The 72,089-nt window shown below is 36.5% G+C and overlaps 1 protein-coding gene and 1 pseudogene across 1 annotated transcript; both read right to left on the bottom strand.

Moving 5' to 3' along the window:
* Window positions 1-19,962: 19,962 nt before the first annotated feature.
* LOC121987111 lies at window positions 19,963-31,837 on the bottom strand (annotated as a pseudogene).
* A 14,192-nt stretch (window positions 31,838-46,029) lies between these two features.
* LOC121987110 lies at window positions 46,030-48,486 on the bottom strand. Its single transcript, XM_042541012.1, has 7 exons — window positions 48,384-48,486; window positions 47,416-47,492; window positions 47,122-47,316; window positions 46,840-47,010; window positions 46,719-46,772; window positions 46,494-46,640; window positions 46,030-46,347 (listed from the first exon to the last, which is right to left on the bottom strand). Exons 1-7 carry the CDS (start codon window positions 48,484-48,486, stop codon window positions 46,030-46,032), a joined length of 1,065 nt encoding a protein of 354 aa, XP_042396946.1.
* Window positions 48,487-72,089: the final 23,603 nt, after the last annotated feature.

Genomic DNA, 72,089 nt, shown 5'->3' with positions numbered 1-72,089 from the left:
TATATTGGTGATTATTATTTAGGGTTTTTGCCCTAAATAGTTTTAAGGATTTATTTAGCAATTCATTGGAATTTTAGCTAAATAAAAGTATATCTATTGGTATTACAGGACTTTGACGCGAGACGAGTATCTCGACGTCGTGTTCGGACCAGATTGGACATTTCCTATTGGAGGCGGGTACTTTTGACTTATGTCATTTGATATGCTTAGTAATTAAATTAACATGTTGCATTAATTGTGTTTCTTATCTGTTTTCGGTTAATCACTACCCAAATCTTACATGCTTGATTGATTGATTGGTTTTGCATCTCAGGTATATTTTTACCTGTTTATACATGCTTATAGGGGTAGTGATATGCCATGCTTGACCATGTTCAGGACCTAGGTTTTTATACCTTCTGTGTACCTTGATTTGATATGATTCTTTGACCTAGGGTGCACATTTCTATATATATGGATTAGGTCAGGATGTTTATATGGTTATTGCCATGCATCATTTGCATGATTGCATGCTGTGCGATAGTCCGCTCCATTATTGTTGAGCACATCGCCAGTTACATGGATCTGCACACACCACCACTCATGGGTTAGTGGTCGATTCAGGCTGAGTGTGTTGCAGCAGGGACTCTGTTAGGCACCGTTGGTCCGCTCATGGGTAGTGTGACACAACGTGTTATCCGGCAGGGATTCCTCCCCGTCTTTGAGTACCGGGAGTTGAGAGCATTGCGCTCCCCCATCTATGATTTGGGGTAGGAGGATAGGTGTACTCCGACAGCATCCCGTCCACTCGGTCACTCATCAGGAGTAGTGACGACAGAGTGCACGGTTGTCACAGCCCTACCCACTCGGCCTCACTTTGGTATGAGATGATCGACTGGCGTCAGGGGTGACCAGGACGCATCATTGGCATCATATGCATGATGCATTTATTGCTGTGTTTGTGCTTTGCATTTATATGCTGCATATTGTTTGGATGCCTATGTTTGACATGCATCTGAGTTCCTATATCACTCGGTTGTTTGACCTTATACTGGGACTGGTTAGTACAAAGATTCTCTGCTTACTTCAGATGCATATTTATATCTTCCTTATATCGAGATACGCATGATTAGTGTTAGGTGTTATTTCTTTACTTTGCATATCAATTGTACCTGCTGAGTGTTGGACTCACCCCGCCTCCATTGTTGATATTTTCAGGTTGATGCTGTCAGGAGAGAGTTCCAGTTGCTGGTCCCTGCAGACCTCGAGGATAGGATTTGGTTTCCGTTTTGGTTTCTTTTCTGTTATAGACTATTTAAAAACTTGTTATGTTTTAGATTTATTCCACCTATGGACGTTGTATGGATTTTATGATATTGATGGATTTGGATTTGGTTTTTATTCTACTACATGCCTGCCTGGTTGGCAGAAGAGGTGAGTTCGTCGGTTTTGAGCTTTACGAGTGTAGCTGAGTAGGGTGGTTTTTGAGTCAGAGTATTATTACTGCGTGGTTGTGTCAGCCAGAGGCTGAATATATATATAAACTGCGTGGTGATTGATTTTTATTATTGTTATGATTCCAGCCGCATGTGGCTGAGTATTTAGTGCTTGTAGAAATTTTTGATTGTCCGCCGTACAGGGGAGATGCTGCCGAAATTTTCTCGGACAGGGACTCTTCTGGGGGCGTGACACAAGGAAAAGAAAGAAACAAAAGAACACAACTTCGAAAAACCATATTCGAAACACTAGAACGTAAGCCTCTTGTATTTAGTATTATTTCCAAAAATAACTAGTATGATGCGGAAAGAAAAATTACTAGTTATACCTTTTAGAAAAACCTCTTGATCTTCTACCGTATTCCTCTTCTTATCCCGGACGTCGTGTGGGCGACGATCTTCCGAGACGAGAACCACCACGCACCTTCTTCTTCTCCAAGCAAGGTTCGGCCACAAGAAGAACCACCTCCAAGGAAGAAGAACTTGATCACCACCAATACTCCAAGGGATCTTCAAGATGAGGCTTCCTCCTCTTCTTCTTCTCCTTCCTAGGTCCGGCCACCAACAAGAGCTCCAAGAGATGTATGGTTCGGCCACCAAAAGAGAAGAAAGGAGAAAGGCTAGGGCCACACAAGAAGAAAAGAGGGAGAAAAATAGAATAGATTCGTTAGCAATGAAGCCTCCTCTACCCCTCTTTTATAATCCTTGATCTTGGCAAATAAGGAAATTTTAATAAAACTTCCTTAATTCTTTTGCCATTGAAAAGGAAAATTTATTTAATTAAAAATAATTTCCTTTCTCAATTTTATAATGGCCGGCCACAAGAAAAAAAACTCCAAGCAAATAAAATTTTAAACACCAATTAAAACTTCCTTATTTGCTTCCGAAATTTTATAAAAATTTCTCAATAATTTTTATCCCTTCATGATTGGTTTATAAAAAGGAAATTTAATAAATTAAAATCTTTCTTTTAAACATGTGAATAAAAAGAAAGTTATCTCTAAAAATTAAAATCTCTTTTAATCTACAAATAAGGAAAGATATCAAATCTTTTCTTAATCTCTTGTAGAAACTTATAAAAGAGAATATTTAATTTTTAAACTTTCTTTTAAATCATGAATATGTTTAAAAAGGAAAGTTTTCTTAAAATTTAAAATCCTCCTTTAATCAACAAATAAGGAAAGATTTCAAACTCTCTTTTAAACATATAGATGATTTACAAATAAGGAAAGTTTTTACCAAAAATTAAAACCATCCTTTTAAACTACAAATAAGGAAAGAGATTAATCTCTTCTCTTAATCTTTTGTAGAAAGCTATAAAAGGAAATTTTTAATTTTTAAACTCTCTTTTAAAAACATGATATCCACATGAGAAATAATTTTAATAAAAATCCTTTTTAATACTCTAGTGGCCGGCCACCTAAGCTTGGGACCCAAGCTTTGGCCGGCCACCAACTTAACTCATCCACTTGGTCTTGGCCGGCCCTAGCTTGGGTTCCAAGCTAGCTTGGCCGGCCCCATTGGATGGGTAAGAAGGTGGGTATGCGGTGGGTATAAATCTCTATATACTAGAGGCTACGATAGGGACCGAGAGGAGGAATTGGTTTTGGTCTCCCGATAAAATTAAGCATCCCGTGTTCGCCCCGAACACACAACTTAATTTTATCAATAATAATTCATTCCACTAGAGAACTATTATTGAATTACCGCACCAATCCCAAATTACATTTTGGGCTCCTTCTTATTATGAGTGTGTTAGTCTCCCTGTGTTTAAGATAACAAATGTCCACTAATTAAGTAAGTTACTGACAACTCACTTAATTAATATCTAGCTCCAAGAGTAGTACCACTCAACTTCATCGTCATGTCGGACTAAGTCCACCTGCAGGGTTTAACATGACAATCCTTATGAGCTCCTCTTGGGTACATTCTCAACCTAGATTACTAGGACACAGTTTCCTTCTATAATCAACAACACACACTATAAGTGATATCATTTCCCAACTTATCGGGCTTATTGATTCATCGAACTAAATCTCACCCATTGATAAATTAAAGAAATAAATATCAAATATATGTGCTTGTTATTATATTAGGATTAAGAGCACACACTTCCATAATAACTGAGGTCTTTGTTCCTTTATAAAGTCAGTATAAAAGGAACGACCTCAAATGGTCCTACTCAATACACTCTAAGTGTACTAGTGTAATTATATAGTTAAGATATACTAATACCTAATTACACTACGACCTTCCAATGGTTTGTTCCTTTCCATCTTGGTCGTGAGCTACTGTTTATAATTTATAAGGAACCAATAACATGATCTTCTGTGTGTGACACCACACACCATGTTATCTACAATATAAATTAATTGAGCAACTACATTTATCATAAATGTAGACTTTTGACCAATGTGATTCTTATTTCTAGATAAATATTTATACCAAAAGCTAGGCTTTTAGTATACACTCTAACAATCTCCCACTTATACTAAAAGACTAAGCTGCCATATCTGCTGCCATACATCTGATTCCCATTCCTCTTAAAAGCTCTTGCCTTAAGGACCTTAGGTTATCATCTGATGCAATCTAGGCGGCAACAACTTCTCCTCGTTTATACGATTTCTCGTATTGGGTGGTACTTGCGCTCTATTGTGTTTACTTGCCTCATAGACTTATGGTTTCTTCGAGTTTGTTACTGCACCAACATTATTACAACAAATTGTAATAATCTTTGGACAAACCAGAAATCATATCTAAATCTATCTTGAGGTTATTGAGTCATTCAGCTTTTATGGCTACCTTAGAGGCTTGCCATATACTAAGCTTCTATGGTGGAGTCCAGATAAACACCTATGCCTATCACTCTTCCATAGTTATGACTTTACCTCCTAAAGTAAACACAAAACCCCGAGGTTGACTTAATATTGTCCCTGTCCGATTGGAAGTCAAAATCCATGCAACCCATAGGGACCAAAATAACTGCCTTGTAAACTAGCATATAATCTCTAGTGCCTCTAAGGTACTTATATGCTTTATTGCAGTCCAATGTCCTTGTCTAGGGTTACTTTGATATCTACTAACTATGCCCTTGGCAAAATAGATTTCTGATCTCGTGCATAGCATACATTAGGTTGTCTAACTGCCGAAGCATAAAGAACTGCCTACATGTCCTCAATCTCCTTTGATGTCATCGAAGACATCCCTTTAGATAAAGACACTCCATGCTTAAAAGGTAAGAAACCTTTCTAGGAGTCTTGCATGCTAAAAACGAGCAAGGATTTTTTCGATGTATTAAACTTGGGATATATCTATATATATATTTTTCTTGCGATCCCTTATTACTTTGATCACAAAAATATATATATTCTCCCAAGTCCTTTATATTGAATTATTTGGACAACCATACCCTTACTTCTGACAACATTTTGATATTGTTTCCAACTACCAAAATTGTTATCTACGTATAGTACAAGAATCACCACCACGTTTCCATCACACCATTTGTATACACAAGACTTATCCGTTTACTCAATAAATCCAAAGGTCTGGATTACTTTGATAAACTGGATGTTCCAAGACCTTGAAGCTTTGCCTCAGTCCATAGACTGATTGAGCTTTCACACAAGATGCTCTTAGCCCTTTGTAATGAACCCTTCTGGTTTGCTTTATGTGGATGCTATCTTCAAGACTTCCATTAAGGAATGTTGTCTTGACATCCACTTGCCAAATAGATAAAAGAATCTGGATAGACTTAAACATGGCTACCAGTGAAAAGTTTCCTTTTTCATCAAGCCTTGCTTTTGAAAGTTTCTACCTTCCTGTCTATCCCTCTTTTCCTATTATAGACCTTTTTACACCCAAAGGCTTTTACACCATTTGGTGTTTCTACAAGCTTCCAGATTTTATTAGAATACATATATTCTAATTCTGTTATTCATTACTCTTTGCCAAGATGTTGCATTTTTATCTTGGAGTGCTTCGTCATATGTCCGGAGATCAGGTTCATGTCCTCCAGGGATCAAGTCAAAAAACTCTCCCAAAACATGAATCCTTTTAGGTTGCTAATCAACCCTCCCACTACGACAAGGCACTTTCTGCAATTGTGTATCATTTGTGATACGTGTTGCAGTTTCCTTGTGGTATCTCATCTTGTACAGTTGGTACTAGATTAGACATGTCTTCTATTATTTCCTTAAGAACAAATTTTCTTATGGGCACGTGGTTCATTATATAGTCCTTTTCTAAAAATCAGTCATTGATGCCAACAATGACCTTCTGATTTTTAAGACTATAAACCTACTTTTGTTTATCTAGGATAACAAACAAGTGAACTCCTATCCAACTTATCATTGTCTCTTTTTAACATATGTGCTGGATTACCCGAATCCGAATATGCTTCAAAATAGGTTTTCACCTATTCAGCAATTCTATATGAGTACAGAGTTCTAACTTGGAAGGTACTATGTTCACTTTCGTTTTCAGAGTTTATCCTTAAAATAAATTTGGTAATTTTCTGAATAACTCATCATCTATCTAATTATTCCATAAGAGTCCTTTACCTTCTTTCTACTACACCATTCTGTTGGGGTGTACCAGATGCAGTTAGTTGGGATTGAAATCCAACTTCTGATAAGTGACTCCTAAAATCTCTTAAGAGGTACTTGCCACTATGATCTTCCATAGTGACTTTTTACTTTAACATTTCTCCGCATCAACCTTGTACTCTTTGAACTAATCAAAGTACTTAGTCTTGCGGTACATTAAGTAAATTTATTTGTATCTTGAATAGTTGTCTATTGAATGGACAAAATATTCAATACTACCTCTTGTCTGGATAGTCATAGGATCACACAAATCAGAATGAACCGTTTTCAACATATCTTTGACTCCATACCCCTTGGACTTAAAAGCTTCTTGGTTATTTTCCTTCCAAATAAGACTCGTAGGTTGGAAAGATTTCCACTACCAATGAACCCAAAAGTTCATCAGCTACCAATGAATCCTACTCAAGTATAACCTAGCTTTAGATGCCAAAGATATAATTGGTTCATTTCTGAAGGTTGCTTTCTCTTAAAATTAGAAGATGTGTTACTAATTTCCATTTGTTGCATTGTGGGAGTTTATTGGATTATAAATTGTCAACCATCATACCAGAATAGATAACTTTCCTATTTTTCTTGATAACAACTTTGTTATCAAAATAGACATAATATCTATAATAGTTTAGAAACTGAAATCAGGTTTTCTAAACTTGGTGCGTAAAGACAATTACTTAAAATCCATATTTTATTCTTATCAAAGGATAAACATCTCCCATTGCAACAGCTACCACTATTACAGTAGTGCCCATGTGGACGGTGATTTACCTTTCATTTAGTTGTCGGGTTTCCTGGAACCCTGCAATGAATTGCAGACATGATTAATGGCATCTTGTATCTACACTCCAGGTTCCGGTAGATAACACCACTAGACATGTTTCAACTAATGAATTAAATACACCTAAATTGTTCTTAGTTCTAAGAAGGCAGTCTACCTTAATGTCCAAGTCCTATTTCCAATCATTACAATTGGGACTACTAAGTCTTTTCTATAGTATGACTACTAGGGATTGACAAACATCCTAAGAATCACAAAACATTTGGTCAAGATCAACTCCTTAAAATCTCCATGAATTTTGTGTATACAAAATCGAAGAGGAGATTTTATTCATTAATTTTATTATCTCGTCAACTTTACTTTATGAATAAAATTAATAGTTGATCATCTTTGATCAAATATTTGGTCAAAACTCTTTGAATTTAAAATAACATTGATTCCTCAAACAATATTATTTAAATTTACCAACACCTCAAACACCGTGAATTTTGCATGCCACGTTAGTGTGGACGTATACAAATTCAACATTTGTTAAAGGAGGGTTTTACCCATTAACTATCTTGTCAACGTATCTTTATGACAAATAAAATTATCTCAAACACGGTTAATTTTGTATGCCACGTTAGTGTGGACGTATACAAAATCAATCATTTGTAAGAGGGGTTTTAACCCTTTAATTTTATTATCTTGTCAACCTAGTTTTATGACAAATTAATAGTTGGTTTCATTTGGTCACACAAATAATAGCAGTGACTCCGATGGGGAGGATACTATTAGATGTGTCTAAGTGTATACCATTACTTGACACTAAGTCCATTAATAAGATTATGCCCCTTCCGTTGGGGAAGATCACACGCTCTTAATTAACTTCCTATAGTCATCCAAAAATGGAAGTCTGTTCTAGTGATCCACAAACAAGCTCATCCGTTATGGAGGAAGGCACTCAGAGCCAACGCGCAAGCTTGTTTGCATCACTTACAAACCAGTAATGGAGACCATGGGATTTACTTAAAAATCCCTCTCCCACTTAGTTATTTATAAATGAGGAATTTTAACTATGCTAGCCTACTAAATATGTAAACTAACATGCACACACAGCACAATATAAAAGCAATAAATAGAAAATCTAATTTTCAACTATTATGGCTTTTATCTCTAGTTGTCCTCCGTGTGTTGTCATCCCAAGCTGCTGCCATATTTAGCCACTGCCACCGGGTCTAGCTGTCGCATCCATCTTGCTCCTAGTTCCGCTGCGCCTCTGGTCCTTAGAAGGTTCCACGCTTTGCAAGATTCGATCCGCGACATAAATAGAATTTTACATTTTGATCCTATATTCCATAAAAGGAATGTACATGTATCTAGATCAAAAATAAAATCCTAATAAAACTAAATACAGCTCCTGCTGTATTTTATAATACAATCATGCACACACAATAAAATGCCCTTGACATGTCCAAGGGTCCAATCACACACATAATAACTATAAGCCATAATAGTTGGATCCTGCATCCACAAAGTTAGCACATCCTACTATTAACCTGCCTAAATTATGTATGACATGTGCATAATTAAACTAATACCAAATACACAGAGGCAAAACTCTAGCTCTGATACCAATTGTTGGTTGCTACTCGGAAAACCTATAGGTTCCACTGTACAAAATTTTTGTACAAAGGTCTGAACCTTTTCCTAGCTACCATGTGTTCTTTTAAATTAAATTTTGGATCGCCTGCGGAACTTTACACGTTTGATCCAAAACTTAATCTATTTGTTCTTTTAGGTTTTGACTTGGATCTCCTGCGGAACTTAACACGTTTGACCCAAGTCTGCTTAAGTTATTAATTCCATTAAATATTAATTTCCATAAAAGGTTCCCAGTACTGACGTGGCGAGGCACATGACCTTCTTGGATATGGGAGCAACCACCACCGACTAGACAAAACCTTTAATAGAAAGCTAATATTTAATTTCCTAAAATAACTTTAGGTTAACCAAAGAGAACAATCAAATCACAAGGAAAAGAAAGAAACAAAAGAACACAACTTCGAAAAAACATATTCGAAACACTAGAACGTAAGCCTCTTGTATTTAGTATTATTTCCAAAAATAACTAGTATGATGCGGAAAGAAAAATTACTAGTTATACCTTTTAGAAAAACCTCTTGATCTTCTACCGTATTCCTCTTCTTATCCCGGACGTCGTGTGGGCGACGATCTTCCGAGACGAGAACCACCACGCACCTTCTTCTTCTCCAAGCAAGGTTCGGCCACAAGAAGAACCACCTCCAAGGAAGAAGAACTTGATCACCACCAATACTCCAAGGGATCTTCAAGATGAGGCTTCCTCCTCTTCTTCTTCTCCTTCCTAGGTCCGGCCACCAACAAGAGCTCCAAGAGATGTATGGTTCGGCCACCAAAAGAGAAGAAAGGAGAAAGGGTCGGCCACAAGAAGAAGGAAAAGAGGGAGAAAAATAGAATAGATTCGTTCACAATGAAGCCTCCTCTACCCCTCTTTTATAATCCTTGATCTTGGCAAATAAGGAAATTTTAATAAAACATTCCTTAATTCTTTTGCCATTGAAAAGGAAAATTTATTTAATTAAAAATAATTTCCTTTCTCAATTTTATAATGGCCGGCCACAAGAAAAAAACTCCAAGCAAATAAAATTTTAAACACCAATTAAAACTTCCTTATTTGCTTCCGGAATTTTATAAAAATTTCTCAATAATTTTTATCCCTTCATGATTGGTTTATAAAAAGGAAATTTAATAAATTAAAATCTTTCTTTTAAACATGTGGATAAAAAGAAAGTTATCTCTAAAAATTAAAATCTCTTTTAATCTACAAATAAGGAAAGATATCAAATCTTTTCTTAATCTCTTGTAGAAACTTATAAAAGAGAATATTTAATTTTAAACTTTCTTTTAAATCATGAATATGTTTAAAAGGAAAGTTTTCTTAAAATTTAAAATCCTCCTTTAATCAACAAATAAGGAAAGATTTCAAATTTTAAACTCTCTTTTAAACATATAGATGATTTACAAATAAGGAAAGTTTTTACCAAAAATTAAAACCATCCTTTTAAACTACAAATAAGGAAAGAGATTAATCTCTTCTCTTAATCTTTTGTAGAAAGCTATAAAAGGAAATTTTTAATTTTTAAACTCTCTTTTAAAAAACATGATATCCACATAAGAAATCATTTTAATAAAAATCCTTTTTAATATTCTAGTGGCCGGCCACCTAAGCTTGGGACCCAAGCTTTGGCCGGCCACCAACTTAACTCATCCACTTGGTCTTGGCCGGCCCTAGCTTGGGTTCCAAGCTAGCTTGGCCGGCCCCATTGGATGGGTAAGAAGGTGGGTATGCGGTGGGTATAAATCTCTATATACTAGAGGCTACGATAGGGACCGAGAGGAGGAATTGGTTTTGGTCTCCCGATAAAATTAAGCATCCCGTGTTCGCCCCGAACACACAACTTAATTTTATCAATAATAATTCATTCCACTAGAGAACTATTATTGAACTACCGCACCAATCCCAAATTACATTTTGGGCTCCTTCTTATTATGAGTGTGTTAGTCTCCCTGTGTTTAATATAACAAATGTCCACTAATTAAGTAAGTTACTGACAACTCACTTAATTAATATCTAGCTCCAAGAGTAGTATCACTCAACTTCATCGTCATGTCGGACTAAGTCCACCTGCAGGGTTTAACATGACAATCCTTATGAGCCCCTCTTGGGGACATTCTCAACCTAGATTACTAGGACACAGTTTCCTTCTATAATCAACAACACACACTATAAGTGATATCATTTCCCAACTTATCGGGCTTATTGATTCATCGAACTAAATCTCACCCATTGATAAATTAAAGAAATAAATATCAAATATATGTGCTTGTTATTATATTAGGATTAAGAGCACACACTTCCATAATAACTGAGGTCTTTGTTCCTTTATAAAGTCAGTATAAAAGGAACGACCTCAAATGGTCCTACTCAATACACTCTAAGTGTACTAGTGTAATTATATAGTTAAGATATACTAATACCTAATTACACTACGACCTTCCAATGGTTTGTTCCTTTCCATCTTGGTCGTGAGCTACTGTTTATAATTTATAAGGAACCAATGACATGATCTTCTGTGTGTGACACCACACACCATGTTATCTACAATATAAATTAATTGAGCAACTACATTTATCATAAATGTAGACTTTTGACCAATGTGATTCTTATTTCTAGATAAATATTTATACCAAAAGCTAGGCTTTTAGTATACACTCTAACACTAAGTGCATCGGCAGCCACATTAGCTCTCCCCGGGTGATAGCTAATGGTACCATCATAATCCTTCAGGAACTCCATCCATCTCCTCTATCGGAGATTAAGTTCCTTCTGAGTAAAAATATATTTGGGACTCTTATGATCAGTGAGAATCTCAAATGTAATGCCGTAAAAATGATGTCGCCAAATCTTCAAAGCAAAGATGATGGCGGCTAACTCCAGATCATGTACAGGGTAGTTCTTCTCATGCTCCTTCAACTGACAAGAAGCATAGGAGACTACTCTGACGTGCTGCATCAGAACAACACTCAAACCCTGAAGAGACGCGTCGGTGTAGAGCACGAATTCGTCATCTCCAGAAGGTATAACCAACAATCGGAGCCGACACCAGTCTCCGCTTCAGCTCCTGGAAGCTGGTCTTGCAATCCTCAGTCCAAGTGAACTTCACGCCTTTCCTGGTCAGGCGTGTAAGTAGCATAGCAATCCGTGAGAAACCCTCAACGTATCTTCGAAAATATCGAGCCAAACAAAGGAAGTTGCGAGCCTCTTCTATAGACTCCGTCTACTCCCAACGGTAACAACCTCGATCTCCTGTGGAACCACGGTATACCCTACTGGTGACCGTGTGTCTCAAACATCTCACAGAAGACAACCAAAATACGCACTACTGATTTTCGCATATAGATGTTCCCATCGAAACATCTCTAGAACTATGCAAAGATGATGTGCGTGACTCACCGCAGATCCGAAATAGATCACAACATCGTCAATAAAGACAATGGAAATCAATCCAAACATCCTCGAAATACCAGAATCATCGAGCCCCTGAAAACATCTAAGGCTCTGCAAGCCCTAATGGTAAAACCAAAATACATAATATTCGTATCACAGACATTCCTAACCATAAGATCTCCGATAATAAGTCAAAAATCTGATCACCAACAACATAAATCACCAAAGAATAAATCCTCCAGTGTGAGAGCAACGCTCCATCACACGAAATACCACATATGTGGGAGCAACCCTCTACCACAAACAATCCGTAATATGTGGGAGCAACGCTCCACCACAAACAATCTGTAATATGTGGGAGCAACGCTCCACCACAACAATCCAAAATATGTAAGAACAACGCTCTACCACAAACCAACAATAATATGTGGGAGCTCCGCTCCACCACAAACGATCCATAAGTGTCCAAGGAACCTAACTATCCAACTAGAGGTTGCACGAGATCACTCAACCACATATCACTGTGGGCAGCCAAAGGTATAACAATCCAGCAATCAAATCAAACTCATCGTCAAATCTATCAACATCGTAGTGAGTCACCCACTGATAAGAAAATGGGTTGACAGGGAAATCCAACAAATGGCATAATGCAGACACTTCACATCCTGCATTCAACATAAGTAGAATCATCATGCTGCTACCAACAATACACCTGGCACACGTGCTCACACAACATAGGTATAATTCATCGTGATACCTCCAACAATGCATACCGAACCCGTGTGCATATATCAACGTAGGTATAATCAACAATACACCTCAAATAACACTCACATGACATATATACATCTATGCCAAGAGTATAATCAACGTAATACTTCCAACAAATCATAATCGACACGAGTATACACTCAGAACAATCATATAATAAACAAGATACCTAAAATATTACACCGAACACATCTGCACATAGCACAAGTCAGATTAAATCGATAAGATACCTCTAATAAAACACTCAAACACATGTACACATTTAACAACATAGATTTAATCGACAAAGTACCTCCAATAAACTAATCAGACCACTCGGGTATAATCTACTAGAAATCCACATCAATCATAACTGGAAAAGTATACACTCACTACATGCAATTAGACCGTCCATCATAACACTCCTACAACATATAACAATCATATGTACCCACCACATAGATATGCAAAATTAGCATATTTAATCCAATCAACCTTGCATTCTGAAACGACAGGGTCACCTTCTAAGTTATCCAACTAGGTACATACAGTCAAAATTTAAAGTCCACAAGGAATAGGATACATCGATCCTCTATAGACTGACCAAGCCGACAATGGTATACGGCTAATTCAGTCTTTTCCACGTCAGTACGAGTCATGTACTTAAATGTACTCTACATACCTAACTAAGCACAAATAATCAAAAGATTCGAACCTCTAAAAATAGAGTATGACTGTCCTCTACTGATCAAACCAACAAAACTAAATTAGTCATCTACTAACTAATCAAGAATACCTTAATCCTCTACCAGCAACTAAGGTATATCAATATACGACTACCCAAATCAACAAGTGTAAATCAGACTCCTACTGACCGATCTAACAAGAGTAAACCAATATTTACTGATGAAATTAACTAAGATAACATGGTATACTACTGGCTAGGTCAACATAAATAGGTAGATACTATCCACTACACATCTAATAATAGCAGAGGCAGGTATGTGCCTCCATCTCCTACTAGTAGTACTAGAAGCTAAAAACTACTGGTGTATGATATGAAAAATCATCAGAAACTGTAACCCTTAATCTCTATTATGGTCGATCATCATCAATGGCTAACCCATCACATGTAATATGACTACAACATCAGACAGATACCAGATACAAAGTGCTATTACATGTCATAACTATCACAGTCAACAAAGCATACACTAACAAAAATAGTAGGATAATAGTATATCAACATACCTCCTATAGCTTGGAGATGTTCTGCTGCTGCCAGGTCCCAAAACCTGAAAAGTCACATCGAGAAGACCAAAACATGAAATCCGAAACACAGGGAAAATAACACTCGTAAGCCGATCTCTGATACCAAATAAATTGATATCAGATAAATCTCGAAAATCCAGAACACATAGCAAGTATCGTATACATGCTCTGATACCACTAAATTGTCATGCCCCGGGGGAGTCCATGTCCGAAGAAATTTCGGCAGCACCTCCCCTGTACGGCTGACAATCTGAATCATTTCTACATGCACAATATACATAAGCCACAGGCGGCTGGAATATACACACAACCACGCAGTTATATGATACAGCCTACTCGGCTGATACAATAAAAACACAACCACGCAGTTATATGTAAAGCAGCCCACTCGGCTGTACCAAAACCAAAACACAATGGAAAATGACAGAAACCAAATACAAACCAAATACAAAACTGCTAGCCGGCTAGACTTACACAACCAACAATAATACAAAATACCACATAACAACTTCAAACTCCAGAAACAAAACCGGAGCACAAAGTAAACACACTGACACATAAAACAAATAAAACATAAATGAAACCGATAGATCTTCTGAGGTGACGTGGGGACCAGCAGACAGGATACTCCAAGCGACATCATAACCAACCTGGTACCTGAAAAAGATAGTGTACACGGGGGTGAGTTCAACAACTCAGCAAATACCAATAGACATGCCTAGTAAGATATATCTAACAGCAATAAACATGGAATACAGCTACCTAATCATATATAGGAAATATGCAAAACTGAAAGGTAACTGAGGAAGCTGTACTCACCAAGAACTCTTATCCAGAACAAAAGAGTCGTTAAACCAGATACACAATATGCCTCCTGTATGCATGTGAAACAAATGCATCCACCAAAATGCAGCATATAAGTGCAGCGAACACAAGCAAATAAATGCAATAAATACATATGGTGCCAATGACATTGTCACCCCTGACGCCAGTCAGTCATCTCACACACAATGGTGAGACTGAGTGGGTAGGGCTGTGACAACTGTGCACTCTGACGTCACTGCTCCTGATGAGTGACCGAATGGACGGGATGCTGTCGGAGTACACACATACTCCTACCCCAAATCATAAATGGGGGAGCACAATGCTCTCATCTCCCGGTACACCATGACGGGGAGGGATCCCTGACGTGCTACCACGCTGCATCACACTACCCATGAGCGGACCAACGGAGTACCGAACAGAGCAAAACTGACGTGCTACCACGCTGCGTCATGCTACCCATGAGCGGACCAACGGAGCACCGAACAGTGATGAAACTGGCGATATGCTCTACAATAATGGAGCAGCCTATCACGCAGCATGCAATCATGCGAATGGTGCATGAAACTAAGCATGACAATATCATGAACCAAATCCACACATATATATAAAAATGTGTACCCTAGTACAAGTAAGTCAAATCCACAGATCTAGGGTATACAGGTCCTCTATGGTATAACAACCTAGGTCCTGAACATATCCACCTCCATAAAATATGTACCAACAATGTACATGGATCATAGCAAAAGGTCTAGATACACAGATCAGGTATGATATAAAAATATAGATACACATGTCAGATAATAAAAATCCAGAGTCTAGTCCTAAACTCAATAAAGCATGGTATGTCACTTACTCTAGGAACTAAGGTACTCATTGCAATAATCACGAAACGTAAACATGGATACATAACAAACGCCCAACAGAACATGCTACGGGTAACAAGCAGTGACATACCAAAGGCAAACATGATCATTGCTTGTAGCTATAAAATACTATGCATATCCAATTGACAATATCATAAAAGATAAGTCAAGAGGTACCCGCCTCCAATGTAGATCGAGCTAATCAACCTCTATGTCGATGTGCTCGTCCTGAATCTGAATCCTGTAATAATCGTACATGTATAGTTTTATTTAGCTAAATTCAAATGAATTAAGTAGCTAAAGAAAATGCCCAACCTACTTATGGAGAACCCTAATCAACATAAACATAATTCCACTAATTAGGAATCATTATAGTAATATACCAAAATCTACATCTACATTACTGTTGTAGTTAAAAGGATCATTACCTGACCTTCTTCTCCGGCGAAGACAGCAAGCAACAGTAGCTGAAACTGGTGAAGCTACTGCCCACCAAACCATATACTCTAAATTAGCAATCCCACACTCAACCAGGTACACAAATCAACCATTCCACATCCACTTACCTAAATCAGTAGTCAGGGCTGGTGATTACCTCGAACCCGGCCGCAAGGAGCGTGAGGGAAGCTTAGCTCCGTGATTGTGAGCAAGGACAGAGGGATGAGGTCAGTAGGAGATCCCCAATTTCCTTCGGCAACTCCTTCCTTCTGGTGACGGTAGCCCCCGGCAGCAGTTGTTTCCACAGTGATAGAGTGGAAGGCAGTGTGTACGCAAGACTAGGGCACGGGCGACTCCGGCTAGGGCACAACAAGCACGGCAACACCACTGCTCCGGTGAGGGAAAACACTGCCCAGATGTCAATCGGCGCAGGGAGGAGATGGCGCGATGCTGCTCAGCGCGATTTGGGGATCTCCGCGACAACCAAAAGAAGGACAGAAGAGAAGAACAGTGGAGATCAGAGGGGGCGGTGAGGCTAGGGCTCGGCGTCGGGCAGAGGAAATCGCGGCTGGTGCTAGGGTACAGCGAAATGAGGGTTGGCGTTGGCCTTTCCTTCTGGCGATCGGGTGGTGGCTCGAGCTCTAGGGCTCCAAGTCGACGCAAGGAGGATCGGGCAGAGGCGAAGAGAAGCTTTGGCGTCGCGGGAACCACAGGGAAAGAGGGAGATAAAGGGTTGCATAAACCCTCAGCCACAACTTTAATACCGGAGGAGGAGAAACGACGGAGAAGGGCGGTGGCAATGCGTTGGTGGGGCGGCGTCGGCGCCGTAGGGCACGGGTCGGTTGAGGAAAAGGGGGCGCGAGCACGCGGGGGAAGGAAAGGGCGATGGAAGAGAGGAAAAGGAGAAAAAGAAGGAATAAAGAAAAAAATAAAAATAAAAATAAAAATTCAACTTTTCCTCGTTAAAATGGGGTAGCCTAACTATCCCCGTAAACTCATCCATACGGTCTCCGAAAAATTCCAGAAATTTTTTTAAAAATTCTGAAAAATTCCCTTATCATTATTCGCCATTTTTCGATATTTTACAAGTCATATATTTATTCGTGCAGGTTTGGATGTACTATGTACTGTATGTACTCCCGATTTATTGGTTATATTCGGTTGAGTAGGTTAGTGAAGTGCTATGTTATTGATTATACTTTTAGTTAGTTGGTGATTATTTTGGGACACCTACGTTGGTTAGTAAGTATTTTACCTGACACTGCATCATTTGATCTCCTGTCAGTATATTATCTGTGCACTATTTTTTTCTATCCGTGGAGTATTTTTTTTATACACACTACTACTTGTTGTTTTTCTTTGATCCTTCAGGTTAGCAGATAAAAGATGTGTATCTCTCAGAGGTCCTGGCTACCAGTCCCACTCAAGTTCGAATTTTCGAGTTTGGATTTCTATATGAGTTGTTATTTTACTTTTCGCTGCTTATAGTTTGGGTTTCCTCTTGTATTGAATGTTTATGTCGTTGGTTATGTTTTGGTTAATTTAGTATATTCACATGTGCATGCATACATACACGCACTATCATTATTGCTATTTGTGACTTGGTGTTATTCTATTTCATTGGTGTTTTATGTTGGCTTGAATTGGTTCGATAACATATTTCCTATATTGTCACTAGTGGGTACCGTCCGATTTGATGGACAAGTATACCTTCGGGGTGTGACAAGATGTACTGTACGTACTCCCGATTTATTGGTTATACTTGGTTGAGCAGGTTAGTGAAGTGCTAGGTTATGATTTTACTTTTGGTTAGCTGGTGATTATGTTGGGACACCTACGTTGGTAAGTAAGTATTTTACCTGAGACTGCATCCTTTGATCTCCTATCAGTATACTATCTATGCACTATTTTTTTCTATCCACTGAGTATATTTTTTTATACTCACTACCTGTTATTTTTCTTAGATCCTCCAGGTTAGCAGATAGAGGATGTGTGTCGCTCAGAGGTCCTGGCTGCCAGTCCCGCTCGAGTTCAGATTTTCGAGTTTGGATTTCTATATGAGTTGCTACTTTACTTTCCACTGCTTATAGTTTGGGTTTCCTCTTTGTATCAAATGTTTTTGTCGTTGGTTACGCTTTTGGTTAATTTAATATGTTCACATGTGCATGCATACATACACTCATTATCATTATTGTTATTTGTGACTTGGTGTTATTATATTTCATTAGTGTTTTATGTTGTCTTGAATTGGTTTGATATCATATTTCCTAAATTGACACTAGGGGGTACCATCCAGTTTGGCGGACAAGTATACCCTCAGGGCGTGACAAGACGTGCACCATCCATTTTAGCTCGTTGAAGAAGTCCAGTGATATATTTGCCACTACAACAAAAACTCTCATAGACATCGATTTTCCACCGGTGTCTATTTCATTTTCGACGAATGTCTATGAAGCCGATGTTAAAAGTCTGCCATTTTAGACATCGGGTTAAAACCGGTGTAGTATCACTTAACGACACCGTTTCATCAACGGTGTAAAACCGATGTAATATTGTATGTTAATAACACAAGTTTTGGCAGCGGTAAATGACCGATGTAATATTAGTTAATAACACCGGTTTTGCAGCGGTGGAAAACCGATGTAATATGTATATTTTTTAACAGCACAAATTTGATTTCCGAAACAATGAAAAACTGACAATAATAAAAAAAAATACACAAATATTCACAAATTATATAAATAATATTCTTACAACAGTATCCATAAAATACCCAAACATTCTTTTTACATCAAAAGCTAGCTAATAGATATCAAAATCAAGGTAGAACATTCTTTTAACAACACATCAAGGTAGAACCGCACTTCAAATGTAATCTAGCATGCATTCATCCCACTCGAACCGCACTTCATCAATTTCAACTCTGGAGTACTTGAGATTTGTAAACTGTAAAAACACATAAATAATATATTAGTAAAGATGCAATTTTAAAAGCTGGAAATGATAAAGATGCAATTTTGAAAGATGGAAATGGTAAAGATGCAATTTTGATTTATTTATTTTTTTCCAAATATCTGCTCTAGCTCTAACGAGACCAGTCTAAAGATGTAATTTTGAAAGCTGGAAATCAAGCATTTTGCAAGCTTTTCAGTGATCTGATTTTGGGTTGAGAACTACCAATAAACTAAATTTGGAATGCAAAATATATAAACCAAAGAAAGTCCCTTTCTAATTGATACTTGCAACAAAGATAATCTACAATACTTTATACAAAGTTAATTCATGATCAGGACCCAATAATCCACCATATGTCAAATAACTAAAACAAATGTGTACATGTATCAAATAAAATAGAATACTGAGTTTTTAAAGGCTGCTGTGGAAGATAACGAATATAACATAGAATCTAAAACTTTCATATATGACACTTAGTATATGCTGCTTAGAATATAACATAGATAATTTGCTCCTTCTAATTCAAATGTACAGATTGATAAGAACCGACAACATAATACAACAACTTACTAGGCATGATAATGGTTGAACAAAGAAATATGACTACACAACAAATCCAGTGAAGGAAGCATAGAAGAACAAAGCTACCTCTAATGAAGAGATATACTATTTATTGTACTACCTCTGATGCCATCTTGGTATCCTGAATATCCTGCACTAAGCCCCCTATTTTCTGTGATTTCTGCTACCAACCACAGCAGCAAGGAATGCGGCAAGAAGACAGCTGCCTCCTTAGTTCAGCACCCAAAACAGCAAGTTAGAGCTTCCTTTTGGGTCCATTCAATCCTCTAGTAAGTAGAAACTATTTTCCCTTTGGTTTATGATGGATTTGGAGTGTCTTGACCTAAGATATAATCCTCTTGTAGCCCTCTATATTAAAGGCCAGCATACATGGAAAATTCAGCATGTTCTTCTGAAGTCATAACAGGGTAGGTAAACTTTACTTGTAGTTTTTAACACTATAAGAAAAACCCGCATAGACATCAGTGGAACATGCTGGCCTTTATTACTATCTATCAAAAATAAACTAATTATGTGAAAGAAGACATTACTAGCTGTCTCATTTTGTGCAGTATTACTATCTTTATTTGCAATGCCCATTTCATGTAGAAGTGCATCCAGCTCTGCCATTTCCTTTTTCTTAAGCTCCTTCTTTGACAGTTGCCTTTCAGCAGGTTTCTCAATGGTTGGTTCTTTCCTAACAGCCTCTGATTCATTTTCAAGTTCCTCAACATCATCATCATCACCCATGTCAAGACCATCATCCTCACTTTCACTTTCCTAAACACAGGAAAAAAGAGAGTACTTGTTATAAATAAAATAAACTTAAATATCTGATATAAAGAAACATGTAAGAAAAGAACTGACTCTCACATGTGAGAGTAAAGCAAATAGTAGATAAGCATAATCACTAGCAAGCAACAAAATTAGCTAATAGGAAGAGAAGATTTTTATTTAAACAAATAAACTCAGAAACTCAAAAAAGATTCTACTTATATTGACATAATAAATTTTCAAAAGAACAAAATGAAATAGGAAGAGAAGATTTTTATTTAAACAGATAACCTCATAAACTCAAAAAGATTCTACTTATATTGACATAATAAATTTTCAAAAGAACAAAATAAAAGATTCTTCCTTCATTCTTAAACCTCATAAATCTAAGCAACATGGAGGAGAAAGGTTTCCATCCCGGGCAAGGCAGCCGCAATCTTTCGAAAGAGAGCCTAAAAAGATTGAGGAAGCAATTGGTAACCGCAGTCCTTGAAAAATCAGAAATATTCAGATAAATAAATAAGAAGCAATTGGATTTGATGGAAAAATTGATCCACAAACTTATTCTCAGCCATGAGAATAAAATATTGAAGCTCGAGTTAATAATAGTGTATATGTTAAGTCCATATAAATCCTATTCATTAGCTAACTTCCCTTGCTAGCCTTGTGAGACTAAATTAGCATGCCATTGTTAAGCATTTTGTCAGGAATTGAACATAATTAGGCACGTAAAGATGACATATGTTTGCTTTCAGTGCATCTGTCTAACAAGTATAACATCATTAGTTTAATGATATTTGGGCCAAGTCATTGGTGCACCTAAAGGAGATGTTTGCAGTACAAGTATTTGTCTGTTTCAGCTGTGATCAGGCATATATGCATTGGTAATTTGAAAAGCATAAACATGAAGTGATTTTGAAGCATAATAGGTTCTTGTCATGGTATGATAGCTACCTTTATATTGAAGCCAGCTTTTGTGCTTGTTTTGATAAACATGACACCGAGCTCTTGCGCTTTACCTTCTCCTTCTTCTATGGAGACTTGCCTATTAATAACAATAAAAAGAACAATGCAATGAATCAGTTCCCATCCTCAAGGACAGACTTGGAAAAAGAAGCTGACATGAGATGATAAGAAACATTTATAGTGACTGATGGTATTTTTGATGACTTGTTGGTGACCACTTTGCAGCATTAGTGCTGAATTCAAGCAGAGCTTATTCACTTGAGAGGGCAACACACTTGTAATATATAGGTATAATGGACAACCGACATTCATCCATGTGGGATTAATGAGTAAAACTCATTTCATCCTAAAATGACTAGTCACTCTATGAGGGATACACTTTCAATATAGAAGGTCATAGTGATCTATAAACTCAAGTAATAGAGCATAATTACATGCTACTCAAGCAATTGACCAATTAAATGAATAAGATAAAAATTTGTCAATTGAAAATGAAAAAAAAATCATCAAGTTCTTTTTTAACCATTGGTGGGCTTACATTCTCTATATGAACTTCACCAACTTTCACAATCTCAATCCTCTACATATGCAAGAATTTGTTGTTTTCTTACAAAAAATTCTCAGGTTCATTTTGAACAGGCCCAAAGTATGGAACATGGTGATACATGAAGATATAGATAAAGATCAATGTAACAATGATAACACTTATTCTTTGGTAAGCATGTTACCTAAGAATAGCATAGTTTCGAAGTAAACCAAATTAAATAAGAGATATCTCACCTCTTGTCGACCAAGTCAGTTTTGTTCCCAACAAGGACAATAATAACATCGATCACTTCCCCTCTCTGTTCGAACCTCTTCAATCCATTTTAAAGTATTTAAGAAAGACTGACGATCTACATCAAATACAAAGCAACTAATAAGTTTTCTATATCAAATAGAGGATATAAAACTAAATGTTTACCTACATTTATCATACATTAATATTGAGTGAAACAATCAAAGTTACAAGAAGCAGAAGAAAGTCAAGAGAGAAAAAGGAAAGAAAATTAAAAAAAAAGAAGAAGAAGAAGAAGAAAACACTCAAGGATTGAGCCCTTTGGATAATTATTGTTAAATACAGCACAAGATTTACCAAGGAAGCATACTTGCAACATCATAAGCAATCACTGCAACTGATGAGTCACGAATATAACTTGGGATGAGGCTCCTAAATCCCTCTTGTCCAACAGTGTCCCTAGAGATGATTGAGATTCAGAAAAACTTTAAAAGAGAACATTTTGGATATAGAAGCTACTAGCCAATGTTTCTTTCAAAAGAATAAATATTTAGAGGAATAAAAAAAACATGAACTGTGTTATGTCTAAGAACAAATCGTGCAAGTAGACCGTCCAAACACATTCAAGGAGATTTCCACTTAATATGATTTCTACTGAGAATTGCTTAGTATGGTATTTCTCAGTATTGAGCAGAACATCATGTGCCCAAATGAGTATGATACCTGTGCACAACATGCATGACCTACACAAAGCATGTGATGAGTTGTAACTTCGGTACTATGGTTTTTTTTTTACCCCAATTGCATACTAAAGTTCAAACAACACATTAACGCACGTGCAATGAATCTTGGAGAACAAGAACTTGTAGAGAGGAGTTTTCTTCTCGAGTAGAGTTTTTGGAATCTAGGGAGTGTTTTAGATGACGTTTTGTTTCTATTGTTCCAAGTGTAGACGTCTCTCAGAAGCATACCGTCGAACACCTTCTCCGCGTCGGCGATGCTGCCGCACTTGAAGTAGAGATTGATGAGCGAGTTGGTGGCGGCGACGTCCATGGGTAGATTCTTCTTGAAGACGAAAGCTTGGATCTGCCTTCCCTGGTCCAGCGCGCTGAGATTGGCGGAGAGCGAGAGCGCATTGGAGAGGGTGAACTCGTCAGGGTTGAGGGTGGAGGTCTGGAACCATTTGAAGAGGCGAAGAGCTTCCAGCGGGCGACCGTCGAGGGCGAGGCCGGAGATGATGGCGCTGAGGCAGCGAGGATCGCGGTGGGTGGCGTCGGAGACTGGGCACGCTTTGGCCGATTGAGCTGCTCGGGAAAGGGAAGTGACGGCGGCTCGAGAGGTGGGAACTTACACTGACGGCGGCTCGGGAAAGGGAAGTGCCAGCGTTGGGCTTCGCTTTTCTGGTCTCCTCCGTGACGAGATGTCGAGATCCTCGAAAAAAAGAAGATCGAAAACTTAGAATTTGATGAAGAGGGAGAGAGGAAAGAGGGCAGCGGTGAGATTCCTGTAAACTTATAATTTTGAAATAAAAGGTACGATTTGATCGTCTTGATAAGTGGAACTTAGTATCACCTTTCCCTCTAGTCATCTTCATCTTGCCTCCCTCCGCCGCTAATACTCTGAAACCCTAGAAAACAAGACCAACTCGTCACCTCTCCTTTCTCGTTCCTCTTCTTACCCAAAGGGAGGAGGTGGAGGAGATGCGTCGTGAGTCAATCCTGATCAGGAGAGGAAGAGGCGTCAATCTAAGAAGGGAAAGAGGAAGATGAAGCTGAGAGAGATGGTTGGACTGCTTGCGGCAAGGAGGAAAGTGGTGGTGGCATCGTAACGGTATACGGTGAACGACGCGATATAGGTTTAGGTTTAGAGGGAAGAGTGAAGTATTGCAAATTTTGGCTAAGTATTGTTGGGGAAAACATATTATTTTATTTTATCATAGACACCGGGTTTTAAAAACCGCTGTTAAAATCGGTGTCTATTAATGAAAAAAGGCGCTCATAGACATCGGCTTAAAAAACCGATGTCTATGAGCGAAATCTGGGCTGATAGACACCGGTTTTTGGAAAAATCGGTGTAAAATACTCAAAGACATCGGTTTTTGCTTAAAACTGCTGTTCTTCCACTGATGTCTATGCGGGTTTTCTTGTAGTGTGCTTTGATAGAGAAGGCATCCTTCAACATGTGGAAGAAACTCAATGCCAAGGAAAAAATGAGTCTTGCTGAGGTCCCGAATCGAAAACTCTTGATTAAGAAGATGGAGGAAAGAAGAAATGCCTTCTTGATCACTGTTAGTTATTAATATATCATCCACGTAAATTAGAAAAATTATGGTAAATTTTTCATCACATTTATAGAATAGTGAAGAGTTGGTTTTTGATCCAGAAAAATCCTGAATGTGAAGCCAATTAGATAGACGATGAACCACACACGAGGTGCTTGTCGAAGACCATAAAAAGATTTCTGAAGTTTACAAACATGTGTTGAAAGTTGTTAGTGGATGAAACCTGGTGGTTGCTCCATAAAAATAGTTTCTTCAAGTTGTCCATGAAGGAAAGTATTGGAAATATCTAATTATTTTATCGACCAATTGAAGCTAATAGTTATAGACAGTAACAATTTGACAGTTGTAATTTTGACAATCAAACTGAAAGTATCATTGAAGTCAATACCTGGTTGTTGACTAAAGTCTTTTGCAACAAGGTGAGTTTTGTAGCGTTCAATGGATCCATAGGCTTGATACTTAATTCGGTAAACTCATTTAGAGCCCAATATATTCATAGACAGAGTATGAGGAACTAAGGTCCATATTTCATTACGGAGAAGAGCATCAAATCTATAGCCATCGTAGCAGGTCAATTTAGGTCTTTGACTGTCTGTGTAAAGCTAGTTGGTTCAACAAAACTTGAAGAAGCAATTAGAGCATGTTAAAGAGGATAATGGGTGGAAACTAGTGGACATCGAGCATAAATATCGCTTAAAGGAAGCATACGTCGAGGAGTATCAACATCAGAACTATTTGAACATGAGTGGTTAGATTGATGGAAATCAGGACTAGAGAGCGGAACATTACTAGATGTTGAGTCTGCAAGATTTGGTGGGGATGGAGCAGAGCCCAAAATTTCATCTTCCCTTGTACTTTGAGTATGTCTTGTTAGAGCAACCTGTGATAGTTCTGGTATACTATGAGGGGTAATTAGAAAGTGTCTTGATTATCGAAGAGAATGTCTGAGGGAACAACTGCAAATGGAAAGAGAGACTCATCAAAAGTAACATATCGAGGAATATATATTTGCCCAGTTGATATATGTAGGCAATGATACCCATGATACAAATTACTATAACCAAGGAAAACACATTGTTGAGACTGAAGGTCTAACTTATGTTTAGAGTAAGGTCGCAACCAAGGATAACATGCGCAACCAAAGATACGAAAAAATGAATAATCTAGAGAGCAATTATAAAGTCTTTCTAAGGGACTTTTGTTTTGAAGTAGTGGAGTGAGAAAATGATTGATAAGGTATACTGAGGTTTGGACAACGTCATTGCAAAATTTAAGCAGAACTGAGGCATGATTAAGAAGAGCTAAGCTAGTTTCAATTATATAACAATGTTTCCTCTCAATGGATCCATTTTGTTCAGAAGTGTGGAGACAAGAGACTCAATGAAGGATGCTTGAGGAGGTAAGATGATGATAAAGGGCTTAATACTCTCCTCCCCAATCATAATGAAGAGAGAGTATTTTACGATCAAAATAATGCTCAACATGTTTTTGAAAATGAGAAAAAAATATCGAAGAGGTCAAATTTCCTTTTTATAGGAAAAATTCAAGCAAACTTGTTAAAATTGTCAATAAAAATAACATAATAAAGAAAACATTTATTAGAGAGAATAGGAGCAGGACTCCACATATCAGAGTGAATAATTTCTAGAGGAAAACTAGAGGTGCGAGTAGAAGACACAAAAAGTAATTTATGAGATTTTGCTTTCATGCAAACTTCACATAAGTGAGATGAGGAGGCTAAAGAAATTGGTAAACCATACTAATTGATGATGTTCTAAACTAGATGTAGAGATGGATGACCAAGACATGCGTGTTAAGAGAATTTGTCTGTGCGTTCTCTAACAAAAGCATTAGTATAGGTGTGTTGAAGATGATAGAGACCATCTATAATGTTTCCTCGAAGTAGAGTAATTCCTGTTGTGGGATCCTTCACAAGACAATGATGAGAATGAAATTCAAAAAATACATTATTATTAAGAGCAAATTGACGCACAGAAAGTAATTTTTGATGATAGTAGGAACATGAAGAGTGTTGTGCATACGAAAAATTTGACCACATGTGTGAAAAGATATGTTTCCAAGGAGAGTAATTTGCAAACCTGAGTCATTACCAATTTGTACCATGTCGGGTTCATGATAAGGCGAAACCTCTGTGAGAATATCATATTCTGGTATAACATGATGAAATTATATTAGGAGAGATATAAAGTGAGAATGCTTCAATGAGATAACTAAGTTGTAAATTGCCAAGAAGGTGGTGATCGGTTTGAAAATGTCGATTCTCCTTATGAAATAGTTATTTGTCCTAATGTTGCAGGACCACCAGTAAAATTTGAGTCAAATCTTTTAGATTATTGAATACTAATATGTCCAACTCTGAAAAAAATTTGACATTTTTTTCAATTATAAGACTAATCAAATCTTCTAAAATAATAAAGACCAGTGTGACCTAAGAAGTGATAAATTTGATATCGGTCTGAACTTTACTTGCGGCTACCTTGATGTCGTTGAGTATCTGACATCGAAAATAAATAACTCGTCCCTTAATAGTAATAGACCTTGTTAGAAGAATTTTCGACGGCTGGCATTAGTAACTCCTATGTTGCTCTTGGTCGGTAGCAACACAAGATCCGGTAATGATGGGGCAGAAAAGATGGCGGGCGGTAGGGGCACCGGTGGCAGAGACTATGGCAGGAGAAGCCGGCGCCAGCAATTGCACAGGCGGTAGAGAAAAGGAGAAGCTCAAAATATAATTCACTATTCCTCTTCATGCAAACGGCGAAAGAGAGAAGAATAAAAAGGGCGAGAAACGAAAAAATGTTTTAGAAGAGAATAGGGAAAGAAACGTGGCAGACGGTTATAGAAACGAGAAAGAGAGTGTTAAAAAAAATTCACAGCTACATCAAAGCTAGGATGATAGAAATAATGAAAATAGAAAATAATTATTTTTAGATAAAGTTAAATTAATTATTTATATAAATTGTTTAATTAATAATGAAAATATTAAATATGACATATAATAATAATAATAATAATAATCATCGTAGTAGTGAATATAAAAAATCTGGAAATATTATCTATAATAAATCTGGAAATATTATCTTTTACTGTTAATCTTTGATTATGATGGCAAATATAATAAATATCGATTGATTGAAAATAATTCAAGATTATTTCCATAATTACTCTCTTTGTTGTCATTATTGATCGAGCTCGAGTTGGTTGTTGTACCTAGTTGGAAAGTGATCGTGATGTCGAGGCCTACATTTGGCATAGTGTCAGTGTTGGACCTGAGATTTTGATGGCCCGAGTCGAGTTTAAAAAAAAATGGTCCCCTCTTATAATATCTTATTACTATTTTAATTTAAAAATTCATCCACACTTTAAAATATGAAAGCCAAAAGTCTCACCTCATTTCACTACCAAAATCAACAAACTCATAATCCAAATCTCTAAAAGGATAAATAATATCAATGTCATATGCTACAAATTATGTAACAATATGAAGTAAAGACTATAAATTACTATGTGCATCTTTTGCCTCGAACTGTAGACATTTTGAAGTAAGTTCCACTAGCTTTGTAGCATCCTCATTAGCATATTGCTCATCCAGGGATGAATCCATTATCATCAACATGCTCTTTCCTCTTATCAAATCTAGTGCCTGACAAAAGACAATAAAAATTTAGTTTAATCATAATCAAATAGTATTAGACTAGAAAAAATAAATTATCAGACAATCAAATATATCAAGAAAACAATTTGAGATTTATTTATAAACATAAGTATTAAGAAATACAAAAAAAATTGAACTAATTGCAATGTGCAGAAAGAGCTACTGAGCTACAAAAATAAAATAGACCACTGTCAATAAAAAAAAATAGGTAAGACAATAGTAAACATATAAATATAAATATCAGAATGTAAAATGAAATGCACCAATAAAGATTCAATGGTAAGATAGATTTAAGCCTAAAAGAATAATGCAAAATAGTATTTACAATGATCTATTAGAAACGTATCTAATTAGAAGTAAAGAATTTCAAATGCAACAAGCTAAAAAATTTAATGGCGTAAACTAATCGAATCGAATTGGATGGAGTTAATAGGAATTAAGCATGAGTAGAAGCATAGCAGAAGAGAACAAGAATAATTGGCCTTGCTTAATTGCTCTTGTCTCCCTCTCACCTTTTCCCTTTGATTTTGTAACTGCACAAAACATTAAACACAACGCTTCAAAAGCAAGAGAACTAATGCCGCAAGCAAGAGCAACAAGACAGCAAAGTTGATCGAAAACAAAAACTAGACAAATCGAAGAGAATTACATAAACTTACCAAAATAGAAGATGAATTGAAGAGGCTGCTATCGTTGGCCGTGTAGGAGATGAGCACCCTTGAAAAGTAGGAGCTTAGTACTGACGACGAGGGAGGGCTGAAAGTGGAAAATGATCCCTACCGGCCCACGCACGAGGTGACAGCGCGGAAGAAGTGGAAGGGGAGAAGGAGGTTGGCAGAGGAGAAGACTGAAGGGGGGAAGGGAAGGGTGGGCTTGAGGATGACGAAAAAGGTGAAGCCGACGAAGGGCACGATAGAGCCCTCGAGGACAGTGTCCGATTCGACAAAAAGTATCTCGGCGAGTCGACGTCGGGTTTCTCACGACAAAATTAGGGTGGAACCATAATTTTGAGCCCCTTTTAAAAATGGGCCTGAGGCGAGCGCCTCCTGGGCCTTACCTCAAGTCCGGGCCTGCACAGTGTGTACAAATTCGTCCCACTTTAGATGGTACTTAGAGGTTGTCGTGCAGGGCGACTTAAGGCATAGGCCATTAAGGCCTATGCCTATGGCCATTATTAAATTGGGGCCTACAAATTTTACACACACACATATACATATATATATATATATACCTAGATAAATTAAATATATATATATATATATATATATATATATATATACCTAGATAAATTAAATATGAATATTAATTTAAAAACATATGAGTCTGGATATTAAATATTTAAAATTATGGCTAAAATAAATTTTAGTCGAGATTTATTTTCACCACTAATTTTAATTTTTTATTAGCTAAACTAGATTTGGTCAAAAATTTTAAATTTTTTATAGATTAAATCTAGATTTTTTTTATTTTTTTTACTTGAATTAGATTTAATTGATACTTTTAATTTTTTACTATTAAAATTAGAGTTGTTTGGTAATTTTTTTTATTAAAATTTAATTAGTAATTTTAAATTTTTTACTATAAAAATTTAATTTATTAATCAAAATTAAATTTTGTTAATAAAGTAAAAATATTTATTGGTTATACTTAATTAATATTTTTTTTATAAAAATACTTTTAAAAGTCAAAAGCATATTTAATATTGTAGTATTATTTCTTTCTTAAATTTTATTTTTCTTTCACTATTTTTTTAATAATTCACCATAAATTTTATTAATAATTTATCAAAGTTAAAATTGATAAAAAAGATAGTTTAGTTCACGAAGCTATTTCCTATAGGTCACACAATAATTTTACCATTGTGTATAGACTTTTCTTTCTCGAAGTTAAAAATGATTGATAATTTTTTTAAAAAAGATTATAATTAAAATGTATATTAAAAAAATTACAATAATTTTTTTTCTTGATTCTGAATTAGTTAATATAAAACATTTTTTTTTAAATTTTGCTAATAACAAAAAAGTGAGGTTTGACATAAGATAAAGTTATTGCTATGTGACTTAATTAGTCACTGCTTCTAATTGTATAAATAATCAGTGGTAATATATGAAACTGCTCCTTTAAATTTTACTAATAAAATTAAATGTCGCCCCTGGGATATGGTTGAGTTGGCTAATACGGGGTAGATATTTTTACAATGGACAAAGTGTCGAATCTCGGCAAAACCAAGAAAAATGCTCTTCTCGCAGTGGCCAACTACAACTTGGTCGTAGGGTCGGTCGTGTTGACTGCTAAGATGACAAATTCCATCTTTTATTATAAGTAACAAAATTAACTATTTCTAATAATATTTATTTAAAAATATTAAATTCTTATTTTACCCTAGGGCCTCAAGATTTATTTAAAAAAATATTAAATTCTTTTTTTCGCCTAGGGCTTCCAAAATGGTTGAGACGACCCTGTTGTCGTGGGTCATTTGTTTCCTAAGATCCAATAGCAAATCGTGTCATCACCAAACACTGGTGGTCACGATGAACTGAATTCATACCCGATTACTATCATGAGTGGATCTGTTAAACATATGCATGACAAAGAGGAAAAATCAATCGAGAACGAAGGTGAACAGAGATCACTTTTCTTGCACACACATTGCTCGACCATGGCCTCACCTTTTTTAGGAGCTCTGACCTTTGGCAAGGTTAAATGACCAGTACTGTCATTACTCGTCAAAACATCAGTCGTAGTTGATAGTTTCACCCGGAAGGTTGTGGATACGTTATTAACATAAATTAATGGATCTGTTATGCACTTAAGTAAGTCGTACCTATATATGAGTCAACTTGATTTAGTATAATTAAGCGTTGAATTTACACCTATGTGAATCCACATGTGTGAAAATCTCTCTCCTTATAGTTCACAATTACAATACGTGTGATACAATATAACCAACTAACTTGTCTTGAAATTTTTAATATAAATTGAAATCATATTCATAATGAAATCTAGCTTCTTCTTCCTTTTCCTCTAGTTTCTATTCACATTATCTAACATGTGGCATATTTTTGACTGAGTCAACATGGGCTAAGTTATCTAAGATCGGAGTTAGACTCCAATCAGGTCGGATTGGGTCAAGATGACATCGGAGTTAATACTTCCATATTCGTTCTGTTTTTTCATCGTTATTTTGTCCACTAACTACTTACTGTTAATTAATGCATACATAAATATTGATATCCGGAATGGGAGTGATCGACCAATCAGCATTTATGCTCTATTTATAATTTTAGAATTGAGAAAAAAAATCACACGGAAAGTTTTAACTATTTATTTAGTAAGGAACAATTGTTTTTATTTGTTATCAAATTAAATAACGATTGGAGCTATTTATAAATTAATCTATGGAGTTTTTTTTATCCATTCAAATTAAAACCCTTTCTCCTTCACTTCATCTCTACATATTAGCCAAGAGTGATCCATGCACAGTGCCACTACACGGCTGACCCATGCAACCGTCATGGTTCGTGAGTGACATTACACAGACAGTGACGGATCCGGACAAAAAAAAAATACTTGAAGAGAACTGAAATTGTCTTCTTTCTCGTTGCCCCTCGGACTATAGTATACTGATGAAATTTTCTAGGAGCAAGGGGATGCTCAAACACACTCCCGCTCTCCCCTAGATCCGCCACTGTACACAATCGCACCTCACGCAAGGTGGCATTGCACAGCTGTGCCTCACACAGGATGGCACCGCACAACCGTGCCTCACGCAATGTAGAACAAAGCAATTGCGCCTCGAGCAAGCTAGGCTGCATCGTGCAATCGTGTAAGGTGGCACCACCGACTCGCGACTTCAATACTAAATATAATTTTAATTCATTTATAATTCTATTTATAAATCCAATTCATTATAATACATTTATCTCGAAGATTATTCTTCTAAAAAATAGTTTTAAAATAATTAATTTCTCGATAAAAAAACTAACATACAATTAACACTAATGTAAATAAATATTCGCATTATTCAAATAAAGTTAAGCATTAATCAAATCATAATTTATAAAAAAAAATAAATCGTATAAATGATATAATCTTTACACCATTTATCTAGGAGATCATTCTTTCAAAGATACTTTTACTTCAAAAAAAAAAAACAAAAGTCATCAAATTTGCCACGAGCAAAAATATGAAATGTCCCTACTTAGTAAAAACAAATATACAACAAGTCTCACATTCCCACCTCATTTCGAGCTGATCCAGTGCCACCATGGCTCAGCGGATCGCCGATGGAGTGCTGCTCCTCGCTCTAGCTTCGCTTCCCGTGCTCTCTGCGGCAGCTCGCGCCTTCTTCGTGTTCGGCAACTCCCTCATCAACAACGGCAACAACAACTTCCTCGCCACCACCGCATGCGCGCACCAGCCACCCTACGACATCCACACTGTAGATAGTTCAGTTTTGGTTTGAAATTTATTTCTATTGATATGTTGAATTGAGTTGGGTTCTGATCCAAAGAGCAATTGCATAGAACTGTACTATGTAGGTAGATTTTTACATATTAATTGTCACATTGATTCACATATCAAATTAACCAATATTAACTGTATAAATTTTTTTCTAGTGGGATGATGGCCTCCGCGAGTACTTCCCAATTTAATGACCGATGGAAAACTTCCGTAGAATCAAACCAGACACCTCCAAAATTAAGTTGTTGGTCGATAAAAAACTTCCATAGGGTCGGCTGACCACCTCTAAGTGAATGAAGGGCAGATGGTCCATCCGTGTTTTCCGCATTTATTCGTTTGTCGGTGGAAAACTTCCATAGGGTCGGTTGGCAACCTCCAGGTGAATGAAGGATAGAAATATTTAGACACCTGAGCTAAAAAAATGAAGGAATATAAGAGAGAGAAATGGAAGGGGACATTGATGTCAAAAATCCGTAATTGCACAATTGCCATCAAATAATAAAATATTGATTTCATAAGAATTTAGGATCTATAAATTGAGTACTAGTCAAAGCAAGAAGAAGATTATCTAGACAAATAAAAATCGCGAGAATAGTGAGAGAAAAAATGAATTAAGAAAGCAAAGAGAAGCCTTAGGTGAACATCAATTTTGAAAAATAATTCTAGGATTTTAATTTCTCCATGACAATTGTTGTCATCCTAAATGTGATTATTCACTCTCTTACCTCATATTGATACGAATAAAGATGCTCTATATTGAGATAATCGACATAGAATTTTGGAATTATACAAGTGTGTTTACTCAAACACGACGTCTACTTTTAAGGTAGACTTACTAAAGTGATCACTTTCTGAAGGAGGCTCCTGCCATAATGCTCTATAGTCCTCTAGGTACCATCCCCTACTTGGTGGCATTAAATTTGGATAAACCCATTAAGCTCTGTGATAGTCAATGGTACATAATGACAATAACGGAAATAATTTCTAATTTATTTCAATCAATTGAGATTTATTATATTTGACACACAATCAAGATCGACATGAATCAAATAGTAAAAATAATATTTCCAAGTTTATTATATTACTATGTTTATAATTATTATGATTATATGTCTTATTTAATCTTTCCATTATTGTTTTGGATAATTTGAATAAATAAGTCTATTGACTTTAGTAATAAGATTATCAAAAAGCTTTATATTATTTCTTTTCTCTACCTATTGATTTCTACATGATATCATAGCCATGATCTTTCCTTTTCCTTATCTTCCCTAAAAATTTAGCTTCTTCCTTCTTTAATTCCTTTTCAGCACCTCAATTTCAACACCAGATTTCTACAACATTAGTCAGCAATAACATGAACATCTTGGAGCACAACAGGCGCAACTTGGAGCAATCCAAAGATCAGCTGCTCCATCAACATCTTGCAGTCTCATCGCCGACGTCCTTTCTTGCTAGTTTTGTGTGGCAACCTCGGGAACTTCGACAACTACAGAAACAATTTTTTTTCTTCTATTAGTTCAGTTTTCGATTCTCTACATTGAAAAAAATGGATTTTGGTTGGTGTATCTGTTCGCTTTCATATTTTGCTTTTAAGATTTCTATTTGGTTGAATTAAAAAAAAACCGAGAGAGAAAAAACTGAGAGAAAAAAAACTGTGAAAAAAAAGTGTGAAAAAAAATAAGAAAAAAATAGAGAGAAAAAAAATGTCTTCTCTCGAGTCTATTGAAATCTCTTCACCATCACAAAATACCACTTTTTCAATTCCTATGGTTCCTTCTTTCTCCGTTAAACTTGATTATGATAATTATTAATTGTGGACATTATAATTTCTTCCTTTACTTTGTGTTCATGATTTACTTGGTCATGTTGATAGTAGTTTATCCCCACCTCAAAAAGATGATTCATCCTATACTATTTGGTTTAAAAAGAATCAATTAGTCTTGACTTGGTTAATTTCATCAATTACTGAGTCTATACTTCCTATGCTCGTTGGGCTCAACACTTCGCGCTAGGTTTGGGAAGCTCTTGATCATTCTTTTGCATCTCACTCTCAAGCACGAGTTCTCCAACTTCGTCTACAATTATAGTCTGTACAACGAGGAGATGCCTCCATCAATGATTGTATGCAATCAGTTAAGACCATTGCCAATAACCTAGCTGCAATTGGACATCCAGTCTCTGATCCAGAACTATTAATGCATGCTCTTGCAAGTTTAGGTCCTCAATATGATAGCTTTGTTCCCAGTGTGACGACTCGCATGGATCAAGTGTCACTTGAAACGCTTCATGGTATTCTATCCTCTCATGAAAGGCGTCTTCAAATACAATCTCAAAGGATGTTAGATTCTCTATCTTTATCGGCACACATGATTAGTAAGGCTCCACAACCTGATCAACATAATCAGTCTCCTCCCCAATATGGTCACTAAAATCAGTTTGGAGGTTTCAGAGGTCGGGGTCGAGGTCGAGGTAGAGGTCGAGGTCGAGGTCGAGGACGCTATCAGATTTGCTTCAATTATGGTCATTATGCTCAAAATTGTTATAAAATATATGATTCAAATTTTTGAGGAGGAACTGTATCATCAAGTCGACACTCTCCCTCATCTTGCAATCTAGTACTCAATCATCTAATTCTGGAGCATTTTCACTCTCCATCCCTCCTAATGCAACGTCATCAATTCCTGAAACCCCAGGATGGCATCCGAATTCTGGAGCAACTCATCATGTTATATCGCAATACAAAATTCTCACAAAAGCTTCACCTTATCATAGACCTAACATGATACAAATAGGCAATGACTCAGGTTTGTAAATTGCTCACATTGGAAATACATCCTTTCATTCACATGGTCGTACTTTTCGCATGCGCAATACTCTTCATGTTTCTTCTATTACTAAAACTTTGCTTTCTGTCTGTCAGTTTGCTCTTGATAATAATGTATTCTTTGAATTTCATCCTCATCATTATCTTGTGAAGGATCCCATAACAGGAAATATTTTACTTCGAGGAAATATTAAAGACAATCTTTATCATTTTCAATCCACCTATACTAATGCGTTTGTTGGAGAACGCATTGATAAATTCTATTGGCACACACATCTTGGCTATCCGTCTCTACGTATTGTTCAGAATATCATTAACCAGTATGGTTTACCAATTTCTTTAGCCTCCTCTTCTCATTTATGTGAAGCTTGCATGAAAGCAAAATCTCATAAATTACCTTTTGTGTCTTCTTCTCGCACTTCTAGTTTTCCATTAGAAATTATTCACTCTGATGTGTGGGGTCCTGCTCCTATTCTATCTAATCAAGGTTTTCTTTATTATGTTAACAATTTCAACAAGTTTATTTGGATTTTTCCTATGAAAAGAAAGTCTAATCTCTTTGATATTTTTTGTCGCTTTCAAAAATAAGTTGAGTGCTATTTTGATCGCAAAATCCTCTGCCTTCATTCTGATTGGGGTGGAGAGTATCAAGCATTTCATTGTCATTTACTTCCTCTGGCATCATCCATCGAGTCTCTTGTCCCCACACTCCTTAACAAAATGGATCCACCAAGAGAAAACATCATTATGTGGTTAATCTCTAATTGATTTCAATCAATTGGGATTTATTATATTTGGCACACAATCAAGATCAACATGAATAAACTAGTAAAAATAATATTTCCAAGTCTATTATATTACTATGTTTATAATTATTATTATTGTATGCCTTATTTAATAATTTCATTATTGTTTTGGACAATTTGTATAAATAAGTCTATTGGCTTTAGTAATAAGATTATCAAAAAGCTTTATATTATTTCTTTCCTCTACCTATTGATTTCTACAATGCACTCGTGAGGTTTTGAATTATTTTTGTGAACAATCCCTCAAATTAGGGTCTTTATGGATAGGAGGCCTGGGTTCGCCTTTCGGTTCTTTCCTGTGTTCCATGGGATATGAAGATGCACGTTCATATCATAATCATGGATGGCCAATAAGGTCGGAACATGGATCAACACATCATTTGATAAAAAAAAAAGATGAATAAATATAAAACAACTGTCAACTAGTCAATCAACCTACTCCCTCATCCTAGAATTTAGAGTACTACTCCATAGTATGAAGTTACAATGCAAAGATAAGGAAGAAGACATTCTACAACTCAAAATCAAGAAGAAAATGAACAATGAATGCTTAGTCGTGTGTCGATCGTCATGTTCAGATGAACTCCAAGCTTGATGGTGGACAGAATATTCGATGGCTCCTTGGAAACGACTCTCTTAGGGTGCATTGTCATGAAGAAACCACTCTTGGTCCCTCAATATGAGACTCATAGGTCCTTTTATAGACTCCAAAGTATTTCAAATTCATTGCGGCTTTCCAAATTGTTGGGGCGTGGTGGAAGAACATGGTTGTGCTAGTTCACACGACAAGGCGTGTCAACGGCCTACCAAAAGAGCTTTCGGAAGGAGAGGGCACAACCAACCCATGTTAGAGGTTGTGGTCTTCGTAGCTGCTCCATTTCACGTCTAACTTCGGCTAAAGAATACACTCGTGTTATAGGACATAGCCAGAACATGTTCCTTGTTGTGGATTCTCGTTTCAATGTTTTTTTAAAAAAAACTCCAATTAAGCTCCAAATTCACATCTTGTCAATCAAAACGCATAAAGAGCATATCTTCGAACAGAAAGAAAGAAAGAAAACAATGCAAAAGTAATAAATGCATGTAGAATATGCTCATGTTAAACAAAATGCATGTAAAATAATATCAAAAATTATGCATAAAACACACATATCATATATTGGGAAGGAAAAAATCACTCGTTCATCTTATCTTCTATTGGTTAAGAGTAAATCCCCCACCAAATCCACCACAAACTAACAAAGAAGCATAGGACATGACCAAACAAAAGTGAGAGAAATTGAATAGGGTAAGGGGAGAGAACGTCTTTCCATAATTTCTTTTAGTTGCCATCAGATATTTAACTTATACCGATTAATCATGACCCTTTCATAATACTTATTATATTCAATTAGGAAAATCAATACACTCATCTATGTGGGTCATTCATCTTATCTTGTATTAGTTAAGTTAGAGGCTAAATCCGTCGTACAAACCAATGAAGAAATCATAGATTATGAATAAACAACAGAGGTTCAGCTAACTTTGATCTATATATTTTTTAGACACTATTAGGAAAATAACTATGCAATTCATAATTCATGCAAATGAAAATCAACTTCGAACTTAATTAAGAAAATAGAAAATAAACAAATTGGGACAAATTATAAAATGGGCGTTAACATTAAGAGATGAGCCCATTTATTCTACTTAATTGTAACTGTAGTTCAGCATAAGGCCCATTTAATTCACATTCAAAAATTTCAAACGCTTCAAGTAATTTTGATTCGTTCGGTGGAGACAGGGCGAGTTTGGCTAGGGTTCGAGGGAACTCATTGGCGGCGGCACCTAGACAGGATCCTCTGGTCCTGTCTGCCCTGGAAAAAGTCTTCATTTCCATAGTATATACTTCCGATCCTTACAATTGGATGTAAGTGAGAAAACTGGATTTGGTCCCGTAGATTAGGAATACATTTGATATCATATTACTGAATTCTTCAATCTCATGAATTGCCTAGTATTCTCAAACTCAAATCTTATGTACACTACTAGAAATAGCATTCACATTCCATAGTGTTTGATGGTTTTACATATAGTTGATAGAATTTGTAGTTTTTTCTGTGATGAATTTGCCAATGGAGAACTCAAGAGTAATCAAATATTCAGAGGAGATGGTGCCCATTATTTATTCTTCCTTTCTCATTTCTCTTGCTTCCATTTGAATTGTGATTTGCATTGAGAATCTATTTTGTGCATTATCCTAATCAATGGCGATAGAAGCAAAAAATAAAATAAAATAAAATAAATTTAAATTTAGTTTTTGACAATGCAGAAAATAGAGGAAACGTATCGAGCAAGGGTTTAAAATCTCTTGCTACCAGACTCAGTCCCAGCCAGCTGCACAGTATCAGTCACCTTCCTCTCAGTCTTCTCTGGCACATTGTCCAACAGCGCCTCAGTGGCAGGCTTCTGCCCAGCCACCTCCTCCTCCGCCAGAGACTGGTCGTGTTCATGCGATTACCAGAGAGGATGCTCAGCGGGCCGACGGATCCGTTTTCCGCGGTACGATTTCCATTTATGCATTTTCCGCTGATATTTTGATTGATACTGGTAGTTCGCACTCTTTTATATCCCGTACCTTTATGCGGGAGATAGGTAGATTACCTACTATTAGATTGCAGCGGTTGACCGTCTCCCTACCGTCCGGTGATACTTTAGACGTCACCCAAGAGGTCAGAGGTTGCCCGTTAGACTTTGGCAACATGACACTTACGGTAGATCTTCTAGTATTGGAGATGATCGAGTTTGATATCATTCTTGGCATGGATTGGCTGTCAGTATATCATGCTACCGTTGATTGCCAGACGAGGGTGGTCACCTTCCGGCCTCCGAACCAACCCTCGTGGAGTTTCACTGGCATCAGAGATGACGGCATCTCGATTATTTCGGCGATTCAGGCGCAGAAGCTGCTGTCTCACGGCTGTCATGGTTTTCTATTATCTCTGATTAGTACTGAAGACAGCAGCAGTTCGCAGCTCTCCGACATTTCTGTAGTCCTAGAGTATCCAGATGTATTCCCTGAGGAGCTTCCTGGTTTTCCTCCCAGAAGGCCAGTGGAGTTCACTATTGAGCTGATTCCGGGAACCTCACCGACATCGAAAGCTCCGTATCGTATGGCACCGAAAGAGTTGAACGAGCTGAAGGTTCAACTCCAGGAGCTTTTGGATAGGGGATTTATACGCCCTAGTGTTTCACCATGGGGTTCTCCAGTATTATTTGTCAAGAAGAAAGACGGTACCATGAGGTTATGTATTGACTACAGGCAGCTGAATTCAGTGACCGTCAGAAATAAATATCCATTACCACGGATTGAGGATTTGTTTGATCAGCTTAGAGGTACTTCAGTGTATTCTAAGATTGATCTGCGATCCGGATATCATCAGCTGAGAGTCAGAGACTCAGATATTCAGAAGACAGCGTGCCCTACCAGATACGGTCATTATGAGTTTTTGGTAATGTCATTTGGGCTTACCAATGCTCCAGCGGTGTTTATGGACTTGTTGAACCGCATCTTTCTGGAGTATCTGGATCAGTTTGTTATCGTTTTCATTGATGACATATTGGTCTACTCGCGTTCCGATGAGGAGCACGCACATCATCTTCGTAAGGTTATGAAGATTCTTCGACGGCATCAGCTGTACGCGTAGTTCAGCAAGTGTGCATTCTGGCTATCTTCAGTCGGTTTTCTGGGACACGTGGTCTCTAGCAGAGGTATTTCAGTTGATCCTCAGAAGATCGAGGCTGTCACCGGTTAGGAGCAGCCGAAGTCAGTTCAGGAGATCCGCAGTTTTCTGAGATTGGCTGGATATTACCGACGTTTTATCGAGGGTTTCTCGCGTATTGCTATGCCATTGACACGTCTTACCAGGAAAGGCGTGAAGTTCATGTGGACAGAGGATTGCGAGACCAGCTTTCAGGAGCTGAAGCGGAGATTAGTGTCGGCTCCAGTTTTGGTTTTACCTTCTGGAGAGGACGGATTTGTACTCTATACCGACGCTTCTCTACAGGGTTTGGGTGCTGTTCTTATGCAGCACGGCAGAGTAGTCTCTTATGCTTCTCGTCAGCTGAAGGAGCATGAGAAGAACTACCCAGTTCATGACCTGGAGTTAGCCGCCATCATTTATGCATTGAAGATTTGGCGTCATCACCTGTACGGCATTACATTTGAGATTCTCACGGATCATAAGAGTCTCAAATACATTTTCACTCAGAAGGAGCTTAATCTCCGACAGAGGAGATGGATGGAGTTCCTGAAGGATTACGATTGTACCATTAGCTACCACCCGGGTAAAGCTAATGTGGTTGCCGATGCACTCAGCAGGAAGTCCAGAGGGACTTTGGCTTGCCACCGAGTTTCAGTTACGGACTTGATTCAGGGTTTCTCTGAGTTAGACATTGAGGAGCAGGGACCGACAGAGCAGGGTATTCTTGTTACCATGGTTGCTCAGTCGTCGATCAGGACGAGGATCAGAGAGGCCCAGGCTGGTGATCAGCATTTGCAGTTCATTAGCAGTCAGATAGCTTCTGGGCAGCAGACCGAGTTTACGCGAGACGAGGAGGGTATTATATACTTCCGAGGCAGATTATGCATACCTCAATCTCATCCGGTCTTACAGGAGCTACTTCAGGAGGCTCATCGCTCTCGATTTGCGATCCATCCAGGCGGGACCCGTATGTATCGAGACTTGAGGCGTTCCTACTAGTGGAACGGCATGAAGAAAGACATCGCGGATTTTGTAGCTAGATGTCTTGTTTGTCAGTAGGTGAAGGCTGAACACCAGAGACCTGCAGGATTACTTCAGCGGATTCCTATTCCTGAGTGGAAGTGGGATCACATTACCATGGACTTTGTGGTGGGTTTGCCGAGGACACGACGAGGCCATGACGCGATTTGGGTAATCGTTGATCGATTAACCAAATCCGCGCACTTTTTAGCGATTCGGAGGACTGATCCCCTGGATCGATTGGCAGATCTATCATTGCCGGGAGATCCACGGTTCACGTCTCGTTTCTGGCAGAGTCTGCAGCAGGCCTTGGGCACACAGCTCCGTTTCAGTACAGCCTTCCATCCACAGACAGATGGACAGTCAGAGCGGACCATTCAGACTTTAGAGGACCTGCTGAGGTCATGTGTTATGGATTTCGGAGGCAGTTGGGAGGACCATCTGCCGTTGGTAGAGTTTGCCTACAACAACAGCTTCCATTCGGCTATCCAGATGGCACCGTTTGAGGCGTTGTATGGTAGACCTTGTCAGACACCCGTCCTTTGGGATGAGGTTGGAGAGGCCCAGTTGTTGGGACCTCATAGAGTTCAGCAGGATGCAGAGTTGGTCCATACTATCATACGGAGGATGTCAGAGGCGCAGGACCGCCAGAAAAGTTATGCTGATCGGAGACGCAGACCACTAGAGTTTTCTGTTGGTGACCATGTTTTTCTGCGAGTTTCACCCACGAAAGGGGTGAAGAGATTTGGCCTCAGAGGTAAGCTGGCTCCGCGGTACATTGGCCCTTTCGAGATCTTGGAGAGGATCGGAGCGGTAGCTTCTACCACCGTCCCTGTCAGGCGTGCACGATGTATTTCATGTATCCATGCTGAGGAGATATGTACCCGATCCGACGCATGTGCTGGCAGATATTCCAGTTCCAGTTCAGCCTGACAATACATATGAGGAGGTTCCGGTACGGATTCTCGACCGGAAAGAGCGTCAGTTGCGGAACAAGACTATCCGGCTAGTTAAAGTCGGATGACAGCATCATTCGGACGAGGAGGCTACTTGGGAGCTCGAGGATACTATCCGAGCTCGATATCCCCATCTTTTCACTTGAGGTATGTGAATTGTTTACCGTTCAGCATTTATACTTTATATCTGTTGTTAGTACATGCTGATGGTAGATAACGAAAATTTGGGGACCAAATTTTTATTAGTGGGGGAGAATGTAAAATATCGGAAATAGGCGAATATTTATAAGGGAATTTTTCAGAATTTTTGAAAAATTTTCGGGAATTTTTCGGAGCTCGTACGGATAAGTTCACGGGGATAAAAAAACGGGGTCCGGGAAAGCCTATTTGGGCTACCCCGATTTAAGTGAGGAAATGCTGATTTTCATTTTTACTTTCTTTTCTTTTTCTATTTGTTTTTTTTTTCCTTTCCTCCATTCTTTTTCCCCCGCGTGCCGCGCCCGAACTGCACAAGGCAGTTCCTTCTCCCGATCACTTTCTCCTCTCTTCTTCTCCACACCGTCCCTGTGCCCTAGTCTTCTCTTCATCGCGCCGCCGCACTCCTCTTCTCCGAGCCAGTCCATCTTCGCCAGCCAACGAGAGCCAAGGGAAGCCGGTTGCTTCTTCTCCGACGCGACATCGCTTCTGCCCTAGCCACCTCGCGCCGCCACCACTGCCGACGCCGACCCTCTTTCACTTTGCCCTAGCCGTCGGCGACGCACGGAGCAACGCCGCACCCCTCGGTGCCCTAGTCGACGCCTTCTTCCCTTCACTGATGCGGATCCAGCCGAGCCCTAGTGCCAGCTGCCACCACTGTGTCTTGTCGACGCCGCCATCCTTGTGCTCTAACGCCGGTCACCGCGACTCCTCCTCTTGTGGGCTCGCGACACAGCCGCCTTGCTTCTGCCTTAGCCTCCAGCCGTCGGTTCTGTGTGATCTTGGAGGTCACGGATTGGTGTGGTTTGGTTGGGAAGGGACTGCTGATACAAAGTTGGGATTTAGGTATGAAATGTTGGGCTTCAATTTGATTCATCTTGCAATCTTGAGATGTTGATGCAGTGTATTAGCATAACATGTGTTGTTTGGGCAGTAACTTTGTGATTCCCAGCAGCGGCTCTGATCTTGTTTCAGCAGCCAACATCTTTGATTTTGGATCAACAGTGATACATACGAATTGAGGTAAGGAGTAGGGATTTGATGCATGATGTAGAGGATTGTTAGATTGGTAAATACATCGAATTAGGTTGGAATTGGATTATTATGATGATGGATATGAAATAGGTTTATGGGTTGATATTGGAATTTAGGATGAGCTTATTATTTAATTGGATTAGAATTTAGTTTGGCTAATTGTTGTATGATAGAATTAGCTAAACTAGACATTATGTTGGATACAGGACTTTGACGTGAGACGAGTATCTCGATGTCGGATTTGGACATTCCTATTGGAGGCGGGTACTTTTGTCTTATGTCATTTGATATACATAGTAGTGAATTTAACAAGTTGCATTAATTATGTCCTTTATTTGTTTCGGTTAGTCACTACCCAATATCTGATACATGATTGATTGATTGCTTGATTTGTATCCCATGTATAATTTATTTGTTTATACATGCTTATAGGGGGTAGTGATATGCCATGCTTCACCATGTTCAGGACCTAGGTTTTTTATACCTTCTGTGTACCTTTGATTCGATATGATTCGTTGACCCAGGGTGCACTTTTCTATATATATGGATTAGGTCAGGATGTTTTTATGGTTATTGCCATGCACCATTTGCATGATTGCATGCTGTGCGATAGTCCGCTCCATTATTGTTGAGCACATCGCCAGTTACATGGATCTGCACACACCATCACTCATGGGTTAGTGGTCGATTCAGGCAGAGTGTGTTGCAGCAGGGACTCTGTTAGGCACCGTTAGTCCGCTCATGGGTAGTGTGACACAACGTGTTATCCGACAGGGATTCCTCCCCGTCATCGTGTACCGGGAGTTGAGAGCATTGCGCTCCCCCATTTATGATTTGGGGTAGTAGGATAGGTGTACTCCGACAACATCCCGTCCACTCGGTCACTCATCAGGAGTATGACGACAGAGTGCACGGTTGTCACAGCCCTACCCACTCGGCCTCACTATTGTGTGAGATGATCGACTGGCGTCAGGGGTGACCAGGATGCATCATGGGCATCATATGCATGATGCATTTATTGCTTGTGTTTGTGTTTGTGTTTGCTGCATTTATATGCTGCATATTGTTTGGATACCTATGTTTGACATGCATACAGGATTTCCCTATCCCTAAGACTGTTTGACCTTATACTCAGGTCCTGGTTAGTACAGTTTCTACCTATTTACTTCAGATGCATTTTTTATCTTTCTTATCAGGAGACTGTACGCATGATTAGTGCTAGGTGTTATTTCCCTACTTTGTATATCAATTGTACATGCTGAGTGTTGGACTCACCCCGCCTCCATTGTTGATATTTTCAGGTTGATGCTGTCAGGAGAGAGTTCTAGTTGCTGGTCCCTGCAGACCTCGAGGATATGATTGGTTTTCTTTAGTTTCTTTTCTGTTCTAGGCTGTTTTGAACATGTTATGTTTTGGATTATTCTGCTTATGGATATTGTATGGATTTTATTATTGCGATGGATTTGGATTTGGATTTTATTCTACTACATGCCTGCCTGGACGGCAGAAGAGGTGAGTTCGTCGGATTTGAGCTTTACGAGTGTAGTTGAGTAGGGTGGATTTCGAGTCAGAGTACTTTTGTTTGTGATTACTATTATTAACTGCGTGGTTGTGACAGCCAGAGGCTGAATATCTATATTTATTGTTATTATTCCAGCCGCCTGTGGCTGAGGTATATGTGTTATGTAGAAGTTTCAGATTGTCCGCCGTGCAGGAGAGATGTTGCCGAAATTTCTTCGGACAGGGACTCCTCTGGGGCGTGACAATTTAGTGGATCTGGGCTGCGAGCAAGGACGTTGCATAGATCCATGAAGTCGTGGTCGAATTCTTGGTCTCCAAGCCCAACTCCGACTGAGGCTCCGCCTTGAACTCCCTCTCCACAGCTTCCCTCTTCTGGTGCCCCACAAAGACGCCGTCGGCGGCCCACCTCGTCCTCTCGTCCACCTCCAGCTCCGTCCCTAGGGCCTTGTCCGCCCCCAAGCACTCCCGGGCGAACTCCGCCACCATCACCTGCGGTTTCGTCGTCACCACTACCCGCCTCCACCCATAAGCTCGGAACGTGCGCCAGCTGTCAGCGCGCAAATCGTAGAACCGCGGCAGCACCGCGTGCGCCGCCGAGCGCACGCACGCCGGCCACCGCCACGTAGATGAGTATCTGGATGTGCCTCGGAGAAGAGCTTGTAGACTAGGAGGATGGCCGAGGAGAAGTAACGGAAGGAGCATCGGGAGACGAGGAGCATGCCGCCGAGGTCGGCGGCGGTGTGGGCCTCATGGCCGGTGTCGTGACAGTGCGCCACTAAGGGGAAGTTCTGGTGCTCTGCAGGCATATCGGAGGCCTTAATGTGATCCAAGCTTCCTTCCGTTGGGACAAAGAAATGGGAAATGTGGCCCCCACGGGCTGTATCAGCTGGAAGGATGTCTGACGCTTGCAATGGAGGTTCAGGGGTCGAGGGTCGCCAGTTACACACGGACGTAAAACCTCGATCTACTGTGCTTTAAATTACACTCACCCCTAGTCACCCTTCCTGCCCAGCTTAACCATGATTTACCCCCTTTTGATATCTATGGGGCCGGACACAGGGGGCCGCCAAGATGACGGTTCCACCTTTTTGCAAAAGAGAAATGGGAAATGTGTGACAAAATTAAAAAATTGAGGGTTATAATTATATGAAGCTTCTGAGAGGTTGGATTTAGGTAAGCATAAATCTAATTATATAATTAAGAAGTAATATTTTTTATTATTATTTCTAGATTAAATTTTCAAAAGTAGATTTACTAGATGTGGATTAGGGTTGATTTCTTAGAGTTGATGTAACTATCTGTTGATTTTTTTAAAAAAAATATTGGGATTTTGTTCAAAATTTAATAAAATTTTCTCCAACAATATGAAACGCTAGTAAAAGAAAGCTAAAATAAATTTATTAATGAACTTAGGACAATTTACTCCAAACAAGATTGATATCACCTTTTGAAACCTCCCACTCCTCCATAAGCAAAAACATATACATCCTCACCATATGTATCATGACCATCAGATACGCAATAATAATCACTAATATCACACGTAGTCTCAATAAGATCAGCATCCAATTTGACCAACTCATTCGAGAGACCCACTGCCGTAACTTGAATGAAATAAGCAGCTTTATTACGTCCTTCATTACTTGAATGACCACTGCCCATCGGAGGGCTCGGCACATTCAAGGGAGAGTTAACATGTCCACCCATTTGAATAACGGATGCGTGATCCTGCATCTTAGGAAGCAATTCCTTAGGAAACTACCCAAGAGGTAGTTGATTATTATAAGTAACCCACCAATTCCCTGTTATAGAATCCTATAAATGAAAATACATAAAATTTATTAATAAGGATTAAACTTCAATAAGATAACACATTTAGAAAGGAAAAAAAAAAAAGAAATTACCCTAGCGATTAGTATGGATAAAAATTTCTGTTCATCACCGTAAGTGGAAAATTCAGGAATAAAACTTCCAGGTCCATAAATATTAGTGGTGCTGACAAAACCAGGGCAGTCCAAATTTGGACATCCCGTTTTCTCATGTCCATCACTCTAAAAACACATAATTAAATATGTTATATGAGAATATATAGAAACTAAAGGAATAAAATATAAAAGTTTTATACTTACGGTCCAAAAAGTAAAAAAACGAGGATAACTGGAATCATACAAGGCTGTTGAAACCTATGAAATTAGATATAAATTAGTGACAATATAAAACAATATTAGTTAATGATTTATATTAATTTACCTGCCAACCGGCCTCGATCACATTGAATTCATTGTTTGGAACATGTGTATCACCAAAAAGATATATAGTGCTGGATGATGTTTGATCAGCTTTTAGATCTGGAAGCTTATAAGTCGCCATTTTTGCGTACGCTCCATAAAATGGGCCATATGCATTTTGAATTATTGCAAACTATGTAGAATGCAAATATTATTTATGTTTGAACTCCATAAATAATGAATTAGAATTACAATAGTTATAGGAATAGTAATAATCATAACAGTGATAAAAAAAATAACTTACGTGATTTCGATTCGCAGTTGGGTCGTTAGCTTGTGCTTTAAATTGATTTCTAAAAAGTTGAGACTTAGTTAAATCTTGTTTTCGAGCACGGTGGACGAGAATAGTGCCAGAAGGACAAGTATCATTGAACCCATAAAAAGAAGCTGGTTTAGATTTTCCAAGCTTCATTCCCTTTGGAAGACTACTTGGCTTTAACTGCAAAATTATCAGATCAATTAAAGAGCAAAAGGAACTATGCCATGCAATTAAAAATATCATATCAATTTGACTTATTTATTTTTGAATACTAAATACCTGGAGAGTATGATTTTTCAACAAAGGGTGGTCAAATGCTGGTTGCTTGTACATATCAACACAGTCAAATAGATCTCCTGTTATTGTCTAACAAAAAAAAATAATAATAATTTCAATAAAAGTACAATTTTTAATTTTTCAAAAGAAATATTAATAACGACCTGAATGGTTTTAAGTGAGTATTTAGCTTTCTCGTTCCATGATCTTGCTTGTGCTCCACCAATCAAAATAAACAATAAAATGTGAAGAAACATGATATAAAAATTCAAATGATACTAAAGTTTAGTATTGAGATATGTTGTAAATCTTAGTCCATTCTCTAGTTTATAAACACACACAGAAAAAAATTATAATTAGTAAGATATAAGAATCATTAAAAAAAATAAAAGGTAAATAATTTCCATTTTTTTAAATATGCAATTTGCTATTAATGTTATCTTAAAATTGATATAAAATTAATGTTAAAATAATAAATTTTAAAATTTACAACAAATCTAAGCTTATGTCTTTATTAATGTAATCTTAAATTTTATACAAAATTAATAAGAGCTTTCTCTATTATGTTAAAATAATAAATCTTAAAATTTATATAAAATTAATATAAGTTTATTTCCATTAATGTCAAAATAATAAATTTTAAATTTGTACAAAATGTAAGCAATTATCTCTCTCTATTACCATCTCAAAATTTATATAAAATTAATGTAAACTTATCTCTATTAATGTTAAAATAATAAATTTTGAATTTTATATAAAATGTAAGCAATCATATCTCTAATCAGGATTACATTATAAGATTGATTATTTTGTTTGTTTTAACTTTAAATCTGTAATGTAATGTAATCTAGATTACAAATGGTAGTGAAGTTTTGTAATCTGGATTATAAAGCAAATACTATAATCCGATTACGATGTCACTGTTTAACCAATATTTGAATGCCGAATATATCCCAGTCAGCCGAACGCACGTCGGCCGTCGTCGCCGGCCCCGTCGCCGTCGGTCGCGCGGCCGCCGCCGCCGCCGCCGTCACTGGTCACCGCCAGTTGTCGACCGCCACCGTCGCCGGCCATTGCCGGCCATCGCCGGCCAGCCGTTACCGGTCACCGGACGTAAGCTCCGACAGAGGTGCGGCGCTGCCGTTGCCGGTCGCAGGCCGCTGCTGTTGCCGGCTGACCGTTACCGGTCACCGGACACAAGCTCCGACAGAGGTGCGGCGACTGTCGGTAGAAGTCGCAGGATATTTTTGTCATTTTATAATAATATGAATTATATTTCTTATAAAAAATTATGGATACCAAACAAAATAATGTAATCACCCTTGTAATCAAAGATTACATAAGTTATATTACCCAACGTAGTAATGTAATCAAGATTACATTACATTACAATACAAATTTGATTACATTACAAGTTCGATTACATTACACTCAATCAAACGAAATCTTAATGTGATCCTAGAATGTATACAAAATTAAGGTAAGATTATCTATATTAATGTAGAAATAATAAATTCCCTTCCATTTATTTGTTATTTAAACCTAAACAAAAAATATATATAAATTTTCACATTTAAAATATGCAAATAATATTATTTTTATTTATTATTTTATTTAATGATTCTTATATTGCTCACTATAAATTGTTTTTGCCTTTATAAATTAAAGAAAGAGTTGAGATTTACAACATATTAAAAAAATTAAACTTTAATATCAAATCATATTACTTAAAATTTTATTTCTTGTGTTTATTTCTATTAGTGATTAGTGGGAATAAGAAAGTTAAATATTTACGTAAAATACTAGGGTGTATTTAGTTCAAATTATCATACTATGTGACTACTGAATAATCATAATATCAAAGTTATGAAGATTAAAATATAATCTAATGTTATTTGGTTCAACCTATCTTGATAATGTAAAAAATATATTTATTTTAAAATTTTAATATATAATATAATTTAATATTTTATTATATTATTCTCAGTTACAAAACTAATAATATATATTTATTTTCTTTTGTTAACTTTATATATATATATATATATATATATATATAAATTATTACATATTTTTATTTTCTATTTAGTTTTTATAATTTAAAACAGAAATTTTTGTTATGAAAAATTTAAGGATAAAGTGTAAATATCAGATGATATTTTTGACCAAAAAAATTTCGTCAGCATCGAAATCAAACAAAACCTCACATTTTAAAAAAATTTTGATTCCGCGTTGTATGCCCCTTTTATGACACATCGGACATGGATCATTACTTGGTAATCGCCGATTACTTAAATTAAATAAGATTTTCGTTAATAACCTTAAATGGATAATCAGTTTTCAAGAATAATCTCCAATCAAACACACCCTTAAGATCCTTATTAATATTTTTTTTAGAATTGTTAGTAACATTTTAATCGTAAATTATACTTTTATTAAAATTATTAAATTTTTTTGTCACTAAATAATTGGAGACAACTGTGTTGATATATACAAACAATCAACATTTGACCTTAGTATTGATTATAAAAAAAAGTCAAATTGATATATGATATGGGTTATGACGAATATGCCTAGAAGGAGACATGGCAATTAGAGTCAAGATGACGTGACAATCCTACTCCAAAAAAGATAATATCCCTTCATTTGGTCCGGATCAGTTGCTCAATGTTAAGGTTCTTAGGTTGACCAGATCGGGTTTTAATTCGACCGAGGGAAGATATTTGGTCTTTCAACCAAGCGAACTAGGGAGTCTAATGTCTCAAAGGTAGTCAAATTAAGGTCGACCGACCTTACATATTGGCCAGAATGACTGACTCACTCAATAACAGACCAACCATAGAGGGCAGTACGCATGTGTATCCGCCCAGTCTTAAAACCAGGTGAACATGTATGCTCTGATCGTACAAATATCTGGTTGTGCATATATGTAGCCGAGAAATGACACGATGTAGCCGCATCTCTTTGTAACCCTTTATAGGCTTGGGCGGATAAAAGGACAATCGAATCTGCATCACTTATCCTTATATTTCCACTCGGACGGGATCCCAGTGAAGTATAAGTTATTTTATTATTTCTCGAGTAGATTTTCAACATGACTATATATCATTTTTCGAACAAATATCTCATAGTTAGTTCAACTGAACATTCTAACATAGCGGCCGACTTAAAGACCAGCCTGGATATACTCAACATACAGTATTATGATAAGGTGACCGGCTTAAAGATCTGCCAAAATATACGCAATGAACAACATCATAACGAGAAGGTCAGATTAAAGACCAACCAAGATATATACAATATAGCACATGACAAAATCACTTATGCAGAATGCAACTAAACATCAGCCTAACGGGATGGCTGGCTTAAGGACCGGCCAGGTTATGTGCAGCAGACAACATCAGTCTAATAGGACGGTCGACTTAAGGACCGATCGATTTATGTTCAGCAAATAACATCATTCTAACGAAGCGGTCAGCTTAAGGATCGGGCGGATTGTGTTCAGTCGACAATATCATCTCAACAGAGTAGCCAACTTAAAGATTGGCTGAGACATGTTCAGCAGATAACATCCTAACAACTTAGTATAATAATAATACTTTTGCGTCAGATAATATCCTTTTGGAACCTTCAAGGACCATTGTGTCCTCCATCAGCATACCAATTATAATAGCATATTTCTTCAGCCACTTCAATGATAATAGAAATTATAATGACAAAAGGGGTACACATCTGGGTCAGAAAAAGATTCCTTGGACGACTGTGGTTGTACCCCCTTTCTTTATTTATCAACCTCTGATACATTTCACCACCTCATGATTACGGAGGTTATGCAAGATGATATATAACAGGAGAATCCTCTTCGTGACGAAGGTACGCTCACTAACATATACAACTCCACTTTAATATAATGGACTAACTAAGATAAGCAAAAACTATTTATTTAACTTATATTCTCAACCAAAATTTACATACGCTAAATCAATAATATAATGGACTAACTAAGATAATAACAAAGTAATTAAGAACCTTACCCTTAAAGATGAACAAGGTGGAACGTTTATTTGTAGCTCTTCATCTACTACTCCTGGATACATTAAGTCAAAGAGTTAATAAGTTATTTAGCTCACAACTGAATTTACATTAAGTCAAGATAAATCCAAAGCTTAACTGAGGCTCCATTAATGGTAAGTGTAGTTTGTTTCTCTACCTTACCAATAAATTCGTAAAAAGAAATCAATACTAACTCAATACTAGGGATTTAAATAGGAAATCTAAAGAAAGAAACTTGGAGCAATGAAGAAAAATAGGAGTATTTGGGGGAGCTGGAGTAAGTGGATGAATCGAGGGATTTTAATCCTGTAAAGCTCTAAGAAAAGAATGTCAGCTATTTTGCTGAGGAAATCAAATATTTTCTTTTGCAACAAAAAAAATGAAAGAGATTAAGAATGTCGTGTTCCTCAACTAAATTTAAAACATATATAGAGTGACAACATCACTTGGAAATCTTGAAAGTTCGTCTTAGAAGCCAAACCCAGCAGTTGTTTCTTCAAATCTTATGTTTTCCATCTCAGCAACCTTCTCATCGTTAGATAGTTAGCTACTAACTAAAATATTGTCAAACAGAATGTCATCCTGCATAATCCATATCTTAATACCTTTGGCGGCAATGAGCTCAAAATTGAACCTATCAAGTTCAAAGTACTGGGGGTTCTCTATCTCTGAGGGTTCCTCTTCTAGGCTGACCATATGGAGGTGCTTCTTCAAACTTTGGGTTATTTATTTTTGGAGTTTTTGTAAAAAGAAGAATAGGGAGAGAGCAAGAAATAATATGAGAGCAATAAAATTTATTGTTGATTGATATTTGCCCTAAGGATAATATAATATATAATGTTCAAAAAGTACTTGGTCAATTGACCAATTAATAATTCTGAGAATTATTCTAAGAATAATTCTGAGAATTATTCTAAGAATAATTCTGAGAATTATTCTAATAATTATAACAGAATTATTAGAATAATCTAAATACTAATTTGATTTGATTTGGTGATTTAATCCGATCAATTCTGGTAATTCTATTTTATCTTTTTTACCCCCGACAAACTTAACGGGAGATCTTTGATGTTAAGTTTGCTTGCTAACTTGTTGAAACATTGTCTGAATAATGACTTAGTAAAGATATCAACGATTTGATCTTCAGCAGAAATATAAGAAATGGATAGCTGTTGAGTTGCCACACGTTCACGAACAAAATGAAAATCAATTTTCATATGTTTTGTACGAGCATGAAAGATTGGATTTGCTGTGAGATATGTTTCTCCAATATTGTCGCACCAAATTTTTGGTGCAATATTTGATGCAAGATAAAGTTCAGAGAGAAGTGATTGAAGACAAATAATTTCTGACGTTGTATTTGCTATAGCTTTATATTCTGCCTCAGTGCTTGAACGAGATACTGTAGGTTGCTTTTTCGAAATCCATGAGATAAGATTTCGTCCAAGAAATATTGCATATCCACTAGTAGAGCATCTATCTTCAGGAGAACTTGCCAAATCTGCATCACTATATGCATGTAAATCTCCAGGCGATTGGCAATATAAAAGAAGACCATGTAATAGTACCTTTGAGATATCGAAGTATTCTTTTTTACATTATCCCAATTTTGTTCAGTTGGAGATTCGATGAAGGATGCTTGAGGAGGTAAGATGATGATGAAGGGCTTAATACTCTCCTCCCCAATCATAATGAAGAGAGAGTATTTTACGATCAAAATAACGCTCAACATGCTTTTGAAAATGAGAAAAAAATATCGAAGAGATCAAAATTTCTTTTTATAGGAAAAATTCAAGCAAACTTGTTAAAATTGTCAATAAAAATAACATAATAAAGAAAACATTTATTAAAGAGAATAGGAGCAGGACTCCACATATCAGAGTGAATAATTTCTAAAGGAAAACTAGAGGTGCGAGTAGAAGACACAAAAGGTAATTTATGAGATTTTGCTTTCATGCAAACTTCACATAAGTGAGATGAGGAGGCTAAAGAAATTGGTAAACTATACTGATTGATGATATTTTGAACAAGATGTAGAGATGGATGACCAAGACATACGTGCCAAGAGAATTTGTCTGTGCGTTCTCTAACAAAAGCATTAATATAGGTGTGTTGAAGATGATAGAGATCGTCATTAATGTTTCCTCGAAGTAGAGTAATTCTTATTGTGGGATCCTTCACAAGACAATGATGAGAATGAAATTCAAAGAATACATTATCATCAAGAGCAAATTGATGCACAGAAAGTAATTTTTGATGATAGAAAGAATATGAAAAGTGTTGTGCATACGAAAAGTTCGACCACATGTGTGAAAAGATGTGTTTCCAAGGAGAGTAATTTGCAAACCTGAGTCATTACCTATTTGTACCATGTCGGGTTCATGATAAGGCGAAGCTTCTGTGAGAATATCATATTCTGGTATAACATGATGAAACTATATTAGGAGAGATAGAAAGTGAGAATGCTTCAGAATGAGATAACTAAGTTGTAAATTGCCAAGAAGGTGGTGATCGGTTTGAAAATGTTGATTCTCCTTATGAAATAGTTGTTTGTCCTAATGCTGCAGGACCACCAGCAAAATTTGAGTCAAATCTTTTAAGACATTGAATATTAATATGTCCAACTCTAAGACGAATTTGACATTTTTTCAACTATAAGACTAATCAAATCTTCTAAAACAATAAAGACCAGTGTGACCTACGAAGCAACAGATTTGATATCGGTCTGAACTTTGCTTTCGGCTACCTTGATGTCGTTGAGTATCTGACATCGAAAATAAATAACTCGTCCCTGGATAGTAATAAACCTTGTTGGAAGAATTTTCGGCGGCTGGCGTTAGTAACTCCTATGTTGCTCTTGGTCGGTAGCAACACAAGATCCGGTAGTGACAGGGCAGAAAAGATGGCGGTGGTAGGCAGCAGTAGGGACACCGGTGGCAGAGACTATGGCAAGAGAAGTCGGCGCCAGGATTTGCACAGGCTGTTGAGAAAAGGAGAAGCTAAAAAAAATTCACTATTCCTCTTCATGAAAACGGCGGAAGAGAGAAGAATAAAAGGGGCGAGAAAAGAAAAAATGTTTTAGAAGGTAATGGGGAAAGAGATTGTTAAAAAAAAATCACAGCGAGATCATAGCTTTATACCACGATAGAAATAATGAAAATAGAAAATATTTATTTTTGGATGATCTTATTGATAAAGTTAAAGTAATTATTTATACAAGTTGTTTAACTAATTATGCAAATATTAAATATGACATTTAATCATAATAATAATAATAATAATAATAATAATAATAATAATAATAATAATAATCGTAGTAGTGAATATAATAAATCTGGAAATATTATCTTTTGCTGTTAATCTTTGATTACGATGACAAATATAATAAATGTCAATTAATTGAAAATAATTCAAGATTATTTTCCATAATTGCTCTCTATGTTATCATTATTGACCGAGCTCGAGTTGGTTGTTGTACCTGGTTGGAAAGTGATCGTGTGTCGAGGCCTACATTTGACACAGTGTCAGTGTCGGACCTGAGATTTTGATGGCCTGAGTTGAGCTTAAAAAAAAATGGCCCCCTCTTATAATATCTTATTACTATTTTAATTTAAAAATTCATCCACACTTTAAAATATGAAAGCCAAAAGTCTCGCCTCATTTCACTACCAAAATCAATAAACCCATCATCCAAATCTCTAAAAGGATAAATAATATCAATGTCATATGCTACAAATTATGTAACAATATGAAGTAAAGACTATAAATTACTATGTGCATCTTTTCCCTCGAACTGTAGACATTATGAAGCAATTTCCACTAGCTTTGTAGCATCCTCATTAGAATATTGCCCATCCAGGGATGAATCCATTATCATCAACATGCTCTTTCCTCTTATCAAATCTACTGTCTGACAAAAGACAACAAAAATTCAGTTTGATCATAATCAAATAGTATTAGACTAGTAAAAATAAATTATCAAGACAATCAAATATATCAAGAAAACAACTTGAGATTTATTTATAAACATAAGCATTAAGAAATACAAATAAAACTGAACTATTATAATGTGCACAAAGAGTTACTGAGCTAAAAAATAAAATAGACCACTGTCAATTAAAAAAAATAGGTAAGACAATAGTAAACATCTATATATAAATATCAGAATGTAAAATAAAATGCACCAATGAAGATTCAATGGTAAAATAGATTTAAGCCTAAAAGAATAATGCAAAATAGTATTTACAATGATCTATTAGAAACATATCTAATTAGAAGTAAAGAATTTCAAATGCAACAAGCTAACAAATTTAATGACGTAAATTAATCGAATCGAATTGGATGGAGTTAATAGGAATTAAGCATGAGTAGAAGCATAGCAGAAGAGAACAAGAATAATTGACCTTGCTTAATTGCTCTTGTCTCCCTCTCACAGTCTCACCTTTTCCCTTGATTTTGTAACTGCACAAAACATTAAACACACAACGCTTCAAAAGCAAGAGAACTAACGCCGCAAGCAAGAGCAGCGAGCCAACAAAGTTGATCGAAAACAAAAACTGGACAAATCAAACAGAATTACATAAACTTACCAAAATAGAAGATGAACAGAAGAGGCTGATATCGTTGGTCGTGTAGGAGACAAGCACCTTTGAAGAGTAGGAGCTTAGTACCGACGACGAGGGAGGGCTGGAAGTGGAAAATGATCCTTACCGCCCCACGCACGAGGCGACAGCGCGTAAGAAGTGGAAGGGGAGAAGGAGGTTGGCGGAGGAGAAGACTGGAGGGGGGAAGGGAAGGGCGGGCCCAAGGATGACGAAAAGGGAGAAGCCAACGGAGGGCACGGTAGTGTTAGAGTGTATACTAAAAGTCTAGTTTTTTGTATAAACATTTATTTTGAAATAAGAATCACATTGGTCAAATATCTATATTTATGCTAAGTGTAGTTGTCCATTTAATTTATGTTGTAGATAACATGGTGTGAGGAGACACACAGAAGATCATGTAATCAGATCCTTATAAATTATAAATAGTAGCTCACAACTAAGATGGAATGGGACAAACCATTAGAGTGGTTGTAATATAATTTGGTAATAGTTTATCTTGACTATAATATTACACAAATACACTGTGAGTGTATTGAGCAGGACCATTTGAGGTTATTTTTTTTATACTGACTGTTAAAAAGCACAAGACCTCTGTTAATATGGAAGTGTGTACTCTTAATCATGATATAATAACAAGCATATATACTTAATATTTATTTTTTTAATTTATCAAAGGGTACGATTTAGTTCGTTAAATCAATAGACCCGATAAGTTGGGAAATGATATTATTTATATGGTGTGTTGTTGATTATAGAATGAAACTGTGTCCTAATAATCTAGGTTGATGATGTTCCCTTGAGAAGCTCATAAGAATTGTCATGTAAACCCTGCAGGTGGACTTAGTTCGACATGACAATAAGGTTGAGTGGTACTACTCTTGGAGCTAAGATATTAATTAAGTGAGTTGTCAGTAACTCATTTATTTAGTGAGCATTCGATATCTTAAATACAGGGAGACTAACACACTCATGATAAGTAGGAGCCCATATTGTAATATGGAATTGGTGCGATAGTGCAATAATAACTCTTTAGTGATATGAGTTATTATTGATGAACTCGAGTTGGGTGTTCGGGGCGAACACGGGAAGGTCAAGCTCATCGGGAGATCAAAACCAATTCCTCCTCTAGGTCCCTATTTAGCCTCTTATTTATAAAGTCTTATATTCACCTAAAGTCCAACTTCTTACCCATCTTAAAGTGGTCGGCCAAGCCTACCTTGGAGACCAAGCTAGGGTCGGCCAAACCAAACCAAGATGGGAGGTATGTTGTGGCCGGCCTAGATTGGAGCCCAAGCAAGGGTGGTCGGCCACATTGAAATTAAGAGGGAGTTTTAAATTTTGAAATCTTTCCTATTGTGGGAGCCATGATTTTAAAAGAGAGTTTTAAAAATTTTAAATCTTTCCTTTTTTAGCTTTCTACAAAGGATTAAGAGAAAGGTTTTTAATCTTTCCTTATTTGTAGTTTAAAAGGAAGAGATTTTAATTTTTGATAAAACTTTATTTTTTGTAATCATCCACATGTTTTAAATGAGAGATTTTAATTTCTAAAATTTTCCTTTTATAACCAACCATGAAGGGATTTAAAAGAGAAATTTTATTTTAAAATTTTTCTTACTGGAAACAAATAAGGAAGTTTTAATTTCATGTTTAAAACTTTCCTTATTTGGAGCAACAGGGGTGGCAGGCCATGACAAGAAGAAAAGAAAGTTTTAATTTTTTGTTTTAAAATTTTCCTTTTTAGTCATTGGCAAGGAAAATAAGGAAGTTTTAATTATGTTTAAAACTTTCGTTATTTGTCAAGACCAAGGATTATAAAAGAGAGGGGGGTGCCCATGAATAAGACATCTTCTAATCCTCCTCTCTTTTTCCTTGTGGCCGGACCTTCCTCTTCTCCTTTTCTTTTTCTTTGGTGGCCGGCGGCATCAATCCTTGTGGAGATATTGGTGGCCAGCTTATGCTTGAAGGAGGAGTAGAGAAAGGAGGCATTGTTTCTTAGCATTCCTTGGAGATTGGTTGGTAGCCGAAACTCATCATCCTTGAAGGTTGTTGGTGGCAGAAACTTGGAAGCAAGAAGAGATGGCTTGGGTGGATTTCATCTTGGTAGATCGTCGTCCACACGACGTCCAAGAGAAGGAGAGGAATACAATAGAAGATCAAGAGGTCTATAAGCTACAAAAGGTATAACTAGTTATTAGTTTCCGCATCATAACTAGTTCATCTTTTGTATAGATCTTGGAAAACCAAACAGAAGAGGTTATCAGTTTTAGTTTATCATTTGTTATCGATTTTATGTTTCGATATTGTGTTTCCATTGAGGTCTCTGTAGTTGAACCTAGTTTACTGTAAAAAGTTAAATATCGATTTTCTTTGAAAGGCTTTGTCTGGGAAGTGGTGGATGATCGCATACCCAAGAAGGCCTAGTGTCTCGCCATGTTTAACCTGGAAGCCGATCTTTGAAATAAATATTTAATAACTTCTGTAATATGGTTAACTTAGGAAGATCACATCGGTTAAACTTGAAGTAAAATGTTAAGTTTTGTTCCCAATTCAAGTTTAACTTCTGAAGGATAATTTGGATTAATAATGTTAAGCATCGTTTTCAATTCAAGTTTAACTTTAGTAGAGCACATGGGTAGCTAGGATAGTTCTATGCTTGTACAAATTTTTGAACAGAGGAACTAGGACGGTATTCCGAATAGCAACCAACAGGTAGAGCCCTCGAGGACAGTGTCTGATTCGACAAAAAGTATCTCGGCTAGTCGGCGTCGGGTTACTCACGGTAAAATTAGGGTGGAACCATAATTTTGAGCCCCTCTTAAAAATGGGCCTGAGGCGAGCGCCTCCTAAGCCTCACCTCAGGTCCAGACCTGCACAGTGTGTACAAATTCGCCCCACCTTAGACGGTACTTAGAGGTTGTCATGCAGGGCCGGCTCAAGGCATAGGGCATTAAGGCCTATATATATATATATATATATATATATATATATATATATATATAACTATGGCTAAAATAAATTTTAGTTGAGATTTATTTTCACCAATAATTTTAATTTTTTACTAACTAAACTAGATTTGGTCAAAAATTTTAATTTTTTTATAGATTAAATCTAGTTTTTTTAAAAAAAAAATTACTTGTATTAGATTTAATTGATACTTTTAATTTTTTACTATTAAAATTATATTTGTTTGGTAATTTTTTTAATTTTTTTATTAAAATTTAATTAGTAATTTTAAATTTTTTACTATAAAACTTTAATTTATTAATCAAAATTAAATTTTGTTAATAAATTTAAAATATTTATTGGTTATACTTAATTAATATTTTTTTATAAAAATACTTTTAAAAGTCAAGCATATTTAATATTGTAGTATTATTTCTTTCTTAAATTTTATTTTTCTTTCACTATATTTTTAAATAATTCACCATAAATTTTATTAATAATTTATCAAATAAAAAAAGATAATTTAGTTCACGAAGCTCTCGTCAATACGGGATTCTGAGGAAAAGTTTATTATATGTAATGATTATATCTAGTACACGAACATATTTCCTCTAGGCCACACAATAATTTTACCATTGTATCAAGACTTTCCTTGCTCGAAATTAAAATGATTGATAATTTTTTAAAAAAATTGTAATTAAAATGTATACTAAAAAAATTACAGTAATTTTTTTCTTGATTCTAAATTAGTTAATATAAAACATTTTTTATTTTTTAAATTTTGCTAATAATAAAAAAGTGAGGTTTGACATAAGATAAAGTTATTGCTATGTGACTTAATTAGTCACTACTTCTATTTGTATAAATAATCATGGGTAATATATAAAACAACTTCTTTAAATTTTACTAATAAAATTAAATGTCGCCTCCGGAACATGGTTGAGTTGACTAATACGGGATAGATATTGTTACAATGGACAGGGTATCGAATCTCGGCAAAGCCTGGAAAAATGCTCTCCCAACAGTAGCCAACTACAGCTTGGTCGTAGGGTTGATCGTATTGGGCTGCTAGGATGACAAATCCACCTCCAGAATGGTTGAGACGACCCTGTTGTCGTGGGTCATTTGTTTCCTAAGATCCAATAGCAAATCGTGTCACCACCAAACACTGGTGGTCACGATGAACTGAATTCATACCCGATTACTGTCATGAGTGGATCTTTTAAACATATGCATGACAAAGAGGAAAAGCTAATCGAGAATGAAGGTGCACAGAGATCACTTTTCTTGCACACATATTGCTCGACCACGGCTTCCTCTTTTTTAAGAGCTTTGACCTTTGGCAAGGTTAAATGACCAGTACTGTCATTAATTACTCGTCAAAACATCAGTTGTAGTTGATAATTTCACCCGGAAAGTTGTGGATACGCTATTAACATAAGTTAATGGATCTGTTATACATTTAAGTAAGTCGTACCCGTACATGAATCAATTTAGTTCAGTACAATTAAGCACTAAATTTACACCTCTGTGAATCCACATGTATGAAAGTCTCTCTCCTTATATAATTGTTCATAATTACAATGCGTGTGATACAATATAACCAACTAACTTGTATTGAAATTTTTAATATAAAATTAAAATCATATTCACAATGAAATTTAGCTTCTTCTTCCTTTCCCCTCTAGTTTGTATTCACATTATCTAACATGTGGCATATTTTTGACTGAGTCAACATGGGCTAAGTTACCTAAGATCGGAGTTAAACTCCAATCAGGTCGGATTGGGTCAAGATGACATCGGAGTTAATACTTCCATATTCGCTCTCTTTTTCATCGTTAGTTTGTCCACTAACTACTTAATGTTAATTAATGCAGACATAAATATTGATATCCGGAATGGGAGTGATCGACCAATCAGCATTTATGCTCTATTTATAATTTTAGAATTGAGAAAAAAAATCACACGGAAAGTTTTAACTATTTATTTAGTAAGGAACAATTGTTTCTATTTGTTGTCAAATTAAATAATGAATGGAGGAGCTATTTATAAATTAATCTATGGAGTTTTTTTTTATCCATTCAAATTAAAACCCTTTCTCATTCTCTTCATCTCTACATATTAGCCAAGAGTGACCCATGCACAGTGCCACTACACGGCTGACCCATGCAACCGTCATGATTCGTGGGTGACATTGTACAAACCAATGAAGAAATCATAGATTATGAATAAACAAAAGAGGTTCAGCTAACTTTGATCTATATATTTTTTAGACACTATTAGGAAAATAACTATGCAATTCATAATTCATGCAAATGAAAATCAACTTCGAACTTAATTAAGGAAATAGAAAATAAACAAATTGGGACAAATTATAAAATGGGCGTTAACATTAAGAGATGAGCCCATTTATTCTACTTAATTGGACCTGTAGTTCAGCATAAGGCCCATTTAATTCACATTCAAAAATTTCAAACGCTTCAAGTAATTTTGATTCGTTCGGTGGAGACAGGGCGAGTTTGGCTAGGGTTCGAGGGAACTCATTGGCGGCGGCACCTAGACAGGATCCTCTGGTCCTGTCTGCCCTGGAAAAAGTCTCCATTTCCATAGTATATACTTCCGATCCTTACAATTGGATGTAAGTGAGAAAACTGGATTTGGTCCCGTAGATGAGGAATATCATATTACTGAATTCTTCAATCTCATGAATTGCCTAGTATTCTCAAACTCAAATCTTATGTACACTACTAGAAATAGCATTCACATTCCATAGTGTTTGATGGTTTTACAAATAGTTGATAGAATTTGTAGTTTTTTCTGTGATGAATTTGCCAATGGAGAACTCAAGAGTAATCAAATATTCAGAGGAGATGGTGCCCATTATTTATTCTTCCTTTCTCATTTCTCTTATTTCCATTTCTCTTACTGCCACGTAGATGAGCATCTGGATGTGCCTCGGAGAAGAGCTTGTAGACTAGGAGGATGGCCGAGGAGAGGAGGAGCAAGGTAAGCCGCCGACCTTGACAGCGAGGAGGAAGCAGTAACGGAAGGAGCTTCGGGAGACGAGGAGCATGCCGTCGTGGTCGGCGGCGGCGGCGTGGGCCTCGTGGCCGGTGTCGTGACATTGCGCCATCAAGGGGAAGTTCTGGTGCTCTGCAGGCATATCGGAGGCCTTAATGTGATCCAAGCTTCCTTCCGTTGGGACAGAGAAATGGGAAATGTGTGACAAAATTAAAAAATTGAGGGTTATAATTATATGAAGCTTGTGAGAGGTTATTATGATTTAGGTAAGCATAAATCTAATTATATAATTAAGAAGTAATATTTTTTAATTATTTCTAGATTAAATTTTCAAAAGTAGATTTACTAGATGTGGATTAGGGTTGATTTCTTAGAGTGATGTAACTATCTGTTGATTTTTTTAAAAAAAAAATATTGGGATTTTGTTCAAAATTTAATAAAATTTTCTCCAACAATATGAAACGCTAGTAAAAGAAAGCTAAAATAAATTTATTAATGAACTTAGGACAATTTATTCCAAACAAGATTGATATCACTTTTTGAAACCTCCCACTCCTCCATAAGCAAAAACATATACATCCTCACCATATGTATCATGCTTATCAGATACGCAATAATAATCACTAATATCACACGTAGTCTCAATGCGATTAGGATTCAATCTGACCAACTCATTCGAGCGACCCACTGCCTGAACTTGAATGAAATAAGCAGCTTTATTACGTCCTTCATTACTTGAATGACCACTGCCCATCGGAGGGCTCGGCACATTCAAGGGAGAGTTAACATGTCCACCCATTTGAATAGCGTATGCGTGATCCTGCATCTTAGGAAGCAATTCCTTAGGGAAATACCCAAGAGGTAGTTGATCATTATAAGTAACCCACCAATTCCCTGTTATAGAATCCTATAAATGAAAATACATAAAATTTATTAATAAGGATTAAACTTCAATAAAAATAACATACCACATTTAGAAAAGAAAAAAAAAAAAGAAATTACCCTAGAGATTAGTATGGATAGATATATCTGTTCGCCACCATAAGTGGAAAATTCAGGAATAAAACTTCCAGGTCCATAAATATTAGTGGTGCTGACAAAACCAGGGCAGTCCAAATTTGGACATCCCGTTTTCTCATGCCCATCACTCTGAAAATACATAATTAAATATGTTATCTGAGAATAAATACGAAACTAAAGGAATAAAATATAAAAGATTTATACTTACAGTCCAAAAAGTAAAAAAACGAGGATAACTGGAATCATACAATTCTGTCGAAACCTATGAAATTAGATATAAATTAGTGACTATATAAAACAATATTAGTTACTGATTTAAATTAATTTACCTGCCAACCGGCCTCGATCACATTCATTTCATTGTTTGGAACATGTGTATCACCAAGAAGATATATAGTGCTGGATGATGTTTGATTAGCTTTTAGATCTGGAAGCTTATAAGTCGTCATTTTTGCGTACGCTCCATAAAATGGGCCATATGCATTTTCAATTATTGCGAACTATGTAGAATGCAAATATTATTTATGTTTGAACTCCATAAATAATGAATTAGAATTGCAATAGTTATAGTAATAGTACATAGTCATAACAGTGATAAAAAAAATAACTTACGTGATTTTGATTCGCAGTTGGGTCGTTAGCTATGGCTTGTGCTCTAAATTGATTTATCAAAAGTTGAGACTTAGTTAAATCTTGTTTCCGAGCACGATGGACGAGAACAGTGCCAAAAGGACAAGTATCATTGAATCCATAAAAAGAAGCTGGTTTAAATTTTCCAAGCTTCATTCCTTTTGGAAGATTACTTGGTTTTAACTACAAAGATTATCTGATCAATTAAAGAACAAAAGGAACTATTCCATGCAATAAAAAATATCATATCAATTTGACTTATTTATTTTTGAATACTAAATACCTGAAGAGTATGATTTTTCAACAAAGGGTGGTCAAATGCTGGTTGCTTGTACATATCAACACAGTCAAATAGATCTCCTGTTATTGTCTAACAAAATAATAATAATAATAATTTCAATAAAAGTACTATTTCTAATTTTTCAAAAGAAATATTAATAAAGACCTGAATGGTTTTAAGTGAGTATTTAGCTTTCTCGTTCCATGATCTTGCTTCTGCTCCACCAATCAAAATAAACAATAAAATGTGAAGAAACATGATGTAAAAATTCAAATGATATGAAAGTTTAGTATTGAGATATGTTGTAAATCTTAGTCCATTCTCTAGTTTATAAATACACACACACAAAAATTATAATTAGTAAGATATAAGAATCATTAAAAAAAATAAAAGGTAAATGATTTTCATTTTTTTAATATGTAATTTGCTATTAATGTTATCTTAAAATTGATATAAAATTAATGTTAAAATAATAAATTTTAAAATTTACAACAAATCTAAGCTTATGTCTTTATTAATGTAATCTTAAATTTTATACAAAATTAATAAGAGCTTTCTCTATTATGTTAAAATAATAAATCTTAAAATTTATATAAAATTAATACAAGTTTATTTCCATTAATGTCAAAATAATAAATTTTAAATTTGTACAAAATGTAAACAATTATCTCTCTCTATTACTATCTTAAAATTTATATAAAATTAATGTAAACTTATCTCTATTAATTTTAAAATAATAAATTTTGAATTTTATATAAAATGTAAGCAATCAAATCTCTATTAATGTGATCCTAGAATTTATACAAATTAAGGTAAGTGTATCTATATTAATGTTGAAATAATAAATTCCCTTCCATTTATTTTTTATTTAAACCTAAACAAAAAATATATATATTTTTTCACATATAAAATATGCAAATAATATTATTTTATTTAATGATTCTTATATTGCTCACTATAAATTGTTTTGCCTTTATAAATTAAAGAAAGAGTTGAGATTTACAACATATAAAAAAAATTAAACTTTAATATCAAATCATATTACTTAAAATTTTATTTCTTGTGTTTATTTAGATTAGTGATTAATGGGAATAAGAAAGTTAAACATTTCCGTAAAATACTAGATGCATTTGGGTCAAATTAGTAATATTAAAGTCATGGAGAATAAAACATAATCTAATATTATTTGGTTCAATTTAGGTAATGTAAAAAAATATATTTATTTTAAGATTTTAATATATAATATAATTTAATATTTTATTGTATTACTCTCAGCTACAAAACTAATAATATATATTTATTTTCTTTTGTTAACTTTATATATATATATATATTTTAAGTTTATTTTTTTTTAACTTTCCTCTCTCTCTCTCTATATATATTATTACATATTTTTATTTTCTATTTAGTTTTTATAATTTAAAATAGAAAATTTGTTATGAAAATTTTAAGGATATTTTTGTCTCAAAGTGTAAATATTAGAAGATATTTTTGACCAAAAAAATTTCGTCAACATCGAAATCAAAGAAAACCTCACATTTTTAAAGTTTTCTGATTCCGGGTTATATGCACCTTTTATGACACGCCAGACATGGATCATTACTTGGTAATCGCCAATTACTTAAATTAAATAAAGTTTTTGTTAATAACCTTAGATGGATAACCATAGTTATCAAGAATAATCTCCAATCAAACACACCCTTAAAATTCTTATTAATATTTTTTTAGAATTGCTATTAACATTTTAATTGTAAATTATACTTTTATTAAAATTATTAAATTTTTTTGTCATTAAATAATTGGAGACTACTGTGTTGATATATACAAACAACCAGCATTTGACCTTGTATTGATTATAAAAAAAGTCAAATTGATATATGATACGAGTTATGACGAATGGGCTAAGAAGGAGACATGACAATTAGAATCAAGATGACGTAACAGTCCTACTCCAAAAAGGATAATATCCCTTCATTTGGTCCAGATCAGTTGCTCAGAGTTAAGGTTCTTAGGTTGACTAGATCAGGTTTTAATCCGGCCGAGGGGAGACATTTGGTCTTTCAACCAAGCGAACCAGGAAGTCTAGCTAATGTCTCAAAGGCGGTCAAATTAACGCCGACCGACCTTACATATTGGTCGGAATGACTGTCTCACTCATTAACAGACCAACCATAGAGGGCGGTATGCATGTGTATCCGCCTAGTCTTAAAACCGGGCGAGCATGTATGCTCTAATCGTACAAATATCTGGTTGTACAGATATCTAGCCGAGAAATGACACAATGTAGCTGCATCTCTTTATAACCCTTTATAGGCTTGGGCGGATAAAAGGACAACCGAATCTGTAGCACTTATCCTTATATTTCCACTCGGACGGGATCCCAGTGAAGTATAAGTTATTTTATTATTTCTCGAGTAGATTTTCAACATGACTAAAGCACTATATCATTTTTCGAACAAATATCTCAGAATTATGCAAAATATAATAGAGTGGCTGAATGATCGAGAGTTCAACTGAACATTCTAACATAGCGGCCGACTTAAAAACCGACCTGGATATACTCAGCAGACAGTATTCTAATAAAGTGACCGGCTTAAAGACCGGCCAAAATATATGCAATGAACAACAACATAACGAGAATGTCGGATTAAAGACCAACCAAGATACTACAATATAGCACACGACGAAATCACTTATGCAGAATGCAACTGAACATCAGCCTAACAAGATGGCTAGCTTAAGGACCGGCCGGGTTATGCGCAGCAAACAACATCAGTCTAATAGGGCGGCCGACTTAAGGATCGACCAGTTTATGCTCAGCAGATAGCATTATTCTAACGAAGCGGTTGGCTTAAGGATCGGACAAACTATATTCAGTCGACAACATCATCTCAACAGAGCAGCCGACTTAAAGACTGGCTAAGACATGTTCAGCATATAACATCCTAACAACCTGGTATAATAATAATAATACTTATGTGTTAGAGAATATCCTTCTGGAACCTTCTTCAAGGACCAATGTGTCCCCCATCAGCAGACTAATTATAACAGCATATTCCTTCAGCCACTTCAGTGATAACAGAAATTATAATGACAAAAGGGATATACATCTGGGTCAGAAAAAGATTCCTTGGACGACTGTGGTTGTATCCCCTTTCTTTATTTAACAACCTCTGATACAGTTCACCACCTCATGATTACGAAGGCTATGCAGGGTGATATATAACAGGGGAGTCCTCTCCGTGATGAAGGTACGCTCACTAATATCTGCGAAGTTTTCCGCAGCCGCAGCCGCAGCCTGTCCGTCGGAAGGCCGCCCTCGCCCGACCGGAGGTTGGCTGAGGTTGCCTAAGGCCGCCTCACCCAGATATTTGCCAGATCTGGGCAGCCGCGAAGTTTCCTCGGCCTAGCCCGACTACGAGGAGACTGTGGTCGCCTGCGGCCGCGCGCCTCGAGCTATCGCAAGGTTGCCCACGGCCGAACGCCTCGCTCATGGCCGTGTGCCTCGAGCTGGCCGCCTCGATCGGCCGCGACAATCTGAGAATTAACAGGGAAGGAAGAAGGGGAAAGGATTAGGTTTTCAGTTAATTAAAAAGCCTATTAATTTATGTTGTATGAGATTAGTTATAGCGTTTTAGTTATTCTTTTATGTAACATAATAAAAATTGCAGGTATTTTTAAAGATAATTTGGATGAATAACTTTTCAGATTAGATGTTATTTAATCATTTTGTTATTGTCTTTGATTGTTATATGCCTAATAATTTTCTAAATGTTATAAGTTTTTATATATTCTTATAGTCATGAAATTAAGCATTCTTCAGTAGTATCCATTATTAGAGGAGTTACATGCATAGTACTTTTACTCAGTGTGCTAGTAGTATTATTTGAGTTACATTCGATTGAGTAATGTATTTCAAGGTATAACTCCAAATGTAGTCGTCGTAAATCCACCTTCTTCAACGAGGCTACAAGAACATGAGACCGAGATGTTTCCTCTATCAATCTACACAGAAGATCAGTCAGATGAATCACCAGGAGATTGTGTAATTTCCATCAAAGAATTTTAAAATGATCAAGAATTTTGCACTCTTCCTCGTCATCATAATTTTCATACTGATTTGATTGTATTTACTCCTGATTTAGAGAGCATATGATATGTCCACTCACTATAAGAAAACAATAAAATAGCGATGAAATATTAGCTACGAAATAGTCGTTTGTAGCAAAAATAGACTATTAGCGGCGGAAAACAATTTCGTCGCAAATAATAATATTAAAAATTTAATTTTTTGCAAGGTCATTATATTTGCAACGAATTTAGCATGCTCGGTGCTAAAATTTTAGCATTAGCGACGAATTATGTTAATTACCATTAATATGTAATTATGTGGATTCGTTAATAAATAAGGATTAGCGACGAATCATAAATTTCACCGCTAAACCTTTATATTAGCGATGAAAAACTATATGATTTGCCGCTAATTTGTATTATTAGCGGCGAAATCTCAAATCGGAATATCGCTGTTAAGATATTAACGGCGGATTTTCTATTTTCGCCGCTAATATTAAGCATTAGTGGCAAATAATATAGTTTCGTCGCTAATCCTGCCCTTATTTCCCCCCGAATCGGCATTTCCCCAAATCCGCCGCGATCTCTTCTTCTACGCGTTGCGATCCTCTTCTTCTACTCCGCGCGCTCTCTTCTCCTCCGCTCTCTCTTCTTCTCCGTCCGCTCGCTGCTTCTTCTCTGTGTGCACTCTCTTCTTCTCCTCCGACGTTGTCGCGATAAGGATTTAGGGTTTGGGTGTGCGATCTCTTCTTCTCCTCCGATGCCACCGTGAATCTTCTTTGTTTGACGAATCCTCCTTCTTTCCTGCTCCAATTCCGGTGACTTCTACTCCGACCCAGCTCAGGTTTTCCTCCTCTGCTTCTTTCCCACTCTGAGAAAAGGTACTGCCAAAATATCAGTTTTTTTTCTCCATTTAATTGCACTTATATGATCTTGTTAGCAGTTATATGATCTTGTTAGAAGTGTGCTTGTCTTGTTATTCATTTTACCGAAATTATCTTGCTCTTAAATTTTGAATCAAAGATAATGAATATCTCTTAAGTACTTATAGTAAATGCTATAAGAGTACATATCAAGCATCAAAATAACTTCAACATGCTATAAGAGTACATATCAAGCATTTTATAAAATTTCATTTTAGCTATAAGTGCATGCTGCAATGTGCAAGGATCAGAAATTCTCTTCATTTTTATTGTTTGTATTATTAATGATAACTTTAACATGATCTCTCATACTCTCCCTCAAAACTCTCCACTAAAGTAAATTGAGTCTCAATCTCTAAAGTATCTATCACAAATTCATGTTTCGAGTTGAGATATGTATTTATTTTGAAGAATAAGATATATGTACTTATTTTGCCTCGATGGATCATATTTAACCAAATTACTCTTGAACTTCTCTTGGAAGCTATGTAGTTGACAATTTTTTAGTTATTTTGATGTCATTAATTAATTTAAATTATTTAATGTAAGTTGCTTATTAATTTCATTGAAACTTATCATCAAAATTATTTATAAGAGTTATTTATTAAATAATATGAATTTTTTTATATGTTAACCAGGTTTTATAAATATGGATAAAAGTTGGATAATGCTTGAGAATCGGATTAGCCCTAAATATATAAATCGGTTAAATCAGTTTTTAAAGGTGGCAGAGAATTATATGATAAATTTAAATTTATATAATATTCGTTGTCCATGTCATAATTCGCCGCTCACTTGGCTAGCAGGATTCATAAACTCTAGTACTTAGCCTGGAGGTCTAGAGTTCAAATCCTGGGGGAGGCAAAAATCCACTGGCCAGGGGTGGGAAGACCTAGTGATCAGTAACGGCACGGCCGAGGGTCGTCGGTCGACGACATAAGGGGCCGCCCAAGGGGCCGAGGGGCCGCCAGTTGGGCCGCCCAAGGGGCTGAGGGGCCGCCGGTTGGGCCGCCCAAGGGGCCGAGGGGTCGGGTCGTTACATAATGACCTTCCTAGGCTTCTTAGAAGCCTTGGTCATGCTCCTCTCCTCTAGGTCAACTCTAGGGATAACTTCCCTTGTGACTTTCTTGGCTTCTTAGAAGCCTTAGTCACGTTGGTCTTCTCAAGGTTAGTTTTAGGGATGACCTCCCTTGTAGCCTTGGCTTGACTCTTAGACCTAGGGTTAGTTCCATAACTATATGGAATCTCTATTATAAGAAGACACATCCTTCTTGGCTTTAGGTTTGTATCCCAAACCTCTATGGCCATAGGATGACTCTTGCATTCCCAAACCTAGGTTGTGCTCATTTTGCCCCTTAAAGATATTTTTCATTCTTTTTAGGATCTTTTTCAATTTATCAACCCTTGACCTCAAGGCTCGGGTTTTCATCCTTAAATCCTTAGATTTTAATTTTCCATTAGGTCCTTGAGCATTTCTATTTCTAGACTTATATCTAAGATCCATAGAATTTTTGCCTAGATTGTTATTTACCTTCCTAACCTTAGGTGAGATGGTATTGGCATGAAGAGCTGCACATTTTTCTTTAATCCTATCATGTCTTCTATTTTCATGATAAATAACATTGAAATGATCTAAATTAGAACTAGCATGCTTTTATCATGAGTTAAAAGAGTTGGTTCAATAAATGATACCTTGAGTTTCCCCTTAGAAGCTTCTCCTTGACCTGAGCTTCCTCCTTTGACTTTGGCTTGATTCTTTCCCTTTGGACATTGGCTCCAGTAATACCCATTTTGTTTGCACAAAAAGCACACAATATATTCCTTGCCCTTGCGTACCATGGGACTGATCTCCTTGGGCTTATCCTTGCCCTTTGATGCCACTTGGCCCTTCTTCTTGGCCAATTTAGGACACTTACTCTTATAGTATCCTTTTTTCCTACACTCGAAACAAATGATGTGATCTTTATTATTTGAAATTTCTATACCTTTACTTGTAGGGGTGACACTTTCTCCATTTGATCTGGATGAAGAGACTTCTTCTTAATCCGATATTGAAGTTCCATACTCCCCCTCAATCCTTGAGGTGGAGGCCTCTCCATCTTCATCCTCTTGTACATGAAACAAATAGGATGCTCCCTCTTTGCTTTTTTCGTTACACTCCTTTGAGGATAAAATTTCTTAGACTTCTTATTTCGATGTTGAGCACCTCTCAACTTCGGACTCCTCTTCTTCTTGATCCAATGAGTTCCCTTCTTTGGATTTGTCTAGATTTGATATAGTGGAGGGTTCTTAATGGATTTTCGCTAATTTTCTCCAAATCTCCTTGGCATCTTGATAATTCTCAATTTGAATCAAAATATTGTTTGGCAATAAATTGACCAACAATTTGGTCATTTTATTATTTGTCTCGCTCCTTTGAATTTGCTCTTGACTCCATTTGCTCTTCTTGATGATTTTGCCTTTTGAATCCTTTAGAGCTTCAAAACCCTCCATGAGAGTAAACCATTGCTATATCTCCATCATAAGAAAATTCTTGATCCTTTATTTCCAAGAATCGAAACTCATTGATGTGAATGGTGGAGGTACCCTTGTGTCGAATCCGAGTCCATTTCAGAATTCCATCTTGAAGTTGAGCTCTTGAAAATCTTTGACTTGTAGACTTTAGTGCTTCAACTTCTTCTTCCTCTAACTCATTGCCCTTCTGACGATGAGTCCGGTAAAGAGTGACCTCGCTCTTGTTGGACCGCTAGGTCAGCTAGAAGGGGGGTTGAATAGCCTGCAAAAACAAAAATACAACCCTTCTCGAGCTTTCAACAGTACACTTGCATAAATTATAACTTAAACAGAAAAACAGAAAGGACGAGGCACACCGAGATTTACTTGGTTACAACCAGGGAGGTTGTTAATCCAAGGAAAATGACCGTGCTAAAAACTCCTTCAGGCGGAGAAGCCTCGTACAATGATGAAGCACAGAAAACAGAAGCTCAACTCTAAATCAAAGCCTACAAGTGTTGGAAATGAATTGCTTGTGATCGATGAAAAGCTTCTGGACCAAGGCTTTATTTATAGCCTTGGTCGGGGCGCCCCAAAGGGTTCCGGGCACCCTGGGGGGATAAACTTTATCCCATAACG

This window comes from Zingiber officinale, chromosome 5B (genome assembly GCF_018446385.1).
Source record: "Zingiber officinale cultivar Zhangliang chromosome 5B, Zo_v1.1, whole genome shotgun sequence".
In the NCBI taxonomy this organism is placed as follows: Eukaryota; Viridiplantae; Streptophyta; class Magnoliopsida; order Zingiberales; family Zingiberaceae; genus Zingiber; species Zingiber officinale.
This window is presented reverse-complemented; position numbering and strand designations above follow the sequence as displayed.

Bases quoted from the DNA above. Each gene is read 5' to 3' on its own strand.
- LOC121987110 (XM_042541012.1), bottom strand. From the start codon at position 48,486: ATGGCCGGCGACGGTGGCGGTCGACAACTGGCGGTGACCAGTGACGGC. The intron at 47,493-48,383 runs GTGCGTTCGGCT...AGACAATAACAG, and splicing joins GGCCGGCGACGACGGCCGAC to GAGATCTATTTGACTGTGTT. The intron at 46,348-46,493 runs GTAATTTCTTTT...CCTCTTGGGTAG, and splicing joins TATCCATACTAATCGCTAGG to TTTCCTAAGGAATTGCTTCC.